At 35.3% G+C, this 72,089-nt stretch overlaps 2 protein-coding genes across 2 annotated transcripts; one reads left to right on the forward strand and one right to left on the reverse strand.

Annotated features, from left to right (window-relative positions):
- The first annotated feature begins 1,494 nt into the window (after positions 1-1,494).
- LOC129272694 (uncharacterized) lies at positions 1,495-21,669 on the forward strand. The gene is made up of 8 exons (XM_064107484.1): positions 1,495-1,828; positions 8,377-8,436; positions 9,748-10,017; positions 11,450-11,593; positions 12,472-12,571; positions 16,185-16,331; positions 18,166-18,227; positions 19,414-21,669. The coding sequence occupies exons 1-8, from the start codon at positions 1,622-1,624 to the stop codon at positions 19,930-19,932; spliced, it is 1,509 nt and encodes a 502-aa protein (XP_063963554.1). The 5' UTR covers positions 1,495-1,621; the 3' UTR covers positions 19,933-21,669.
- A 40,818-nt stretch (positions 21,670-62,487) lies between these two features.
- On the reverse strand, positions 62,488-65,079 carry LOC129273107 (gastrin/cholecystokinin type B receptor-like). Its single transcript, XM_054910155.2, has one exon. The coding sequence runs from the start codon at positions 64,978-64,980 to the stop codon at positions 63,595-63,597; it is 1,386 nt and encodes a 461-aa protein (XP_054766130.2). The 5' UTR covers positions 64,981-65,079; the 3' UTR covers positions 62,488-63,594.
- Between the last annotated feature and the right edge of the window lie 7,010 nt (positions 65,080-72,089).

The raw sequence follows: 72,089 nt of genomic DNA on the forward strand, positions 1-72,089 counted from the left end.
TGCCTAGAAATGTTTCACTGCATGGAATAATGTAAATCTTTAAAAATGCAATAACTTTGTTATTCCTTATCCCATTTTGATCAAATTTTCAGTGTTTGTTTATCGGATTTTTCTTAATTTGTTCAAATCATATTATTTTCAGCCTGGAGTATCCCTTTAAAGCCGGTGTGATTGACATACTCATAAATTCTTTCCTTTCATATAAAATTAATTGGAAAATTGTTTTTGCTACCGATCCAAGAAACTATGTATATTCGATAATACGGGGGGGGGGGCAAAACATCTTCATAACCCGAGTAGAAGAAGCAGTGACTGTCCCCCCCCCCCCGTAACCCGGATAGTTATATCATCCTTTTAATCCGGGATTACTAATCCAAAACTTGTATGGTGTAATACCTGAAACCTCATTGGAACTCCCCACACCATTCATCTGAGGCGTGCAGCTTCCCGACAACAATAGGAATACACGCTATGCTAGCGTGTGCAGGTGTACAATAACAACCAGGGCACAATCAGTCCTTTTGACTTTACTATCAGATATGTCTAATTCATTAAAAAGCTCTCAGCCATCCCATCCATGTCACTTTCTCCATAATTTATATTTAAATATATGATTCCTTATTTTCTCATGAGAAAACAAGTTTACAGTGGTATATTAAGTATACTTTGATATTGTCAGTGACAGTCTACAAAGATATATCTAACAGGGTCTTAATATTTTAGAATAGTGCTTACGACAAACAACTTCCACGCATGCGCAACCTCGTTTGGTAAACAAATTGCGTTGACATGAGGAAAAGTGGAGGGTGGATAAGGAGGCAAATTTGATCGCAGCTCGCCTCTAATTATCTCGCGTATCGCGTTTTAGGTACCTATATGTATCATCATGGCGTCTGAAGATAGAATGTGTGTATAACATTTTATCTCTCTGACGCAAGGGTTAAATCCCTTTCAAACTAAATCTCAGTAATATGGGTGAACTATATTTATTAAGTGTAAATCTGTCTTTTTCATATTTAATCATCATATATCGATCAAAGAATATCGAGGCCTGTACTCCATTTGTGATTCACACGGTTTAATTAATTCATAAAACTAAATTGCAAATCAACTAATGGTTCTAGAAATAGATATAAATTCCCCTCAGTCAGTCCCGGGAGTCCCGTACTTTAGGCCCTTGCCCTGGGGACTGAGACTGAGTCCAAAGGTCGATTGTTGTTGTGTCAAGCCGAAACGAACATCAATTAGACTTAAGGGGGAAATAAATAAACTAGATGATATAAATTCACCTTTTTGTATCATATTTTAATGCATAAATGAAAATACTGATACAATATTAATCAATGTATTACTTATATATATTTGAATGTGGCTGATTTTCCCAGGTTAATATCAATACGATTTCTCAACAGATCAATATCCCTATTTAATAATAGACTGACCCAAGTTAAAGACTCATTTACATAGAAAGCGCATATGATTAGCGGAAAGGTCGATTGATGCTTTGATCGTTCAGAATGTTAACAGCTGATCCTTAACTCTTGATTTGACGGCGAGTATTAAACCGTTTCGGAAACAATTTCACTTTACTTCAGAGAATGACACCGAGGCACGGAGAATCATGAACAGAGTACTGGCGTGTTATGGTCTAATTTTTGCCTTCTCGGTGAATATCTGGCGATCAGAAGGGAGGATTTTCTACCATAATGTCACACTCGTTTACGATTCCGAAGAAGCCAGTGTTGAGGCACTTCGACTTCGCACCGACGGTTTTGGCTTCGATAACACAGGAACACTGGAGTTTCATGCAACTTGCCCATTATACGAGGTCAGTGTGTAATTTCTCTACTTTTACAGGTAACATACTAACATAAAGAACCTTTGATTCAAGTCATTATTTTGACAAAATGATAAATATTGAAATTAAAGAAAAAAAATTGAGAGCTACATATACCGTACCGTAAACATGTAATGTAAACTAGCACGTTTCTCATCGTAAATTGTTTGATGATGATCTAGATCTACTAGATTCATGAGATTACAACAAAAATAGAAATGTCTCGGCTCAAGGTACAAAGCTAATGGTCTATAACATCACAATCTCATTAAGATTTGATTTAAGGAGATAGCAGTACATGGTCATTGCCCACTCATCTTTTTTTTAAATTTCATTCTGTGTACGACAATTAACATTGGTTTTCAGTCCTCATGAGTCGTGACGTAAGTTGGCTAGAGACGCATAATAATAGAGAATAAAGATAACTTGCTAATGCAAGATTTCTTTCCAAAGTGTTTACCCTACAGAGAAAGAAATAACTCGGGTAAACAAGATCAGGGAAACCATCTTTCACCAGCAGGTGGTAAATTAGAAATGTAATAATTCTGCATTTTTTGACAAAGTGATTAATTATTGAAATCTGATATTTCTTCAAGAAATGGTAGACCGAATATATTTCTGGGAACCGCAAGAAAACGTAGGTGATGGTACAGTAATACAGTCACTGCCATCTTTTCTTTGTGTCATGGAAAATCATTGCGCAATTGTTGGGGTGAACAGAGAGTCGGACAGTAGTGTTTCGATCGTTCAGCTCAGTGATCGACCCATTGGTGTTGCACAACTGCTCCCCATGCATGTCCAGACTACCCTCTGAAGAGCTGTGATGTTGAATCGGGTCATTTGGCGGTATAGAAAATATATTTGTGTTCATTTCCCTATTACAACTCTACTCTAGACCACTCATTCAATGAACAAGGTTATGATATAACCTCGTTCTCAGTTACATCTCTATGTGTGGCAAAATAAGGTTGACAATGTTTGGATTTTTTTCTCTTTTTCTTTTGGACAAATGCTTGATTTTTTTTACACTGTCAGTTTCCATTACAGCTTTTCATTATACAGTATAACTTGGCTCTTAGGTAAATTTGATTCTTTAAATTATTTTTTCTTTATTAAAAATAGAGCTTGAAAAATGAAAATGTTCTTGCCATATTACTTTCCACCAATAGAGGGCGTACACAAAAATATGCACAAAATTCAAGTTTTTGAGTGCTCTGGTCAATACAAAAATTATTCTTAGTTACTATTGAAAATTGAATTGCAACTGTATGGAAATTGATAATTTTGGTCACAAAAGTGATATTTTAATGATTTTTTAAAGTGTGTGCTCAATACAGCATTGGCATACCATAGTCCTACCTGTAGATTCTCCACAGACAGGATGGTAGCAGTGAACAAGTGCTCTAAACAAACACAAGGTCCGTTTGCACCAGCCCGAGATTTTGAATAATCATCCTATTTCTGATCCACCAAAATCCCGATCTGAACAATCTCGATATGATTTGTAATGGAGACGCAATAATCGGGATAGTTCGCTGGATTGCAATCCCAAGTCAACTTAGGATTATTTGCAAAATAGCATGCTGTTTATGAATTATCCCGCTAATTCACCATAATGCATTGATGCCTCGCTCGCGCACAAGTTGCTCTTCTTGCGCTGGTGGAGATTTCTTGAATCTCGAGATTAATCGCGGAGAGGGCCCATCGGGCTAAAATCTCGAGATTGAGCATACTCAGGCTGGTGCAGCACTGCCTCAACTAGATCGAGGATTAGCTTTCATGGCAAAGCTTATTTATTTTGCTTACATGCATGTTCTGTTGATATCTTACAAAAGAGCATAACCTTGTACATTGGGCGAGTGACAAAAGGGTAGTGACCATTGAATTTTTTTTCAATGTACATGGATTCTTTGTGAAAAGTTTGAATTTACATAAAGAATATTAAAAACTTCATCTGGTAATGGTTTCATCTACATGTAACTGTAATAGGGGGAAAAATGTTTTTGAACACTTCTCTTCAGTAATTGTTACAAGCTTACAAGAAAGCTGGTACATACATGTACATGTAAATTTTATATCCTGAAATTTTCAGCTCATTTTATGCTTGAGAAATACTTTTTGTACCAAAATGGAAAAAAAGTTCTATTTAGTGGGGTTGTAGTGTCAGGCACTAAGTTTACGAATCATGTGAACACATGTGAAGGTACATGTATTTTTAAGAAATTGTATATATTTCCCACTGCTTTAAACACACCACACCATAACAGATGTAGGACATCATACACATTCTTGTATGTAGGCCTACCCCTGTTCCGTCAATGTAATTTGAATAATCTTTTATTGACATGCATTGATCTAAATTTGTATCCGACCTAGAATCCTGGGGATTGAGTGTGGGGGAGGGGATGGTAGGGTGATTTATATGGCAGGAATTTGACCAATATATGTTATTTTGTATGTGGTTTGGGAAACTTAATAAATAGGGGGGGGGGCAAAGAAATCGGGTCTTTTTTTTCTCAGAATTTCTTACCAAAAAAAAAAGAACATGTATGTAAATAGATATTTCCAAACCAACTTTTAATTGAAGTGGCTTGTTGCCCTGAACAATATGACACCATTTTTTAGGAATAAGATGAAAAATATGTCAGTTCAGACCAAATCTTTCAAGTAACAATTTACATAAAAATCTTCATGAAAATTAGGGTACAAAGTAAACTTTCCCTCAAAATTGAGGGTAGGAGATATTTCTACGTATTTTGTTGTCCCTTGTATTATGTAGTACCTATCTATATTTGTATGATTGAAATGGAGCTACATTTGTATTCCAACATGTTTTTAAATATATTCCCTATATTTTTATATTTCATATCAGTGTAAATCCATGTTATCCACTCTGAACCGGAGTACTGTTCAAACTCTTCATCTTCCTCAGAGGCTTTCCAAAGGATCCAGGGATCAGATCAAAGGAAATGTCTCTTGGCATGCTTCCTGTTATTTGTGATCTTATCAGATATTTTGATACTTTTATCTATCTCAAACATCAATAATAGTAAATTCAAACTGATAAGTCCTTAAAGAAGCTCTGAGTACCGGGTAGTTGATTTGAATATACAAAATTCCAAAGAAACATTTCCTTTCTTGAGGTTCATGGACCTCTTTCACATTCAAGGTTAAAGAGACTTTATTGACTTGTAATGTTATTTGATGAAGACATGATATTTTTTAAATTTCAACTTATCATTCTTCAATTTGGGAGAATTATATCTAGGGATGCAAGTGTTGATTCTGTTAAGTGAGAACTTAACCTGAAAGGCAAATTGGGAAGGTATTGTCAAGTATTTTTAGTCCTAAACCTGGTCTGATACATTTTATAATAACGTGCATCAAGCACATCATGTTAAAAATTACTTTTAAAAATGCTTAAATTGTCATTTACTTGAAACCGGGGAGGCACATTCGGCTATCGCCATGTTGAATAATTTTCTTCAGTCAACGTGCAAATTTTCCAATTCCCCAGGGTGCTACATAACTTTTTAGAAGCACTTGCCCCACCGGGCAAGTAAATTTTCAAATAGTTGGAATATACTTGCCCAAAAATCTATTTCACTTGCCCAAAAAATCCTTGAAAAAAAGTTTTAGCTCTTCAAAAGAAAGTTCTGTGGTTTATATAAACCATTGACCTTTTTCTCTCTTTTGACATGAACTGATCTACCTGCCAGTGCCATGACCAAAATTAAGGTTGATATCATATTGACCCTAATTTTGGTCATTCTACTGTGAGAATTTTGCTTGCCCAATTCGGGCAAGTAGTTTTGCATGGTCTTTACTTCAAAACACTTGCCGACTCTAACTTTGACTTGCCCCGGGCAATCGGGCAAGTGCTTATGTAGCACCCTGTCCCTTCAGATATGTTGTAAAGAGAATTGAATGCTGTAAAGTCACATAACAAGCATGTGTAGTCAAAGGCCTAATTGGAGAGAGACTGAAGCATGCCCCTGATACAGTTTGACAGTACTCACCAAGGATAAAGTGGGTGTTTATTATCCAGGGATCTAGGAAGAAATCACAATATTCTAGGTTTTCTTGGATTGCATGTTGTTTTTAAACAAATTGGTTTAAACTGAAAGCAAGCCTTATAAAAGTTCAAGAACATTTTGATTAGTACTAATACTTTTTCTTTGAAAGTTAAGTTGAATAATAGAGGTTGAATTACATAAAGTACACAATCCAGACAGGCTCTCTTTTTCAAAGTTTTATTTTTTTTCTCCTTTTTTTTTTCTCATTCACTTCACACGGGCAATCAGGCAAGTGCTTATGTAGCACCCTGTCCCTTCAGATATGTTGTAAAGAGAATTGAATGCTGTAAAGTCACATAACAAGCATGTGTAGTCAAAGGCCTAATTGGAGAGAGACTGAAGCATGCCCCTGATACAGTTTGAGAGTACTCACCAAGGATAAAGTGGGTGTTTGTTATCCAAGGATCTAGGAAGAAATCACAATATTCTAGGTTTTCTTGGATTGCATGTTGTTTTTAAACAAATTGGTTTAAACTGAAAGCAAGCTTTATAAAAGTTCAAGAACATTTTGATTAGTACTAATACTTTTTCTTTGAAAGTTAAGTTGAATAATAGAGGTTGAATTACATAATGTACACAATCCAGACAGGCTCTCTTTTTCAAAGTTTTATGTTTTTTCTCCTTTTTTTCTCATTCACTTCTTGAACTATCATTTGCCTTAAGCGCTGCCCCTGCTACATGTATCACTCAGAATGTGTGGGCTAGTTCTTTAATTTGACACAGATTTGCATGACCTACGTATTTGACGTAACAAGTGACCCCCTTTTCGAAATAAAGGTAATCGGCTACTCGCTAACTAACTTTGTGCACCTGCGTACACTCTTCTGCTTCAGATACCAGGGAACAGCGTCTTATAAGAAAAAGTGTCTTAATGAGAAATACATAATTGGGGATGTTCACACTACATAGATGTAGCTTAGTTGTAATTGGTACAGAATTTATAAAGTTGAAGATTTATTCTCCCATGTACATGTATGTACTACAGTGTAGATTGCATAGAGAAACAATAAATTGACCAAACAATTAACAAAACAAACTACATGTAGATTGACCGAGCGATCATTCAGGATCGAGAGATCCTTTAATTACCCAGTTTTCTGCTCAGTACATTTTTTCCAAATGCCCACTTATTGATGCCTGGGGGCAGCTTCATAAAGCTGTTCGTAAGTTAAGAGCGACTTTAAGAACGACTGGTGAATCTTTCTTACATGTACGCGCTAAACCATCGCCAATGAATATACCATTTGCCACTAGAAGGATCACCAGTCGTTCTTAAAGTCGCTTTTAACTTCATACGAACAGCTTTATGAAACACCCACCTGGTCAGGAGTCATTAGTGCACTTGTTGCTGACATTGACTTGATTTCATTACTACAGTTCTTCTGTGACATAGTTCTGATGACCTACATGTACATCCTAATTAACAGACAGCAACCCCCTCCCAACTCTTCCCGCAGGCCTTAATTTTCATCAACCATCCTTACAATTTGTACATGTACATGTAGTTCTTAGAATAAATTGTATGTATACAAACTCTCACACCTGGGCCCTTATTGTAATTAAAGGGGAATTTCACCCTCATAATAAAGTGAGTATAATCAAAACTGAAAAATAAGATAAACTAAATTATTGAAGTTTTGATGAGAATACAGCAAGAAAATTTTCAAAGCTTTAATTTTGATGTCATATGTGAGTAGCTCTCCATAATTATAAATTCCCTAAATTCGAATTTTGAATGGAACGTGATGAATACAATTTTTTTTTTATAACAGAATGGGGTATAAATGTAAAGTGATGTGTGTGATGATGCATGATATCCCTGCACAAATAAATTCACCTTCATTTCTTTAAAGAAATTGAATTTGTGGGAATCTATCACATAAAGTATGGGGGAGCTGCTTTCTGTGACGCTGCAAAATAAAAAACAAAATAAAAGTGTCATGTTCTTTTAGTATTTTCATCAAGCCTTCAGCAATGTTTTCTGCCTTGATTAAAACCAAATTATTAGGGTGAACTTCCCAACAAGTTTCCTAGATCAGTCAGTCAAATTGAATGATTTCAGAAGCTTTAAAGGAGAATTAAACCCATGGAATAAGTTACCCTGTCAAATAAACAAATCCATGAAAGTGTGAGAAAATTAATATTTAGAAAGTTTTGAGCATTTGAATGTTTATTGAGATCACAATGTCATTGAAACATGCAGAAACGTGGGTATCTGTCCCCCATACATGTATCGTGTGTTTATAGAGATGCTCAAAATTAATGATTAATTAATTAATTATGCTGAGTACATCAGTTATTTTTACCAAGACCATAGGCAGAGCTGTACATGTAGGATAGATCAATGTAACATCAATTAGCAATGTGATGTACATGTATTCAAGAAATGGAAGTTTGACATCCATGTAGTGCTTGAAATAAGTTACATCAGTGAATAACATCTTTTGCTCATTCTTGTTATAGATTAATGGTCCAAGGCCTGATCTATGGCTTCTTACCTGCACGTCACAAGAATTAAGAGAGGTAAGCTGACAAACTTGGTGGATGTTTAATAAAGCTGTTTGTAACTAAGTTATGGGCAACTCTACGAATAACTGGTGATCGTGTCTTAGGACCACAAGAAAGGATCACCAGTCATTCTAAAGTCACTCGCGAACAGCTTTATGAAACATCCCCGTGGGGCCTTTTGCTAAAAGATTTGCTATCAAATGCAACTTGATTTTCAACCAATGAAATGCTCGTACTAGGGATTTGTACTGAGTTTTTTTTTTAGTTCTGTTTAAACACAACTTTTTCTGCAACAGGCTCCCAATTTATTTGTTTGTTTATTTATTCATTTTTTATTTATTTCTTTATTCATTTATTCATTCATTTGTTTATTCATTGAATTATTCATTTATACAACCTGTATATTCATTTCTTTATCCATTCATTTATTTATTTAATTATTACTATTTTTTTATTCGTTCATTCGTTCGTTTGCTAGTTTATTATTTTTTTAAGTTAGTCTTTTTTTTTTGGGGGGGGGTTATATATTTTTGGTTGCATCTGTTTTAGGTCTCATGATTTGATACATTAATCACATGCGCATGTATAGTCCTACTTGTATGTGAAAATTGTTATTAGGCTCATGCAGTTACACTGTAATCTTTACATGTAAATGATCTCTAATGCATTTTTTTTAAAACGGTCTAATATCATTACATTCAGGATTATCATAAAAATAAAATGGCCACATGTCAGTTAATGGGTCAATGTACTGTCCAAGCAATTTTCAAGTCTGAAAACTGGATAAATTGAAACCCCTATTGGGTCCAATAGGTTAGAGATCAAATAGCGAAAACGTCTAATGGGTCAATGCACTGTCCAAGCAATTTTAAAGTCTGATGTAGGCTGAAAACTGGATAAATTGATACCCCTTTTGGGTCCAATAGGTTAGAGATCCAATAGTGAAAAGGTCTGATATTATACAACAAAGTGAAACCCCCACATTACATGTATATTGTTCATTATGTAAGGAACTTAATCTTCTGTTGGTTAAATGATAATAAATCATCCTTTATAGTAGGGTAATGAGCCAAAATGTTTTGCAGGGGCTTGGCATGGCATATTGGAGCAAAATTTCTAAAAATATGCAAGCAAGCAAAATTTGTTAACTTTTTAATACAATGATATAATTATGTTATAAATGTATTTTGAAATACCCATCAGAAAATAATATCATATTTCACCTCTTCCTTTTTCTCTTTTTCAAATGGGAGCCCCCCCCCCTCCCATCTGTATTATGCCAGTGATCGTCCCTAATCAAATTTCTTTTCCTTCATGTTTAATAAGGTACTTGAGCCAAGAACAAGTCGTCTGAACTCCGTCTGCGAGTCACTGCAGTACAATGGATTTTCCTCCCAGAAGCCTACCCGATTCTGCAAGAGTCTCCAAGTTCTGTGCACCGATCGCCGCCAAGCCAAGACGGGGAACCCCTGTCACTCGTGGAGGCTGAACGCTCTCTTTCGAGAGCCGGAGTACTATAAGTTCATGTTACTCCAGTGCCCGTGGCAAGGAGCGTTCAACGGAACACACACCCAACAAAACCAGGAACCATGCTGGGTAAATTGGCTTGATTGAGATGGAATTCATAAACAAGGATTTTTTAAAACCTTTCTCTTTTAAGAGCTTCAGTCACTAGTACTCCTTTGTAGCATACCAAGTTCCTACTCTTATACCTCGGTCACATTTGCTCTATGGCAGCTGTACGGCGAGTGGAAACAGGCGTTTTATTCATTTTTATACAAACCACCTATATGTAGCTGGTACAAAAATGTTAAAACGGCTGTTTTCGACACGCCGTACGGCCGCCGTAGAGCAAATGTGACCGAGGTATTAACCATACAGTCAAATCATGCTGGCTTAGAAAGGTTCTCTGTTTTGTTTTTCCTAAATCAAGTAGAAAAGATTAAAACAAATAAAAGCATTGTTGAGTGAATGCATTTATCTAGATTTATCATACGATGATTTGAATGTACAAAGACACTGTGATCTATGACATGAAAAAAAAATAAAGAAAACATTATTTCTTCTGGATATGGATATCCCATTGTAATCCAGCTTGCTTCTTTAAAAAAATATGTTATACACACAAATTAGTTGTAATTCAAATGACTTTGGAGGAATTTTTCTGATTCATGTAATTATGATGGTTTTGAGCTCCGTCTCTTAAAACTTCCCTTCAATATATGGATTTTATCAAACAAAAATTTAGCAAAATCTTCATTATCTACTCTCCAGTCTTAGATAACCAGGTAGTCACACACTGCATGTACATGTATAGTGATCTTTCCTTTCAAACTTTCATCATTCTATTTTCCTTTTCTTTGTCCTTTCGCGCAAACCATTTTATTGCCAAGGATGGATTCCCCTTTTGATGGAGAATTGTTTGCTATGGGCCCCTGTTTGAATGCATGAATGAGTTTATGTGGAAAAGCTGAATACATAGAACCTTGGTAATTACATTATGGAGAAGTATATAGGGTGAGGCCAAAGGTTGCAAGAAAAGGGGGAAAACAATGGACTATTGCTGGTCAAGAAAAATCATGGCTCCATTTCATGAAACCTGCATGAACTATTGCATTCATCTTTTTATTGAGACATGCATTGACATCATTGGGTCACCATTCTAGAAGGTGAAGCCATTGTCTAGGGTTGGTAATCTGCCGCTGGCACATCTCTGACAACTCCACTTACATGCATATTCCTATATCCTCTGAGGGAGGGCGCTATGAGATTATGCCATCATATGCAGAAGGTCTATTGCTCTAACATTTAATTTGCCAATAACTTCTTCACATTATTAATTCCTCCAACGTATTCTTCCCCCTCTTCTGCTCCTTTTATCTGTCAGTTTTCTTTCACCCCACATATCCAGTTCATAGGAAGCACCATGTGATAGTTGACAGGTCCTCCTTCCTGTTCTCTCCATTGAATAATCATATGTGTTGATATCAGCTGTCCGGATAAAACTAATGTTCTATTTTATCCATAGGCCAACCTGACCCTGATGAATAACAATGGGCACAGCCACCTCAGCCAGGGTGAAGAGCCGCTGCTACTGATTCATAAAGTACTCATTGTTGTCTGGGGAACGTTACTCTTCATATGGATCGTCAACTGGATCAAGTATTACTGGGTGAGTTATTCCCATGAAACGAAAGTAATGAGAACAAAATAGATTGAAATCAATGAATGATGAATAAGATGGAGGAATAAAGTATGAACTAATGGATAGGTAAATAAGGGAATAATGTGAATGAAAGTGAATAGATGAACAAATTGATCAATATATACATGTATATATAAATGTATTTATAAAACAATATCAAATGTATGAATGAATAAATGTAAAAGAAAGACTGTTAAACAAAGAAATGAAATATGAGAACGGAAATATCCATATTGATGTTATCTGTATTTTTGCAAACTAAGTCGATTTCCAAAATCATTTCACAGATGTTTACTTTGAAAATTTTTGTGTAATTTTATGCCACAATGTCATGAGAATTGTTTGGTATATTATCAGTGGGAAAAAACCATATTGACTGGCTTTGATTTCTAAATGCTTTGTTTGTAAATTTACCCAAGCTCGTATGCACTTGGCTGAATACTTAGTCTATAAGTACAGACTCAAGTTTGACAATTTAGTGAACTATACTATGTCTAGAGTTAAGACTAGACTCCAAACAGCCAGAGTACATAGTTGCATAGTTGCAGAAAGAGTTGCAATCAATTGCAACTCTAAAAATCATGCGGAACTTGATTTTCAACCAATCAAAAGCACGCATTTGGGAATTGCGATTGATTTTTTGGCTTGCGTTTAAACGCAACTCTTTCTGCAACAGGCCCCTGTCTCACTACCTCAGACTCTGCATTATGCACCATGCGAATTGCGAAAATGAAAGGTCTGTACCGGTAGACTAGAATACACCTACCAGGATCCAATCACAGTGGTTCTTTCATTCATCACTAATAACAGGTGAGCAAATTTGTCTTCTTCCTTTCTTTTTCCAGTACTCCAATGCTCTCCACAAGTTGCTGTTTGTAGCTCCAGCTCTCAAGTTCGTCATCATCGTGATTCTGATCATTAGATGGGAATTCATCAATGCAACAGGTATTTATTGCTAGATTATAAAGTGTATAATAATATTAATAATAATAATAATATTATAATAATAATGATAATAATAATAATAATAGTAATAATAATGATCATGATAATGATAATAATAATAAAAATGATAATGATGATGATGATGATAATAATGATATATAACACACAAGTTAAAGGCATTTAAGAATTGCACGTATGAAGAACCCTTGGAACAGTTGTAACATGCCTGAAATATAATAATTCGAGGGTGTTTGGACTATTTCAAAGTTAACAAGGTTATGTAATTATTCTAATCCCCAAGCAAAATTATGAAATTAATGACTCGAATCAATTTTCATTTACTTTCTACTCAAACTAGCAACGTGTGCACAATTTTTATTCACTTTATTTTATCTGCATCTGCTATCTTCCTTTTAACGAAGTTTTTTTTTTTTAATGTGAATTCACCCCTGGAAATTAATATATATTATTATTTTCCTTTAATCTTCAATTATTAGATAAAATATTATCTGGAAAATCTCAAATTTCAGGGAAGTAGTGTATTATTATTGTGCATTTATTGCCTCAATTATACACACCAACACATTTAATGATATTAAATGTACTCCATAAATTTTCTAGTTCTTTGAATTACAAGGGGCATCTCTGTGGCCGATGATGAAATATTCTTTTGTGAAAGACCTACATGTACATTCATGAGCAAAAAAAAAATAATACATGTACATAAACAATATCATAACCTTTGTATGAAGACCTACTTTTAATCTTTTACAGATATTATTTGTATATTACTTGTGCCAAGTATGAATCAAGGTTATGCAAATAATAAGTGTTTAAAAAAAGAAAAAAAAGAAAGCCCCTGAGGATCAAAACACCTCCAATGTATCATAACAATCGATTCACCTCCATTCTTCCTTCAAATATAATCAACCTAAGAATTTAGGACAATATCATTCCTGAGCAAAATTCAGGCAATCCTAGAAGTGGCTGAACAGACTGGTGAAATGGTATTGTTTGGCCATTGTATGGAAATATAATATGGTGGTAAATTTGACCTTTTGTGCTTCTATGACAATTCCAAGGTACCTATTCATGTTTTCATAGCTCAATAGTCTCGTTGAATACGAATATGAATTTCTCCTGAAAGTTTTAGAAAACGTGAAGAGATATATCAAAAATAGAAAATTGACCTCTGAGTTTTTACCTACTTTTGAATTGTCAAATTGCCAATCATATTTGCTTTATAATGCTTTTGAATATTTGGCATTGGTAACTATGCAAATCAGAAAGTTTACATACCATCGTGTCGGTGTAGGAACGCCCTTAGCACCACACTTCCGCACACCTCACCGATGCAGAAACGCCCTTATGCAATGCCTTTATGAATGCAACTAAGGGCGTTTCTGCGTGCATACAGTGCGTGAAAGTATGGTGCTTAGGGCGTTCCTGCAACGTCAAAACGAAACAAGCCCTAAAACATGTTCAGACCTGATTTTATATATAGGCCTATTGTTATTAATACTTATCATATTAAAGTAATGAAGGTTGTTTACTACATGTATGCTCAAGTTCAATATTCATATTTATTTGGTGCACAGCTGTAGTGAATTACTGTATGAACTGAAAATGTTGTGATGGTTTTATTTTCGCTAATTTTGCGAGTCAAAGATTAATTCCACTTGATCATATTGCCATTGCTGTGTATGAAACAAAATCAAATAAGTAAAAATAACAACTCTTGATGTTGAATCAGTATAGCTAGAACCACAAAAACATTTGAAGTGCTAAAATATTAGCCTTAATATAGTTTCACACAGTATGATTAATTGAATTTGAAGCCATTGTTGTTTAAGTATGGTAAGTAAGGTTATATAGGCACATACATATGTGAAAATATTTTTACCAAAATCTCATTGATCACAGAGATTTTGGTCAACATATTTTCATTTCATTACTTTTGGGTCTAAACCTAACTTGCATGTACTGTAGATACTGTTATTACATGTTGTGCCATATGGTAAGAGAAGGGCTTTTTTTTAATACAAATCTGTTGTGGTTTTTACATATAGATGGTCCCTTTATTCTGTTATGGAATTAGATAATTTAGAAATTCCTGTGGTTCAGTGAAAGTTAAGATGAACATAAGGGCACAATGGGTCAATAGCAGTGTGACATTGAGGAGTGCTCTGTTATAAAACCATATGCCAGGAATAAGATAACATTTAATGATAAACAATCATTACTTACATATTACAGATAAGATTTTTGTTTGTATGTATACATGCTTATACATGTGCTTCACAAATTGTCAGCCAAAAAGGGGACAGACTGTAAAACAATATATTAACATACATCTCTAATGGTAATCCATCACCAGGGAGGTGTTTCACAAAGATTTAAGTATAACCTAAGTCGCACTTAAATGCCGACGTGTACATGATATGCAACGAGCAATTTTATTGATAGATATGCAATAGTGCATGCCCTCATGACACGATCTGACCAATGCGGTCAAGCCTTTCATACCGTACGCAACTCAGTATTTGAACGCGACTCTAAGTCATACTTAAATCTTTGTGAAACACCCCCCAGGTGGCATATAACATTGGGTAAAGTACAGTACACCTTTGAGGAATTCAGATTTCTTGGCTTTGATACCCTTTTCATGAATTTATGGGTGCAGAATATAAGCAAACTATTTATCCACCAATGAATCCACAAATGACTAAACAATTTGAATGCTGCTATCTTCAATAGAATTGGGCCTTTTCACACGTGAATCTTGAATCATCATTGTATAATGATGATTGCTATTGTAATCGTGACTGTGATTAGCGTTCGTGATTCTAATCATGTTCTAGTTTGGTTTCACACGTGCTAAATATTTGTCATTAGCCTTATTTTTCATTGGAATCATCATTCAAATTACGATTTGTTTATCGTGTGAAAGGGGGGGTTAAAGAACTGGGTTCTGGATTAGTGCAGACTCTGTGATCAAAGGTTGCTACATGGAATTTCGTTTGCACTGTCTACAAGCGATCCCATCAAACATCAAATATTTCACACATTTTCGCCAGCCGTTACCATGCCCTCATAAAAATAGTACAGGCTATTTTAGACATAATAACACAGTTTTGATGCTGGGTCTATATTGTTCTGATCTGGACTCTTTGTTGCTGAATTAAAGACAGTAATACCTTGGTCACATTTGCTCTACGGCGGCCGTACGGCGAGTCGAAAACAGCCGTTTTATTAATTTTGATTCAAACCACCTATATGTAGTTGGACAAAAAATGTTAAAACGGCTGTTTTCGACTCGCCGTACGGCCGCCGTAGAACAAATGTGACCAAGGTATAAGTAGTGTGAGGTGCTTTCCATAGCATAATAAACCATTTATGGCATCTGTACATTCAAACCTGCTGAAAGCGTCCAACTTAGTCCATAAAAGGTTTTCACTCCCAATTGAAGGTGATTTTGGGCAAATCTCTACATTATAGCATACAACCTACTTTCCAGGGGGTTCTGCACACCCCTAAAAAATCTCTACCCAGAGCCATGTTTTCACTGTATACTGCATGTAAGTCAACTTTGATGTTGTATCCCTCTGGATAGGTCTTGAGTGTCGTTGGCTAGAGATCACATCCTACGTCCTGAGGAGTGCAGAACAAGCGATGCTATTCATGGCTATGATGCTGGCATCAGAAGGCTGGTGTGTCGTTAGGCCAAGGATCAGGAACATTCGACATGCGCTCCTACCAGGTGAGAACAATCAAAACCCAACAAACTATTTCGTAATTACAATTTGGGCACGAGTCAATAAAGGCCATCAGCCGTAAACCAGAATATTGCTTTGAAATCACTGAGATGAGCATGATTAATCACATGTTATTTTAAAATATGCTTGTTATCCCAGTTCAGCCATGTTTGGTAGGTGGCAACGGGTCAAGTGGTAGCCAATAGTTTAGAGTGGGCTGTAATAGAAGCTCTCCCAATAAATTGTGAATTAACATAACCCACAAGTCATATCACCTGGTGTATAAAGTGGTTCCTTCAGTAGAGTCGATTATCGATTGGTATGCCAGGCAAGCTTATAGTGTACATGACATCCTTCTTTGAAAAAAAACAAAAAAAACAATGATTGAGTACCTATCCAATCGAAAACAAAAGGAAAGGTCTTTTGCAACAGTTGTTCTGGAGCTAATTACAAAATGGATGATTTCAAGTTTGGTGCTGGTGTTGGATCAAGCACAATCGAAAATGCCGAACATACCTCCAGCATCTAATCAGTGTTCATAAAAAAGTTATCAAAATTTCATTTTATTTACAGCTTCAAAACTTGCTGTACTCACTACATTTTGTTGATCTTTGAAAGTTGATCTAAAAGGAAAATGGCATTTAATACAGGATATGATGACACCGTTTTCCTATTTCAAATACCGCTGTATCCAAGTTTCACTACTTTTATTTAAGCATGGGGATCCTTTGTCATTCAAACACTTTGGTAGCAATGGAATATGGATATCATAAGTGCGCATCCTATGCACAGTTTAGAAGTTCAAAGGGAAATGGGGGAAAATTTCCTTCTGCAGACATTCAGAAGGAAAAGGGAAGCATTTCCATATGTTTAAATTCAAGAGAAGGAAGGAAAGATTTCCATCTGTTTGTAATCCTTTTGTAACTGATTGTTATCAGAAAAAAATGCAGTGTCTCATCGTAATATGAAAGACAGTCCCAATGGGCTTACTCATGACCTTTGCATACAACTTTTATTCTTAATTCAATGTCTATTCTTGGGCCTTCATGATATTGAAAAGGGTGTCTTATTTCTTATATTGGAAAAAATCTGCATTTGGAATAATAGAAACAAATTATAAGTCATTGCATCAAGAGCAGCGTGTGCCATAAACAGTAATGTTAGAATCCTATTTCAGGGTTGTTATTTCATTAGGGTTTTTTCTGCCCGATATATGCTTTTTTTTTAGATTGCAAATCACAATCTTGGCACATAATATATAAAATGTAATGAAATCACATAGATTAGAGGTGGAATTTTGTTGGCATGTTCAAATATTCAGCAGGAAATCTTCTTTGAAGGTTATTTCAATTCCTTCACCAATTTGAGACACTATATACTTCTCAGACTGTTCCTCCAAAACAGATTCTACATATTCATATGCACCTAGACGACAACATATGCAAGTGTTGTTTTTTTTTACAAAGTTTGGATAATAGTTTCTGATAATGCCATGGCACCAAGCCAATCAGTTGGTTATGAGTATATTCCAAGATATAAACAAAGGAAGTTCACACAGGAAACTTACCCAGAACAAAAATCATGCATGTGTCGAATGCAGTTTTAAAGATGAAATTGAGTGAAAGAATGTGTATTTATTGAAAGCTCAAGTACAGATTTGCAAATAATTTCCAGACTTTTAATTGGATTTAGGACACAAATATGATTTCTTGCAGCGCCACTAAAGTCTTTGAGAAACACCTTCTGTTGGTACATATAATTGCTATGATAGTGTGTGATGCTATGACACTCTGTATTTTTGATGGTTCATATCCTTATTTTGTTTATATTTATTTTCAGTATTATTTCTTGCCTTCCTTGGGTCTGTGATCTGTGTGGTCTGGGTTCATAGCTATTTTATGGTAAGTATTTAGAAAATCAATATTATGCATTTCATGAAAATTGACAGTGCTGACTATTTCAGTGAAATCCTTGGTTGGTGATTTGCTGAGAAGCACTGGCCTCTGACTGTTACTATGATAACAGTCAGAGAAAGAAAACTTGTCAGTGCTGACGACTTTCATGAAACAGTCCCCAGATATTGCCTACCTATAGTTTGAATGTAACATTTAATGCCCCCCCCCCCAAGTGTTCAATATTGCCAAGTAAATATATAAATTTTGCCTGAAGTGCACATTGCTGAGGGTAAAAAGGAGGTTCTGAGGAAAGATGAAATGTTATCAAAGAGATAGACCAGGCAACACCTGATATATTATTTAATCTATTTAGATTTGCCATCAGGGTCTGCATTGGCTTTTTGATAATCTTGCAACAGTTGTTCCAGATCTGAATTGAAAACACAGCTAGTGCGTAAATCATGCAATCTACCTGATTATGCAAGTGACTTGCAGTGAGTGATAGCACCTCAGTGAATATAATGCAGTTGTATTACCTGACATGACGTCAAAACTTAGAACATAACAAATGTGAGATCCTTGCAGCTCTGGCCCCGTCTTACAAAGAGTTGCGATTGATCCGATGAATCACAACTATGGACGGCCAGCAACGCCAACATCTATTATGCATGTTTGTTCAAAATATTTTCTATGATGTATATTCATGCATTCAATGTTTTCTTGAAAATTCGCTGTGCTTCTACAAAGGACCATGTGCACATTCCTTGTAGAAAAAATTATGACCCTGATGGCTTTCCATAGAGTTACGATTGATTGGATCGATCGTAACTCTTTGTAAGACGGGGGCCCTGGTCACATGATGGCTTTTCTTTTTTTACTTTAACACTGGTTTGAATCGTAATTATAATCTACATTATATAATAATATAATTTATAGAAGGTAGGGAGTAAATTTTCATGCAGGATTCGAAATAATAGACACAATCCCACCTACTGTTTTGTTGAACTTTTAATGATTTTGAAATTATCGGGTCATGTAGGAATCTGTGCTTTACAGATCAAGGGAATGTTAATACGTAAATATGTCTACTTAAGCATTTTAAGGATACCACCATGCCATTAACTTTTGTAAATTAACAACTCATCGGGATGAACTTCTACTTTATCACTTTCTTTATATTTTGTATTTTCAGGCATTTGCTGTGTGCAGCATTGTCTTTGTTATCTATCGTGCTCTCAAATGGTGCTCCTATAACATCGAGCTGATCAACAGACAGATCGTGATCACCCAAGCCATCATGACACAGAAGGAAATCACCTTCAGGGACGGACTGGGCTTTAAGGAACAACTCATCAAGAAACGGGACATCTACCTCAGGCTACGGCTGGTCTGTGCCATTTACACCATGGTCTTTGCCATCGTCACCACCATGGCAACGTTCCTCTCCGAGTTCACCTGGGTCAAGGAAGTCACCTTTGAGATTCCAGAGATCCTTGTCTTCACAGCCCTTGGACTGATCTTCAGGTTACGGGACTTCAGAGTCTACGAGAACATTGAGATCATCGTACCGCGGGAGAGGTCGGCGGTGATGTTCTTACCCTACCCTGATCTACACTGGACAAAGAGACAGAAGATTGTGATGGCCTTTCCTCTGCAGCCTGTAGAGGAAGTGGCTTGTGAAGAGGAGAAAGCCTTGCTCAAGGACACCTGAAGCCGTGATCAAAGATACCAACGGGTTAGTGTGTGAATTAAAGTCGTATTTGCAATGTACTAGACGTCGATGAGCTTAGAGTGTACAGCTTCACGACTGTACGACGTCACTTAAAGCGGTTGCAACGGTCTCATCTCAACTCTCGTGCTAGATCTGTAATTCTTGTTTGATCCGATCCAGGGGAAGGTACCCTGTAATGTGAGTTCAGGAAGTTAATTGGCGAGATTTGCAGCCATGGGATACTGTGTTACTACATATAGGATGACAGAGTTTAACGAATGTCCACCTTCTTTATTGCTGTCAAGCTGGCGAGTCTGACTCCAGACCGACCAGTGTCACTTCCAATGACATGCCATCAGTCAGGTTTGGAGTCAGGTTTTGTTGGTGAGGTTGTAATATTTAATGATAACTGCATGCCTATATTTCCATAATGCTTGTATGATATGATTTGTTACCATCCCACTTAATTGTGTCCAACTCAGTAACACAAGAAGCGGTTGTTGCATGTTGTACAGGAACGTATAGTCACAATGCAACTCTTCAAGAAGGCCTTGTATCATATTATTCTCAATAGGTGTAGTGTGGCCTTTTTATACTCAAAGAAAGTTGGTGTCTTTTTCCGAAGTGGTTAGGTCCTTACTGTCAATGTGCCATTTATTTCCTCTCCTGAGTTCAGTATTTTATTGATAAAACTCAAGGACCCGAATTCTCAAAGGTGGTCTTTAAAACCATCGGTTGAACCCATGGTTTATGCAGATTTCCTGTATAAATTAAGCTTATTTACTGTGTATATAAAAAAATGTCCAATGCTGATGCGCGCTTTTGTCAAAGTGTGCGAAATTGACGCCTGTTGCCATGGTTAAGTACGCTATTGTATTCATGAGTACACTGTTTGAAGAGTGGACTCATTTATTTAAAACAGTGGACTCATGAATAAAATAACGTGGATAACCATGGCAACGGGTGTCAATTTCGCACACTGACAAAAGCGTGCATCAACATTGGACATTATTTGATAGACACGGTAAATATGCGTAATTTATACAGAAAATCTGCATACGTAAGCCATGGGTTCAACCGATGGTTTTGAAAACCACCTTTGTGAATTTGGGCGAGATGGCTAGATTTGGTGCTGCGATCTGTTTATGCTCTCGTACAGAGCTCTAGTTGTAATTACAACATTACAACATTTCGAGTTGCATATCCGGTATTTTGGTTACTCAGTGGGCATTTGCAAGTGCTGATCTACGCTGTAGTCGTACATATATGTTCTTGTACACATCTGCTTCTACCTAGTAGAAGAAGAGTGAGAAGGAGAAGTAGAAATAGAATTTCTACTTTTAACGTACTAGTCAACACAAATTTTCTATAAATTCAGGGTGGTGTTTCATAAACTTGGAAATTAATTGCTGTTCTGCAATCTGCAAATGTTTCTTTTACATCTTTACAGACAGATATCTTGAATCTGTGTCATTTTTTGCTTGTTTATTCACACCAAAAAAAATCTGTAAAAAAAAATGGTCACATACATAATGGAACCTTTGGTGCAGATTATCTTGTGCGAAAATAGAACAATCAAAGAATAATTTTACTGAAAGTTTAGGAAGAGTTTAAAGAAAAAGTACTGAAAGTTATGAGCTTTTGAATGTTGAGGGCGCTAATGCTTTGGAGAACCCTCCACTGACAATGTGACTAAGGTGTGGGATGTCACACATGAATAACTCTCCCCTTTTGATTAAAAAAAAAAAAAGAAGTTAACCTTGTGATAACAACTCGCGAAGAAATCTCGGAAGAGTTACCTCAAAATTTCTGACTCCAGCCTTTCTCAGTGATGGGACCTGTAAGAGGTATAGCGCCACCTCTTGTCTGGGTTTATTATACATGGTCAAATATATGTGACATGGATGTTAGATTCGCCTTAGAAATGTCATCTTTCTTAGATCACTTGTTAGTAGCCTGAGAACCCGAATGACATATCAGCCACGATATGTTACAGGACCCAAGTTGACCTTACATGTAAGTGACTCTCCCCTCTTTTATATGTACCCCTAAAACATTTCTCCTTGCTTCTTCTAATGATAGCTCAATCTTTTTGTCAATGATATGTATTGTGAACCTGCATTACATGTCTTCCTATGAAACTGTCACAGGTGCATCTATCGATAAATTTCATAAATATGAGGATTGAAGTGACATATACATGTACAGAAACACATGGGAAGAAATTTGGGGAAGTTTTTCATGTTTGACATTGCATATCTTGGTCATATTGTCTATGGGATAATGTCCATTGCATTAGTGTTCTCAACATTCAGATGCTCATGACTTTATTATTATTCAACTTTTCTCAAACTTCTGTCAATCCTATTCTTTGTTTTTTCTGTTTTTAAGAATGCAGCTTGTTCAAGGGTTTCCTTCTCATTTCATGTTTTTGTTTATCAAGGGAAGATGCAAATATAAATGAGCATAGAATATTAAGCAGTAAATATTTTATTAAAAAGTAACACAATAAAACGCAATTGGACGGTTGGCTGCTCTTTGTGTTACTGGAGTCCAAGCAAATAAACAAAGAAAAATGTTAGTAAATGTTCAGTATTCAAATTTCAAATCATGAATTGAGATTATTAGGTACAAATTGGTACCTGAGCTTTATTTTTACAGTTCCAAATCAGTTGATCCAAACTGGAACTACTTGTTATTCATACGATTCTATGTAGAAAAGGTTTTCGTGTGTGTGTGTATTTGAGTTTTGTCAGACCTGTTTCAATCAGATATGATTATTTACGTCTGGGACCGACCTTTAACGTCACCATCCGAAAGACGTGACCAGGGCTCGAACCTCGAACCTCTGCATCAATTGGTAACTTCCCCACATAGCTTGGATTACAGGCGCACGCCACAATGCCCAGTTGTTTGAATATACTCACATGTATATTTAAATGTTAAGGGCTATTCCACGGTTACTCACGTTACATTTGGAGACACTGTGACTCATACTTGGAGCTGTAACTCCATTATTATTGATAGGAACTAAACATCTCTTTATCACAACATAGTACGCAGTCTGACTATCCTTTGTATAAAAACAAACTTGGGAAATTTCATTATGCTCCTGGCAAATCTTTGAAATGTGTTGGTTACTCATGTTACATGATTTGGACATGCCTAAAATGAAAAGTGGACATAAGTGAAAAGTGTCCTCATGCAAGGCTTTTATGAAAGTTGATTATATCCATTTCAAAGAAGTATATTGGGGAGACAAATTTGTATATAATTCAAAAAATAAAGAACACATGGTTTTTACTAGGGGTGCAGATAAAGTGGTTACTCACGTTACGGTTCAGATGGGCTATATGTTCAAAGACACATTGAGCTCATGTCCACCAACCTATGGAATTGCCCTTAACAGTAATAGAGTTTCTGTGGCCCAGATTAAAGACATTCTCAAGCTTTTTTTCATCCTTCAATTCATTAGTTACATATCAGGCAAGAATCAACATAATGTAGAATCAAATGGCGCAAAGGTAGACTGAGAAGTACTCCAACAATTTGTAAACCCAGTGGATAAAAACTGTTTATACATCCTGCATACATGTATGTATCAGCGATTTTGATATATGAATTTGAGCATGTACCAAAGATATTTTTATACTATACATGTAGAATAAATGAGTGGAGTATTTTTTTTCTATCAGTATCAGTTACAAAAAATGTGTATGATAATATTGTTATTCTTGCTGCATTTTGGTTATAGTCCTAAAAATTACCAATAGAACTATTTATATAGCTTCAAATGTAAAAATTCAGGTTTTTTTTTAGAACATAGTAACATAGGAAAGTGTTTCATTTTTGGGGGTGTTCAACAAAGTTTGTTTTATCCCACAGTTACCATGACAACAGTCAGATGAATGCCTGTGTTTCTTGGCCAATAAGAATCAAGGAAAGTTGTCAAGTCTAAAAATTTGTGAGATTGAAAAATGTTGGTAAAACACTCTCCTGGAAAGTCATCAGACAAATTCCTTGGTTTTGATTGGCTGAGCTAGTTACCATGGTAACTTGAATAAAACAGGACACTTCACGTTTAAAAAAAATCTGACAACTCCTTTCACGAAACACTCCACTGATATCAAAATCTCCTTTAGCAGAACTTGGCTCATTCTTGCATGGAATGATTAATTTGAATGCAAAGTTGATTGAAATAAACACATTCATACAGCTGGAATTGCTATATCTTAAATCAATGCAATACATGTAGGATGATTAATTTTAATGGTTAACTTTTTTTTCTTCTTTAATTTCTATGAGTCCCACACAAAGCCTTAGGAATTTGTTATTGATAAGCATATTTGATTATTATTTTTTTTGGGGGGGTCATTAGTTGTCAGCATTGATGAATATACCTAACTCTTATAAGTCAAGTTTACTGGCACTTGTGATAGGTATAGTTCTGTTGAAGAGTCCTCAACAACAAAAATGATTCTTAAAGAGAAGAATCTCATAGTTTTATGTGACTTTGCCAATTAGTGACTGACATGTAGGCAAGTTAGCTTATATGGGTTAGCTGTATTTTTTTCTTATGGTATATGTATATTTTGTATCGTCCTGAGTTCAAAATTAGTTATTTATTGTAAATGTAGAGGTATTGTTTTTATTTATACTACTCAAATATATGAAACATTCTAATGCCCATTTACAAGTTTGAATTGTTTCAATATGTATTTTAACGTTTCTTTGATTTTTCTTTATTTATAATAATACAGCAGTCTTTGCTGCAGTTCATATTTGGTGCTTTTCGCCAATCCTACATGTATATATACCAGTAGTTCTTATTCATGGAATAAACATTTCATTTTTTTTTTTGGGGGGGTGGGGCAGGGGATTTTTAGGTGTTTTCCTAGAACCTTTTATTACATATTAGACTTGTTCAGTTTAATAACGATTTCTCAACAATCTGCTCAACTGGTGATTAATCTACCAATTCGATGACGTGGATTTTTTTCTTCTAAAAATACCTTAGAATATTGGTGACTGTAGCATCTTCATAATCCTCAAAAAAGCATTTTGTTCATGGCCAAGGTATGACAAATTAACTTTGATTCCATATTGCAACTGTCCCAAATATGATACAATGTAAGTACATGTATATGTGCCAAAAAATAGTTTGCTTCATAGGTAGTGCATGTGAACAACAGTGAACTCTCAATAGTTATGGTATAAAATGATATCAAGTTGCTACATGTAAATTGTCAAATATTGCATGAAAGAAATTAAGAAAAAAAGTTTAGATAAATGCATACACAAATCAACTGTTACAATGCTTCTTTTTCACTTATAAGTTCTACTTCTTGAGAGAAAAAAAAATTATGATCGAAATTGAGAATATTGGACACTTACATTTGTACCAGTATTTGTAAATATATATATTTTATATAACTTTAGGTCTTTTTAAAAAATGTTGTCTAATCAATAAAAATATGTGCTATCGGGTATAGCAAATGTAATATGAAGAAAAAACAATGCTGATTGAAAATGGTGGGTAGACTTGAAAGAGAGAGAAAGAGAAAGAGGGATGTGCTGTTAACACTGAATGTTGTCATTTTAATTGACACAAATTTCCTTTAAGCTTGCAGCTGCCCACTCATTTTTTAAAAATATTTTATGTGTTATAAATTTGATTACTGGTGTTTTATTTCATTGTAAAAGTCATTTACATTCATATTAAAAATACATTATATTATATATTCATTGTGTTCATTTGCAAAATTGGAATAATCAATTGTAAATGAATGGGGGTGAAATTCTGTGTTCTATACATAAACATCAGTATGCTTAATATGATTTTATAGAAACTATAAACCCTTTTGTGGGCTTATTAACAGTGATATACTGTATTTTTTAATACTTATGTAAGTGCATCATAATTATTACCGCCTGTGTTGTACGCTCAACTCAAAGTTGCATTGAATAGAGTAGTAGTATTAGTTGATGTTTTTACATATCTCGATTCATGCTAGATATCAAGGTATTTGTGACTTATATTTGTTATGAGAACAAGCTTTATGTATTCATTAACAAAAGAATATAAATTGTGCCTATTTCTGAAAATTTCTGTTCTGTATGTTTTATTGGTGGTCTACTTTTTAAATGAAAAAGAGAGTTAGAAGGGGAAGCAAGAGAGATTGCTCGAGATAAAAAAATAATACAAATAAAATCCAAGATAATTAAAGAAACAAGATCGGGGTTGGAGCAGAAGAGATGAAGCAAAAGAAATTGAGCAAGGAGGAATGTGAACCAAGGAAATAGCGAGGACAAGGCAAAAATAGGGCGAGCATGGCCATCCCAGTTGGGGGGGGGGCCAAACGGGGGGCCAAATCGATAAAAATACTTCAAAAAAATAACCAGAGGTTGAAAACCACGGTTAAATATCTACTAAATTAAAAATGACATATATATGATTGATTGATTGATTTATTTCCACATTCCAATAAAAAAAGTATATACAAGTGTAATAATTTTTCTTAGCATAACATAAGCAAATGACATAATAAATAATAAATGCACACATACATTCTAACAATCTACTTGAAATATATTTATACCTAATAAATTTCTTTTTTTCTAAATTATTAAAACAAATAGTAGTATCCCGTAATAAATAACCATCTGGAATAAAATTATTGGAAATGGTTTTTTGAATGATTTGAGTAGGTATGGGTGTTAACATTTTACCAAAAAAAAAAGTAAGGAGGAATACAGGTTAGGGAAAGTTTTTTTTTTTTAAAGGTCAAAGGTCAATGACCTTTTTAAATATCATCATGGTATCTCCCGGATAAAATATTACAGGCTGGTGATCATGGTGTCAAAATGCACAGATTCTTAAAAGAAGATCAAATAAAATAAAATCAAATACCTACAATGCTCATTCACCCATGAAATTCAAGGTCAAAGCCTTTCAAAGGTCAATGACCTTTTTTACATTATATACCATATACGGTATAATGGTATCTCTGAGATGAAAAGGCGCAGGTTGGTGATCTTGGTGTCAAAATGCAGAGGATCTTACAGGAAGATCGAATAAAATGAAATTAAGTACCCAGAATGCACATTAAACAATAACATTCAAGGTCAAGCATTTCAAAGGTCAATGACCTTTTTAAACTTATGTATCATACTGTGTAATAGCATCTCTGAGATGAAACGGCACAGGTTGGTGATCGTTGTGTCGAAATGCACAGATTGTTACAGGAAGGTCAAATAAGATAAAGTTAATCACTTAGAATGCATATTAATCCATAAAGTTCAAGGTCAAAGGTCAATGACCTTTTTACATAGGCTATATATCGTAGAATGGTATCTCTGAGATAAAACGTTGCATGTTGGTGATTTTAGTGTCAAAAAGCAGTTTTTGAAAGAAGATAATAAGGCACAAAATAATCATAAAAAATACTCCTTCACCTTTGATATCCAAAGTCAAAGGTCAAAAGTTAATAAATATTTATATATTCGTGCATGACTCCCCCCAAAAGAAATTAATCCATTATATTCACATTTTATTTTATATTAATACAGGCAGACGAGAATGAGCAACATGAATTATCAGATATTGGAGTTCCGATTCTGATTAAGTTCTTTCAATTAATTGGTAACAGTTATGATAGGGGCAGGTGTGAAATACACCTACTGACCTACAGTCACATTGCATTGACAAAAGTGTTTTATAAAATCATATAATTTGAAATGGTGAAGTTGTCTAAAGTAGCAGCATTTAGATATGCATTTTAGAAATCTAAATCAAGCCAGGTACTTCTCTGTAGCAATAGGTCACTAACCTCAAATGCTACAATCAATACTATAAACTATAACTTAATATATAACTTAACTCTCATGGCAAGCATCATCCTAGAACATTTTCATATAGCCAGGGACAATGATGAAGAATTGAAATAAGACATTCATTAGAGCTGCAGCTTTTGTCATAGTAAATGAAGTTAACTGTCTCAATTTAAGCAAAGAGTAAATCAAAATCTTGAAAACCTGACATTTTCAGGACTTTGATCTGGCCCATTCAATGAAAGCCTAACGTTCTGTCAAGGGATATCAGACCAGGATATATATAATTATTATTACTGATATGTTGCACATGCTTTCTCAAGAACTGGAAGTGGTGCTGTAGGAGTTTTGTCATTTAGGTCAATGGATGTGTAGCTGTAAGCTATTATCTCCTTTTGAATTTCATTATTATATGCCTAATTTGTGCACGATAACAATCAGTTGTTCTGGACCAATTACATGATCCTTGTACAAACTGATACCTAGTAGAAATAGCATCATGGGTGACGTAAGGCAGAGAGCAGATATGAAGTTGTGTCCTGCAGCATTAGCATCTCAAGAGATTCTGGCAGCTGGCAATGAGAGGTAATTAATAATAGTCAGGTCCAGATTTTAAAAAATGTGCTCAGAAAAAGTGCTTTAGGCATTTTGTGTTAATGCTGATTTATCGATTGTTTCAAGGTAATTCAGGCGTGCTGAATCCAAAAATGCTGTTTGCCAAACTTGATTCCGACGTTTTCATCCTCAAATCGGCAAAAAACAAAATGGCGGCATTTTGAATGTAGTTTCCCATATTAAACGATTTTTATGGGTGATTTTATTTCAGAAATTGGGGTCTATGCATTATTTTTTATACCCATGCAGGGTTGCAAACATATTGTGTAGTCTGCAGGCACAGACCCTGATTGGAACTTTGATCAATAAGTGTGCCTCCACGCAAAGACTAGCACATACAAAACTTGCTGTTCCAATACTGAGCGAGAGAGCCTTCAGTACACAAGGCATGAGTAGGCTGCACATTCAGACCCTTAACTCGAGTGAAGGGTTTGCCCAGCAGACTACATATTGTGTGCGATTGATTCGTCAGCCATCTTTAATTCCAAGATGGCTGCCATGATTCACAGCTGCTGATTGATAAATAATATGGCCAAATGTTTGTTAATTTGGGGGCGATGCTGGCATAATCACATTGTGATATCTTTAACATGTCCGCCATTTTTTCCTCGCATGCATAGCAGAAGCAAGACATGGACATCGCTTTTCCGACGGAGGCGATGACCATGGCGGCGGCGAAGTCAACATCAAATCTTAACCGAGGTTAAGTTTTTGAAATGTCATAACTTTTAGGGTATGCATAGATGTCTATTTCATGATACTTAGGATTAAAAAAAGTCTATTGAGACAGGTTATAGTTACAAAAGTTCGTCAAGGGTACCTGGAAATCCAACATAGCGTCCAAAACGGCAGTCGTTAAACCATCAACTCCAAAAATTAAAGTAAATCATCAAAATCATCAAAAAAGCTTTCAAGGAAAATAATGAATCAGGACATGTTTACAAGATAGTCAATGAGTGTGTCAGAGAATCCAAGATGACCTTCCATAATAGCGTCTATAATGGACGTTGTAACTTTGAAATGGTCCAAATTCATATAATATCCACCTGGTAGAAATGACTTTGGGGCCTACCGAGAAAAAAATAAAACATATAAAAAATCATGGTTCCAAAGGGAAAATTACATTGGAAAAATTTCAAGGTTTATCAATGGTGCAGTTTTGCAAAAAAATGATGATGGCTTTAAAAAAAATGATATTTCTTAAAAAATTTGGCTGCAAAGTGCATATACTATCTACCAAGATACATTTTTGTGTCTTTTCTCATGATTTCAAGGGTCAAATAATATAGGTGAAGACAAATTACAGGGATACGCTGTTGTCCATTTTGTAAAAAAAAAATGAAGAACGCTCCAAAAATTACATTCGAAGTGGCCACCATTAATACAAAAATGACAATACTTCATATCCCATCTAACGCCACTATTTTGGTGTCTCTGTTTTAAGACTCATAACAATATGATTCACAGGAGTTAGTGACATAATTGGATGGTGGTGCAACAATAAGTAAACATCAAAAAACAAACTTTAAAAAATAAGGTACACTTTCACCTAAAAAGTTCCATAATTTACTGATTTCAAGTATTTCAAGACACGTCATTTTAGTGCTTAGGACTATCCTATGGTTTCATGATTATGGGACAGCAGTCATTTTTACGCAATTTTAGAAGTCGCTTCGGACTTTTTACGACCGTGAGGAAAAGGAGAACTGACCATCCTTGTTATTTGTCCCGATTTATTATTTAGCCTTCAAACCACAATAGTGTAGATTTTGTTAACCTAATTATGACTATGTTTAGGTGATGGAAGTCTTTTTAGACTCATTTTGAAAGCCATATTTGATTAATAGGCAAAATGGACAGCTTCATACCATTGTATAACTAATCCAAAAGTATTATTTAACCCTTGAAACCCTATAGTATAGACACCAAAATCATATCTCCCAGATAGATTCTAAATGGATTATGTCAATTTTTAAGTATTAGCAGCCATTTTAGACTCCTTTATTGGAAGCCATCTTGGGTTTTTAGACATTACAGGACCATTCATTGCCCTTGTAACTTATCATAATGCATTACTTGACCATTTAAACCAAGGGTTAGACAACATAGTCATATACCCCAGGCGGATATTAAACAAACTATGTCAGTTTTTAGGCAACAATGGCCATTTTAGACTCTAATTTTTGAAGCCTTTTTGGATTCTTGGACATGCTGGACCTCTGACTGTCCTTGTAACTAGTCCTAATTCATTACTTGACCCTTTAAAACATGGTTAAACACCAAAATCATGCACCCCAGGCTGCTATTAGACAAACTATGTTAGTTTTTTGGTTAGAACGGCCATTATATAGACTCCATTTTTGGAAGCCATTATGAATTTTGGACATACTGGAACCAGTTACTGTCCTTGTAACTTGCTCCAATGTAATACTTGACCCTTTAAACCATGGGTTATACTAATAAATCATATTCTCCGGGCGGTTATTAAACAAACTGTGTCGGTTTGTAAGTAACGATAGACATTTTATACTCCATTTTTGCAAACCATCTTGGATTTTTGGACATAAAGGACCATGGACTGTCTTTGTTACTTGTCCCAACGTATTTCTTGACCCATTTAACCATGGGTAAGACACCAACATCATCTCCCCAAGGCAGATATTAAACAAAGTATGTAGGGTTTTAGGGTTTTTAGATAACAACAGCTATTTTAGACTCCAATTTTGAAAGCCATCTTGGAATTTTGGACGTAGTGGACCGTTGAATGTCCTTGTAACTTGTCCCAGTTTACTTCTTGACCCTTGAAATCACCAATGAATAAAACACAAATAAAAGACACTAAAATAGGTAATAGATGAATTGTGAATTTTTAGGCAATGGCAGCGATTTTTACGCAATGTTGGATTTTCAGGTACCCTGGAGTGCTTTTATGTTCACTCTTTCCTTTTACCCCCTACACCATTGAGTAGTCATGTATGCACCGAAAAAGATGTCTAGGGTAGATAAAGTGTCGGTTATTTTAATTTTCATTTAATGACGGCCATCTTAGACGCCATCTAAAAAATAACCACTTTCCTGGATCCGGATTTTGGTAGATTTTTAGTATGTTATTCCTGAGATCAAATAGTACCAAAAACCGTTGTCAAACATTTTTGTTACAAGTTTTGGGGTTCAGAATAGAGAAAAAATTGTGTAGAATGGCGGCCATATTGTTTTTGCCAATTTGAGGATTTTAACATCAAAATCAAGGTTGGCAAACAGCAAATTTTGACTCAGCGCCCTCAAATTATGCTAAAACACTTCTCAATTCAGCATTAACACGATTTGCCTAAGGCACTTTACTTTTCTCAAAATCTGGACCTGACTAATACGGGAATTCATCTTTGTTGAAGTTGAGATATGTCAGACACTAATGCCATTTACTATGACAGAAGCTGCAGCTCTAATGATGGCCTTCATTTCATCTTCATCATCATCCCTCTGCTGTTTGGAAATGCTCTCAGATGATGCTAGCTGTGACATGAGAGTTAGACCCATCCCATCCATTTTCAGAAGATTAAGCTAATAGTTTATAGTATTTATTATAGCATTGAGATGACCGTAAGTGCATGGCCTATCGCTGGAGAGAAAAAGACATGACAACCTTGATTTAGAAATTATGATGCATTAAATGCTGCTACTTAAGATAAAAATCATTTCAATTTATATACTTGATTTCATTTATTTTTTCATTGCTTTTGGCAACGCATCGCAATATATGAAGAAGTGTTATTTGGTTATCAACTTTTTTTTAAAACTTAATTTCCACTGATATTTTGTTCTGGTTTACAAATGGTTATCTTAGTTCCATGGTTTTTATTTGGAAAAATGTATGAATATTTCAAGATAGAGGCTAAAATGAAATTGATTGATTGTAATTTATAATCAAATTTTAAAGATTTCCTCATAATATTCCAGAGAAACATGGTGGGTTTCTTGTAGGGGTCGTCCCCCTCTCGTTGTTAGAAAAGTCATTATGAGTGTGCAGAAGCGTGCAAATCGATAATAATAAATTTGATATCACAAAAATCGTCTGCTTCTCAATTTGCTGTTCCAAATCTGAAACATCTTAGTTGAAAGGTATAATCTGCTACAAGACATCAGCCAACAAACGGCAAAAAGAGCAAAACATTCCTTTGTGAAGATCAGATTCGCCTTGGTAGTCGCTATTGTCAAAGCACCTGTATGTTATCATTAATATGCACATAATCAGGAGACGGCGACTATGATTGCATCAAAAGAATAATCGCGTTAATCGTCCATTTCTTATAGGTCCATGATCTAACTAAACAATTAACACGAGCGCAAAACGCGAGCTTAAATATACTGACCAGCAGTGGCGTACCGTGGGTCACGGCATTGGGGGGCACCAGCAAACATTTAGAGTCACTAAGTGAGCGCGCGAAGCGCGCCCAGTTGCCAGGTATACCTTATAGAGACATTTTAAGGACAGTGCCATTAAACGGATATGTCTCTCACTGGTCAAATAATGCGAGTGCGAAGCGCGAGCTTAAAATTTTTGATATTCAGACCTAAAAAGGGACATTATAATCAATCTTTTGTAATCATGATACGTACCTGTCTCGCTAAATAATGCGAGCGCGAAGCGCGAGCTGAAATTTTTGTTAATATTGACCCCCAAACAGGAAGATTTTAAGGACTATATTTTATGAATCCATTAAGAGTATACTCATCTCACCATAGTCATCTAATGCGAGTGCCAATAAGCGCTTGCTGATTTTGTTAGAATTACATCTAAACATGCACATAAAGCACTTGAAATCATGATTAACATACCCATCTCACTAATGAAATCTTGCGAGGGCGAAGCGCGAGCTGAAAATTTAGGAAATTCAGACCTGAAAAGGGACATTTTAAGGCTTTTTTTTAAATTCACGAAGACCATACATAGTTCACTAACCAAATGATGCGAGCGCGAAGCGCGAGCTGAAATTTTTTGATATTCAGATTAGAAAGAGGGACATTTAAGGACTGATTCTAGGAAATCATGGAGAGCAGACATATTTCACTAATCCACTACTGTGAACGTAAGCAAGGACAGGAAATGTTTTATATCAAGACCTAGTCCTTTGCCAGGACTGTTCTACTTTTCAGTTGATCAATAACACAATCCTCGACCTCTACGCCCGAAATGAAAACAGCCACACGATTTCCTACCCTAGTAGTATAACAGGATTATATATCTCGGTAAACAGACAATGCGAGCACGAGGAACAATGAAGACAAAGGCCCTGAGCAAATTATGTTTCATAAAGTTATGAAAAAAAAAGTTTCTTATGTAATATAACATAACATAATTATGATATAATATAACATTATAATGAACAATAATGTCTTCTTTCCCACTACGTTTCTCTTTCTTTCTCCCTCTTTTTCTCCTATTCCCCGTTTTTTTTTTGTCAGCCGATTGGGGGGGGGAGGGGGCACGTGCCCCCCATGCCCCCCCATGCTGACCAGAAAAGGAACATGTTAAAGAATGCATTTAGTGACCTCTTTAGGATACTTATTTCACCAATCGAATAATTGAGAGTGCGAAGGGTGAGCTGAAAATTTGTAATATTCCAGCTTGAAAACTTATCTAAAATGTATACTTTAGAGTATTTTATTTCGAAAAACGGCACGTTTTTTTTTTTGAAAAAGGGAATATCCCATTTTGGAAAAATAGCATTTCCCTGTTTTTTTTCTTTTGGGGGTACAAGTGCCCCCTGCCCCCCCCCCCCCGGCGGATCCAACTTTCGCTTATAGGGGGGGGGGGCGAATTTTTTTTTCACCCATATTTTCCCTGATCGGCAGCTCAAAGTTGATTTGTGTTTGTTTCTTTGAAAGGGTAGTCCTAACAGTCAATAATTAGCTTTATTCCTATATAAAATAAAGTAAATATGTAATAACACCATAAGCCCTTTTTAAATAATGCGAGCGCGAAGCGCAAGCTATATATATTTTTTTTAATATGATGGGCAATATGTTTGTGATCTTCAAAACGAGATGCCTATGTAACTAGATAATAACTGCGAGCAAGAAGCGCAAACAGAAATTTTAAATATAAGCTCTGACCTGATCTAAAAGGGACATGTTAAGAACTTTTTGCAGTTAGCCATGAAGACGATGCATGTTTCAACCAGGAACGGCGGAACGTATATTCCATTTGGGTGGGGGGGGGGGGGCAAAGCCAAAAAAGGGCACTTATGTGCTATTACTATTATTGCATAATATCGTGTTATCTTTTAATGACAACACCGTTTTTGTTACCAAAATGTATTAATTTCATTTTCGGAAATACGAACCTTATTAAATTTTCGGACCTTATTTCGCTTTCGGACTAACGAACCTTCGGAATTACGAACCTCATTTCGTTTTCGGATTAACGAACCTTCGGAATTACGAACCTCTTTTCATTTTCGGATTGACGAACCTTCGGGATTACGAACCTCATTTCGTTTTCGGACTGACGATCCTTCGGAATTATGAACCTCATTTCGTTTTCGGACTAACGAACCTTCGGAATTACGAACCTTATTTCGTTTTCGGATTAACGAACCTTCGGAAATACGAACCTTCGGAATAACCGAACCTTCGGAATAACCGAACCTTCGGAATAACGAAGCTTCGGAATTACGAATGTATGCGGATTTTTTTTTGTCCTTGAATTTTATGGGTGAATGTGCATTCTCGATGCTTAATTTTATTTTTATTTAATCTTCCTGTAAGAATCTGTGTATTTTGACACCAAGAACACCAACCTGCGCCGTTTTATCTTAGAGATACCATTATGTAGTATATATAATGTATAAAAGGTCATTGTAATGAAAGCTGCTTTGAAGATAATTTTGTATTTTTATTTTCTGAAAAGCCATCAAATGATTTAATGTGTTAAAACTGAAGAATTTCATTGGGTCTGAGGGTCATATTTGAGAACATATTTACTTTAGACTCTAATACTCCGATTGGACAATGATGCATTTCAAATCTACAGAGAAGACTGTACGAACATCTATGGTTGAAGAAGGATGAACATTTGACATAAATTTGAATTTCTCTAAGAGTAACTTATTATTCATTTTAAGGTCTGAAATTCAGAGTAAGAGTTACATGTATTATATTTTTATACATGTATTTAAGTCTGAATTCAGACTACATGTTCATGTTCAGTGATATATATGATCTTGTACTTTAAACTCATAATGATCAACATGTATACAAGTACGACACAACAAAATTGTGAATTGCTCTTAATCAGGTCTGAATTTTTTAGACTAGTTATACCGTGGCATATAATACAAATTGCTTCCTTTTCGATTACTAATATGTCTTGCAGATTTCATTCCACTTGTAATGGGTATCTAATGAAGGTACATGTAATACCTGTATATATCGTTTTCAAATGATTGACAAAGGTTTTTTCCAAAGGATCGAATTTTTTTTGGTATGCAAGATTGCCTAATGTTATACGATATGTACATGTAGGTAGTATAGTGTAAGTAGAGAAATAGAATGTATTGTATCATATCTTTCAACAAGTGGTATTCAATTGACGTGATAAATGGTGTAGTCATAGCACTTTTCAATTACAGAATCATACAGTTTCGTATATTCAGGTTTTGATTTGAACACGACAAGACTGCGTCGGCTTGATAAAATGCCGAATTTGGTAGTAATGTTAACTTTGGGCACCGGATGGTTTAGTTATTTTTCTTATGCCTTTTTTATTCAAAGAAAATATAAAATTTGTAGTGAAAGAAAAAAAAAAGGGTATCAGTGCACAATATTTGACATTTGTTTCTGCTGTAAGATATCTCAAGCTGTTCTTTGCAAGTGTAGCAATAATTAAATGTATTTACTTTATATACTAAAGCTAATGAAGTACAGCTTTCTGACTGAGCATGTTGGTAAATTAGAAATGATACTTTAAGGGAGCCATGTAAAGAAAGCTGCTTTGAAGATAATTTTGTATTTTTATTTTCTGAAAAGCCATCAAATGATTTAATGTATTAAAACTGAAGAATTTCATTGGGTCTGAGGGTCAGACTACTTGAGTGAGCTCACACGCATTTTTTTCTATGTATTTACACTGTGCATGTATAGTATATGTGCTATGTATGCCTTGTCTGAGGTTTTTTATTAATAGCGCCATCTCTTGGTCAACTGAGGTAATGTGACATTGGAATCAGTTCTAGAGATTCTGTTTGAGATTTTGAATCAACATAAATCTAAAGCATCCTACATGGGATTGCCCTATATAAGAAGATTTTTGGAGGCAAAGAGGTCAGTAGAAACATTGATTTAATATGTATTTAAGAAATATGAATAATATAATGCAAGAAAAGTTGATTCTAATTTGGTTTGATTGACAGACAGGCTTAATGCACTAATGTATGTGAAGAAAGATTATACAGAAAGTATGTTTGTCAATTGCATATCTCTTGGAAAGTACACTTTATTCAAACACCTGATAATGCTACAGTGTATTAATTCTAATTGATGATGTCTAAGAGACAATTGTATTTTAGTATTAAAGGAGAATGAAACCCTTGAAACTAGCTGAATCCATATCAAAGAGAAAAATCAAAGAAACATATTGTTGAAAGTTTGAGGAAGATTGAATGAATAATAAGAAAGTTATGAGCATTTGAATATTGAGATCACTAGTGCCATGTAGATCCTCCCATCGGCAATGCGACCAAGATCTGTGATATCACACACGTACAACTCCCTCATTACTTTAGTACTTATTTCACTTATATTCTCACTTTTATAGAGTCTATCACAAGGTTAGGTGTTTTCTTTATGAGATGACAAGTACAGAGGTTTCACAACATTATATCATTGATGAATCGTTTGTCATATGATTAGAATGAGCAAAAAGAGATGTTTTGGGGTATATTTTCAGTGTCCGAATGGGAGAGTTGTACGTGTGTGACATCACAGATCTTGGTCGCATTGACAATGGGGGGATCTCCATAGCATTAGTGATCTCGACATTCAAATGCTCATAACTCTTTTATTGCTAGTCCTATTTTACTCAAAGTTTTGTTGATCTTATTCTTTGATTTTTCTGCTTTCACAAAAGCTAACTTGCGCCAAGAGTTTCATTCTCCTTTAAGTACATGAATTCCACAGGTGTAATTTAATGTTGATCGCTGAAGTTGTTTGGTTGTATACAATTTAGTATAAATATAATAAATATAAATCTGTCAATGTATCTTGAAACTAGATTGTGATTTACATTCAGGTCAAATGATTAATTTATCATAATGGTCTAAGTCATAAATGATGTAAAGTTTTATTGTTCTTGTACTTATGACTTTCCTATCATTTTGTTTCTACAAACAGTTTTCACGAAATTTGCTTCATGTCAATATAGAGAAAATACACAAAAGAAAATGAATGAAGAATTAAAAGGATGTCATGAAACTTTATATTCCTGTTGAGACCTTTTTTTTTTTTTTTTGAACTCTCAAACAAGTCTTCAGCTACAGTCATTGACCTATGGCCTTAAATTTTATGGGTGAATGTGCATTCTAGGTACTTAATTTTATTTTATTTGATCTTCTGGTAAGAATCTGTGCATTAATTTTGACACCATGATCACCAACTTGTGCCTTTTCATCTCAGAGATAATAGTGGATATAGAATTTGGTTGAGACAAGTCTATATTCAGGTATTCCAAAGAATTTATATACGTTGCTCTATTGGTATTTAAGATGTGTCATTTTGCTGGTATTTATGATTCTTTTTCTTTATCATTGACTCCGGCATAGTTTTCACAGATTAAATGGAATAATTGGATTAATAGGATTGGATTGATTGTACGGATTTGATATCGGATTGATAGATTAAAACAACGAAATCCTGTAGAGGCCTTAGATTTATTCATTCAGATTTATTCATTTTCCGTTCACAAAGCACAACAGAATCAAACAATACATAGTCAAATTTAAAGTACAACATCAATCGGAGTAAGGTATAAACAATGAGAACTAATGCAAACTAAAGTAACTTTGACTATAATAACTATATAAAACAAAACAGAGGGGCTTGCCAAGAAAAAGCAAAGCTTGTATGGGTTACGCTTGTCTTTTGTTTGTCGACCTCACTACATAACAGCCAAGCGCCTTGAGCACTCTACAGAGTGGATTCGGCGCGATATAAGTCTAATTATTATTATTATTATTACTACCTCTCTAAAGATGACGATATATATAAGGCTCACTATGTTCAGATGTAGCAAATTATTGTAACACATCAAACTTTACAATTATTGGTGATAGGATGACACGCGTTTTCCAATTAACTTTAATACTGATTCAGGCGAGACGAAGATTGCAATATTCAGAATACAGATTATAGGCGAGATGGAAATTGAAAGAGTGAATCTTAGCACCAAGGATGAGTGGCTGACCCCCGATACCTATATGCACTTAAAGCGACCAACCATTGACAAATCAGGGGGAAATCAAGGCTAATCTCAGAACAGAGAAGGGATTCAAGTCTTTCCTGACTCGGCTGCATGCCTGGGGGCATTAGCGTACCTAAGGGGGGGGGGGGGCAGGGGGCAGACTGCCCCCCCCCCCCCCACCCCTGATGAGTCACAAGCAAAAAAAAGCGAAAAAGGGAAAGAAAAAAGAAAAGAGGAAAAAGAAAATAGAGAAAAAAGGGGGAAGGGGAAAAAGAAGAAAGAGTTTAAGAGAAAGGGAAAACAAAAACTGGACTGCAGACTATCGGAAAATATGATAAACTGTCGGGCACACGGGGCTGTTCCAACTGATTCGGTGTTTTTTAGTACCACCATCTTTGTCGGTAAATGCCAATTAAACTGTACACTTTTGATTTTGATTTTTACGCAATGCGACTTTTAGAGCTCTCTGTACTGATAGTGAGGACGGACTGGGCTGACCTGGGACAGGAAAAATGTAGAGAACAACTTTAAGGTAATAACAATAAAAATTGTGATCGCGCTACGCGCTCGCATCAATTTCTTAGTTGGATACCCAAGATAAAAGTCTAGTTTTCAGGTTGAATATCAAAAATTTTCAGCTCGCACTTCGCGCTCGCGTCAATTAGTCCAGGATAGAAGGGGTCGAACCTTGTTTTTTTATATATACAATGTTTTTTTATGGTTTCTTGTCAATTCGAGGGTGCTGATTCCGAATCTGAATGATGCCACTCGTGTAACCTTGAGCATTTTCTGCAAATTGGCAAAATCCAATATGGCCGCCAAAATATTCAAATTACCCATGAAAATCATAAAATTGTCCACACATTGGCTTGAAAGTAAATGCAATTGTGCTGCCGGAGTGAAATAATATCTGAAAAAAATGATTTTTGTCAAAATATTTATTTTCTTGATATCAAAATGGCCGCCATCATAGACCCCTGTACAATATGAATGGGGAAAATTAATTTTTACAAAATTGAGCAGTGAAATGCAAGTAATGATGATCTATGAGTGAAGCAATGTCTGTAAACATGATTGCTAACGATATATATCATTTGTTATGTCAGTTATGTGATAAATCCTGTATTTTGATATTCAAAATCGCCTTCAAATGCCCTAACACTATTATGTACAATGTGAATGGTGACACAAAAAAATCACAAGAGTGAGCACTAAAATGCATTTTGTTGAGATAAACGAGTGGAATACTGACTAAAACATTATTGTTAACGAAATTTATTATTTAACATGCCATGTATGTGATAAACCCTGTATTTTGATATTTAATATGACCGCCAAAGGCCCTAAAATTATGATCTACGATGTGAGAGAGGACAAAAACAATCACAAGGTGAGCACTAAAACGTATTTTTTTTGTGGTAAATTAGTGGAATACTGTCTTCAAATATAATTTGCAACGAGATATATTATTCGGGTTTCATATTTGTGTTAAATATTGTATTTTGACTTTCAAAATGGCCGCCAAAAGACATTGACTGTATTATGTACAATCGATCTGGGAAACCAATTTTCACATGAGTCAGCACCATAACATGCATATAATTGTGATTTAAGAGTAAAATATTGTCTGAAAACATAATTCATAACAAGATATATCATTCATTTTGCCAGGTAGGTGATAAATAATGTATTTTGAAAGTCAAAATGGCCGCTACAGGCCCTAACGGTAGGCCTATTATGTACTTTGTGAATGGGAACATATAATTTTAACAGAATTTGGCTTTGCTTGACTAAATGGTGTTGCATGTATGAGTGAAATATCGTCTGAAAATGTGATTTTGTAACCAAATAGATAATTTCTTATGTTATTTAGGTGATAAATGCTATATTTAAATTTCAAAATGGCTGCAATATGTTTCTTTGTGGAAATTATCTTTCCCCATTCATATTTTACATATTAAGATAAGGGACTATGGCGGCCATTTTTCATTTTTAAAAGGCTGCATTCATCACCTTTATGACACAAGCTATGATATATTTCGTTAGAAATCATTGGGTTTAGACAATACTTAACACTTACATCAAAATTAAGCCATTTTCATAGTAAAAATGTTGTCAAAATTATCTGTCCCCAGTTACAATGTACATACTACTTTGGGCTATGGCAGCAATTTTGAATTTCAAAGTAAGGCCTTTATTACCTTCTCAACCATTATGTGATGTATTTAGTCAGAAATCATGTTCAAGACCAAATTTTACCTATACATTACATAGTTACGTGCGTTTTTGGTTCTCATTCTGGTGATGATTAGTTTCCCTATACACATGTTACAGAATTTGTAGGGGCTTGTGCGGCCGTTTTGAAAGTCAAAATACAGTATTTATCACCTATGGGAGAGGAAATGTTATATTTCATTAAAAAAATCACGTTTTCAAACAATATTTTCCTTATACAACAGAATTATATGGATTTCATAGTCAGGCAAATCCCAATTCTTTCAAAAGTATTTGTCCCCATTTACATTGTAGATAATACTGTAAGGGCCCATAGGGGCCATTTTGAATTTTACAATACAGCATTTATCTCATGCATGAAAAATGAAATGATATGTTTCGCCAGAAATCATGTGTTTAGACAATATTTCACGCGTATAGATTACAATTACATTCATTTTATTGTTTTTACTCTTGTGAAAATTAGTTTCTTCATTCGCTTTGTTCACAATACAGATAGGGCCTATGGCAGCCATTTTGAATGTCAACATGCAGCGTAATTACCGAAATTGCAAGGGAAATGATATGTTTCGTTAGAAATCCTTGTTGTCAGACAGTGTTACACCAATATTTCGCAGTTATTGGCATTTTAAAGTCAAACAAATTCAAAGGTTGTGAAAATTATTTGTCCCCTTTTATATATTGTACACAGTATAAGGGGTCTATGACAGCCATTTTGAATATCATAATACAGCATTTATCACATTAGATAGTATACAAATGACATAGTTTTGTTAATAGTCATGTTTTCAGACAGTAGTCCACTCGCAGGTCACAATCACATGCAATAATAGTGCTCTTGTTTGAAAAAATATTTCCCCCATTCATATTCTACATAATAAAAGTATACAGGGGTTATGGCGGCCATTTTGAATATCAATAAAATAAATATTTTGTCAAATATCGCTTTTCCAATTGGTATTTCACTTCTGCACAACAACTACATGCATTTTATAGCTAATGTGTTGGCAATTTTATGATTTTCATGGGTAATTTGCATATTTAGGCGGCCATATTGGATTTTGCCAATTTGCGGAAAATGCTCAAGGTTACAAGAGTGGCATCATTCAGATTCGGAATCAGCACCCTCGAATTGACAAAAATCATCAAAAAACATTGTATATCTAAAAAAACAAGGTTCGACCCCTTGTCTATGGGGCCTATCCTGGACTAAATTGATTAGAAACCTATTTGTTCACGGATACAAAAAGTGCTTATAATATCCAGTTCTTAGGCCGGGATATCAAAAATTTCAGCTCGCGATTCGTGCTTACATATAACTGTTTATGTACATCTATCCTGTTCATACTTAAATGAAGTGCTTAGAATGTCCGGTTTCCAGGTCGAAATATCAAAAATTTTCAGCTCGCGCTTCGCGCTCACACCAATTTATTGTTTTTAACTACCATCTTGTTCATAGTTTAAAAAAAAGAGCTTAGAATTTCCACTTTTCAGGGGGGAATATTTCAAATTTTCAGCTCGCTTTTCGCGCTCGCTTCAATTAATTATTCAGTTAGAAACCAATTTAATTTTGACATACTGAAATATTCATCTCATTCTTCAACTGGTGATTTTTTAAGTATTATGTATGCACAAGGTTTTAGACCTTTAATAACTAAACCTACACGCTTAGCACATTGTTCTTTTACTTGTATTGATAACATATTCACAAATGTATTAGATAAAGATATAGTGCCTGGTATACTTTTTTCTGATGTTTCAGATCATCTACCTATTTTTCATTTCACTAAAGCATTTAATCTTATTAATACTACAAAAAATAGAGATCACTATGCGTCTACAGAAGTTAATTATTCAGATCTTTTATATGACCTGTATAAAGTGGATTGGTCAAGGGTTGAAAAGGCGATTGACCCTAATATTGCATATTCAAATTTTATCGAAACTTTTACACTCTTGTACAAAAAACATTCCAAAAAATCTAAATTATCTGCAAGACAAAATAAATATATCCCAAAGAAACCTTGGATCACAAAAGGTATTTTGAAATGCATTGCAAAAAAACAAAAACTTTTTAGTAATTTCTTACGCAGATCTTCTGTATATAATGAAGCGAGGTACAAGAAATATAGAAATATACTGAACAACATCATACGTTCTAGCAAAAAAGAATTTTACTCACGAATACTGACAAACAATGTAAAGAATATAACCAAGACTTGGGAAATTATTAAAGAAATTATGGGAAGTAAAACTACTTCGAAACTACCCCAATATCTTGATAGTCATAACAGACGTATTGATGATGAAGGTGAAATGGCTAACATGTTTAATTCTTATTTTTCAAGTATCGGACCAACTATTTCAAAAAAGATAAACAAATCAAGTAAAAGTTTTCATGAATACCTTAATAACAAGTCTTTCAATTCACTTTTTCTACTTCCTACAAGTGAATCTGAAATTATAAATATCGTTCATGATATGAAGAATACAGTGTCATGTGGTCATGATGATATAAATGCTAAACTTACAAAGAAAATAATTCATGGTATAGCTCATCCTTTAACTTTAATTTTCAATCTTTCAATTTCAACAGGTACTGTACCCGATGATTTTAAAACAGCAAAAATTATCCCTGTATATAAAAAAGACAATAAGCACCTCGTCGATAATTACCGCCCAATATCCCTATTGCCTACATTCTCAAAGATCCTTGAGCGCGTCGTTTATAAAAGACTTTACAACCACTTAATGCACAATAACATTCTAATACATGAACAATTTGGTTTCCGCCAGTCCTACTCTACAGAAAAGGCATTAGTGTATACTATACAACATATAATACATTCTCTCGACACAAAAGAAATTCCCATGGCTATCTTTGTTGACCTCAGCAAAGCCTTTGACTCACTCGACCACAATATACTACTCTATAAGCTTAGGCATTACGGCGTCAGAGGTGTAGCATATAACTGGTTTCAAAACTACCTTTCTGATCGCAAACAGTTTACTTTTTTAAATAATACTAAATCTAATATTTTGCCAATAACATGCGGTGTCCCACAAGGAAGTATACTAGGTCCTTTGTTGTTTTTAACTTATGTTAACGATATTATCTATTCCTCTAAAATATTAAAATTTGTACTGTATGCAGATGATACTAATATCATATTGTCACATAAAAATGAATCAAAATTGATTGAATTAGCCAATAGTGAACTTCTGTCCGTTGCAAATTGGCTTAAAGCAAATAAATTGATGATTAATATAAATAAAACCAAGTACATAATATTCCGTTCATTCAAAAAACATTCTGCCCCTAATCTCACAGTTAAAATAGATAATACTGAAATAGAAAATGTTCACAGCATAAACTTTTTAGGTGTTACAATCGACGAAAGACTAAATTGGACAGAGCATGTTAATAATATTCATGGGAAAATAAGTATGTACATAGGTATTATGCGCAAAATTCGTCATTTCATACCTTTAAAAACCTTATTCATGTTATATAATGCCTTCATCTTGCCGTACTTAAATTACTGTGGAATAATTTGGTCAGGTACTACTTCAAAAAACATTAATCGGTTATTCGTTTTGCAAAAGAAAGCAATTCGGCTGTGCACAAACTCGCACTACCTTGCTCATACTACTTCTCTTTTCAAAGACTTAAATACATTAAAGCTCTCTGATTTGATTAACCTGAAATTGGCAATCTTTATGTTTTCTCATTTTAACGGCTCACTACCTCCTATTTTAGATGATTTATTTTCTAACAGTAAATTTAAGCACCCATTTAATACACGTAATAAGAATAACGCTATCTTGCCACATTGTCGTATATATCTCACTCAGCGTAACTCCATCATCTTTAAATGTACTAAATTATGGAATGCTCTTACATCTGAAATAAAAAATATACATTCACAATATGCTTTTAAATCTAAATATAGAAAAATTATTTTATCTGCATATTGATTCTACAAAACCTACACAAAACATTTTTCTGTTTTTTTTTTTTTTTTTTTTTTTTTTTTTTTTTTGTCTGTTGTTTGTAGTCTGGTTGTAATTGACCTATTGTAGATTTGATTGTTCTTTTATGTTCTTGATTTACCATGTCATAATGTATATTTTGTATGTAAGGGGATCACTGTTTAGCAAGCCATAGGCTTTTGTTGTGATACCCATACACATTTTATTGTATATATCTGCTTTGCATTTTATGAATTATTAATAAATTGAATTGAATTGAAATTGAATTGAATTTGTTCATGGTTACTAAATGTGCTTAGAATATCCAGTTCTCAAGTCGGAATATCAAAAGTTTTAGCTCGCGCTTCGCACCCACACGACTGTGACTGTTTAGATACCCACCCTGTAAAACTGCTTAGAATGTCTAGTGTCCAGTTAGGAATATCAAAATTTTTAGCTCGCGCTTCGCGCTCGGACAATTTCTTGAGGAAGATACCCATGCATCCTATTAATAATCAAGTGCACAAAATGTATCGTTTTAGGTCTAAATTTTCAAAAAAATTCAGCTCGCGCTTCGCGCTCGCAATTATTATTGTTATATTATTTTAGTTTAAATTGTTAGACATTCGCGTGCCAGTGAAAGTGGAGACTTTTTTGGAGTGGGGCTTGTCAAAATTTTTGTAAAAAAAAAACACTTCAAGACCTACACAACCAAACATTGTATGGGGGGGTGGGCTGCAAAATGCAGGGCAACGAGGACTGCGAGGTTCCCAAATATCCTCGTGTATTGGTAATTTTATGACCGAATGTATAATTTTCTGCACGTTTCACATCATGTAAAAATTGCTAAATTATAATTGGAAAAAAAGTTCGCTCGCTTCGCTCGCTCAAAAATTAAAAACTGTGAAGTTGATATTTTGGCAATGATTATCAGCCCCCCATGAAAAGATTGTGCACTATACGTCCATGCCTACCCACCCCCACCTTGCTCATCCTTGTCGCTTGCCCCCCCCCCCCCCTGACGAAATATGCCAGGTACGCCACTTGTGTGATGTAATAGACGCCGGCATGTCTGGGAGGTCTAATATAGGAGAGCAATATAGTTAGTAGACTAACCAACCAGAAGTAAACTGCGTGTTTTTACTTTGTAACGTGGAACTTTACAAAGGTTATTTATTTTAGTTAAAGGACAAGTCCACAACCCCAAAAAGTAGATTTGAATAAAAAGAGAAAAATCCAACAAGCATATAACACTAAAAATTTCATCAAAATCGGATGTAAAATAAGAAAGTTATGACATTTTAGAGTTTTGCTAATTTTCGCAAAACAGTTATATGCACATCCTGGCTGGTATGCAAATGAGGAGACTATGACGTCATCCACTCACTTTTTCTTTTGTATTTTATTATATGAAATATGAAATATTCTATTTTTCTCCTCATTGTCAAATGCTACAACGATAAATTCCTCCCTGAACATTTGGAATTAGCATTGTTAAGTACTATATGGTTCAGTTAAGTTGGTCCTTATTGTCAAATCTATAAAAAATGAAATATTGTATAATTCAAACAATAAAAAACAAAAGAAATAGTGAGTGATGGACATCATCGACTGACTCACCTAGTTGTGCATTTCACTGTTTTGTGAAAAATAAGCGAAACTTTAGAATGTTATAACTTTCTTATTTTACATCTGATTTTGATGGAATTTTCGGCGTTATGCTAGTTAGATTTTATAACATTCTAAAGTTTCGCTTATTTTTCACAAAACAGTGATATACACAACTCAGTTACATGCAAATGAGACTGTCGATGATGTCCCTCACTCACTATTTCTTTTGTTTTTTATTGTTTGAATTATACAATATTTTTTTTGCTGATTTAAGTCCACGCGCATGCGTACTCTTATTCCGAAGACGCAAGTCATGAATATTCATATTGGTTTCCAGAACTGTGGTGGGACCATAGAGATGTATTACTAGTTTGCTCTATGGGTGGGACTAACATAGACATTTCCGGGCCTTTTCCGAGGGATTCTTGTATGTATTTTTTTTTCCAGAAACGGACCCATATCTACAAGGATTATGCAGTAGAAAAAACGATCCACTGGAGTGGCACATCCCCGTATGCGATATAAACGCGAGTACCCCCCCCGCGGGCGAAATTATTTTCCCCACCGCAGTTGTGGAAGCCAATGTGAATGGGGGCGGTCGGAAGAAAGATAGCTTTCTGGCTTTATGGGGTTTTTTTTCTCTCAAAAGACTTAGTACCTTAACGAAACTACCTCACTCTCGTTCTAAATTTATGAATAAACATTTTGCTTCCGCGCTTTGCGCGGTTAAATGAATGTATTGCAGTTCTAAGGTCTTCATATAAAACATTTCCTGTCCGTGCTCACGTTCGCAATAGTGGATTGGTGAGATGTCTGATATTCATGAATTCCTAAAATCAGTCCTTAAAATGTCCCTTTTTCTGATCTGAATATAAAAAAAAATTCCTAACTTTAAAATGAACATTTCATTTTCCATAACGTTTAATTTGATACCAAACATGATATATTTATTTTGTACAGTAGAAAATCCATAATTAAGCTTGACCTATGTGAAAAAGGATGGTGTGGTTTCTAACGTAAGAAAATGTCGTTGCCCAAGGTTGCCAAAGTAGCCTTTGTCAGATTCTTAATCTGCACATCCTCAACATAACCTTCGGCCAAAAACAGACCTACATAAAATAATAATGCCCAACTTGTTTGTATTCAAAACATGATATATTCCACATTATATGTTGCATTACTTACATTTATGAGTGACCTTTAATATCCCTGGACACGTTTTAAATGCGTAGCGATTCATATTATATGTATTATGTGGATTTTATTTTGCATTTTATTTAATGTGATTTCGAAAATGATAGGTTTATTCCGCTTAATAGAAAAGTCATATTTAAGAGGAATATCTTAATAGAAAAGTCATATTTAAGATGAATATAACTGAAAATGTCATAACTTTCTTATTTTACATCCGATTTTGATGAAATTTTCAGCACTATGCTAGTTTGATTTTTTCTCTATATATTCAAGACAGCATTTTCCTGGGGTGGACTTGACCTTTAAGCAATCAAAGCAATCGGGATTGTTGGAAAATAGAACTGCGACGACCCGAAGTAAATACGATCATGAGTTCGGACAGGGGGACGTGTCCCCCCTACTCAAAATAGTAGGGGGGACACAATATCAAATGTCCCCCCTACTATTTGTGTTTTTTATGATGGTAAGAAATACATCATTCAGAATCGAAATAAAACATGTATTTTAGGACGAGATGACTTTACTTTTGGGATGATAACCTTCTTTTTTTTTTTTTGCTTGTCAAATTTTCCAGCCGCTTGTCCCCCCTACCTTTTGGGAGAGATTTCCGCCCCTGGCTGTCCGAACTTGGTCGCATTAGTCCGATGGGCTCTCATGACGGACGGATTATATTATGCAAGTCAGTTGGCCTTTTACATATTTTGTATTGATTCCATTTCCCCATGATTTGTCAATGGCTGACCATAAAAGACCAACCCTCAGTGCAGTGGCGTACCTAGGATTTTCCACAGGGGGGGGGGGGCAAATTCGTCCGCCCAAAAATTTGACAAGCAAAAAAAAAGTCTTAAACCACAAATAAAGGATTTCGTACCAGAAAAAAATTTGACCCACAAACAAAGGATTTCGTACCTGGGAGGCGAAAAGCGAACTGAAACACTATGACCCGCAGGTCTCTCCTCCCGATATAACTGATTGGGAGGAATGCAGGTGGACCACTACACCGGGGTTTCCCCCTACTCTTATACGAATAGTGCAGTGGGTTCTTAACGTGCAAAGGTGGTGACTCTCCTCTACACGGGGCCTCGATATAACGTCCTATCCGAGGAACGGAGTGTTTTCCATTGTAACATAGCCTGCATCTATGAAACATGGGAGAGACGTTTACACACAACGCACTGGCTTTAGTCATCCGCCCGGGGTGGACTCGAACCCACGATCTTTGGTTCGACGGGCAGACGCGTTACCGACTGAGCCAACACCGCTCTCGGTGCTGATTACTGATTAATAAATACCGTGTGGTTTTGAACTGCATACAACTTTCTCAAGAGTCACAAATTTCTTTAAGTTTAAGCTTCCCGACTAAATTACAACTCAAGATTCCATACACGACATTATATATCATAAATTATATGTATTAATGGGAAGTTCTTTCAAACCTGAGAAAACATAACGGAGAAAGAAGTACACTCCTTTGATGCGAATAAAGAGTGTCACTGGAGCGAGCACATAATATGCCCGCCTGTAACGCGGAAAATGGAGTTATTGATCAAGCAATTAAGAAAAGTGGAAGGTGGCGACTTGACCTTTGACATTTTTAACATCACAATCAATAAGCTTCCAGGGATCCATGCTAGTATCATGCACCTTAAATTATATGAGCATAGCTAAGTTAAACTGAATTCATCGCGTTTACAAGAACTGCAGAAGGATAAGATGATAACATGTCACTGTGGACTTGACCTTTGACTTTTTGACCTAAAAATCAATAGGCTTCCTGGAATCCATGCTAGTATCATACACCTCAAATTATATGAGCCTAGCTCAAGTTAAACTGAAGTTATCGCGTTTACAAGGAAAAGTTAATGGACGGACGGACAGACAGACGGACGGACATCGAGCGTGACATCCCGTCTAGGACAGGCGTATAAAAATATCGCATTTGACGCATTAGATTATCACGCTTACACAAGATATGATGTCCTTTCTATAGTATTAAATTACATAAAAATTGTTTTAAGAAATACATCTCATTATGGGCAGCTGCTCGTATATGAAAAACCAAATCAAAAACTTCCTTAATCCTGGATGGATTTTCTCAATCCTTCATCAATACTCTTTTTACTATTTGATTTGGTATTTTTACAACAAACTTTTCTTCAGGGAGATCTTCCCCCCTTTAAACGTATTTTGATCATTATTAAAGTTCAAGTAATATACAATTGTAGTGACCGTCCCTATCCTCCCTGAAGGTACTAGGATATACGTCCCTCCCACACACCCATTAATTTACACCCACCCCCCACCCCCCCCCCCCCCCCCATTTACGTCAGCCATGTCAGTATCGGCCATATTTGATGCGTTTCTTATCATTCTAAAAGTTAAAACGATAAAAAGATCCAGGAATAACACGATTAAAATAATTCATTATAACTATATTAAAGTTCGTGATGCAGTGTATAGACCTATACCATGTATATACAAGCCATACGTAGGAACCGGTCGGGTCCAAGATTTTATTGTTCAGGTAATGGGGAGCGACATGGCAAGAGTATTTGGATTGCATTCCAAGATGACTAAAAATTACTATATTTGTTATATATAAATTTTCACTTTTTTACTTTAAAATTAGGCGGATGTGGTATTTTCTCTATACCCTCCCTATATTCATGCTATTGCTTACAATCATTTAGCTCCCTCATAGCACTATCAGAACGAAAAGAAATACCATTTGTCACAGAAATCATAATTACATACGAATCTAAGTATAGATATAAAATTTGAGTGGATTCCAAGCCTCTGAGGTATTAGCGGAAACTACAATTATTATTATTTTTTTTTTTTAAACGGTTTAATTCAACAAGGGTGTCTATAGCGGCTGAAAAGCCGAATTGCATTACCCTTTACAATCATTTACATAAAAAATACAATCAATATCAAACAAAGAACAACTGAATTTACACAAATTCTACATCTTAAATACACTTATATCACGATATAAATTAAATTAAATAATAAATTGATACTGATAGTACATGCATTTGTTGTAAAATGTTGTAAAAAAAAATCGTACAGATTAATTAAAAATTCACATCTGAATGTACAGTCTTTACTGTATAACCACGATAGCTTACAATGTGTTTACAGTCTTTACTGTATCACCAGGATAATTTACAATATGTTTACAGTTTTCATTGTACAACCACAGTTTGTTATATGTTTGTAATATTTACTGAATCACCATGATAACTTACAATATGTTTCCAATCTTCATTGTACAACCATAATAACTTACAATATGTTTACAATCTGCACCGTATAACCATGATAATTTACAATAAGTTTACAATCTATAGCATAACCATGATAACTTACAATAAGTTTACAGTCTTCACCGTATAACCATGATATTTTACAATATGTTTACAATCTTCATCGTATAACCATGATAATTTACAATATGTTTACAATCTTCACCGTATAAGCATGGTAATTTACAATATGTTTACAATCCTCTCTGTATAACCATGATAACTTACAATAAGTTTGCAATCTTCATTGTATAACCACAATAATTTACAATATGTTTACAGTCTTCACCGTATAACCATGATATTTTACAATATGTTTACAATCCTCTCTGTATAACCATGATAACTTACAATAAGTTTACAATCTATATTGTATAACCATGATAATTTACATTAAATTTACAGTCTTCACCGTATAACCATGATAACTTACAATAAGTTTACAATCTTCATCGTATAACCACGATAATTTACAATATGTTTACAATCTTCACCGTATAAGCATGGTAATTTACAATATGTTTACAATCCTCTCTGTATAACCATGATAACTTACAATAAGTTTACAATCTTCATCGTATAACCATGATAATTTATAATATGTTTACAATCCTCTCTGTATAACCATGATAATTTACATTAAGTTTACAGTCTTCACCGTATAACCACGATATTTTACAATATATTTACAATCTTCATTGTATAACCATGGTAATTTACAATAATATGTTTCCAATCTTCAACGTATAACCATGATAATTAACAATATGTTTACAATCTTCACCGTATAAGCATGATAATTTACAATAATATGTGTACAATCTTCACCGTATAACCATGATAATTTACAATAATATGTTTCCAATCTTCAACGTATAACCATGATAATTTACAATATGTTTACAATCTTCACCGTATAAGCATGATAATTTACAATAATATGTGTACAATCTTCACCGTATAACCATGATAATTTACAATATATTTACAATTTTCATTGTATAACCATGATAATTTACAATAATATGTTTCCAATCTTCAACGTATAACCATGATAATTTACAATATGTTTACAATCTTCACCGTATAAGCATGATAATTTACAATATGTTTACAATCCTCTCTGTATAACCATGATAACTTACAATATCTTTACAATCTTCATTGTATAACCATGATAATTTACATTAAGTTTACAGTCTTCACCGTATAACCATGATAATTTACAATATGTTTACAATCTTCATCGTATAACCATGATAATTTACAATATGTTTACAATCCTCTCTGTATAACCATGATAATTTACAATATGTTTACAATCTTCATCGTATAACCATGATAATTTACATTAAGTTTACAGTCTTCACCGTATAACCACGATATTTTACAATATATTTACAATCTTCATTGTATAACCATGATAATTTACAATAATATGTTTCCAATCTTCAACGTATAACCATGATAATTTACAATATGTTTACAATCTTCACCGTATAAGCATGATAATTTACAATAATATGTGTACAATCTTCACCGTATAACCATGATAATTTACAATAATATGTTTCCAATCTTCAACGTATAACCATGATAATTTACAATATGTTTACAATCTTCACCGTATAAGCATGATAATTTATAATAATATGTGTACAATCTTCACCGTATAACCATGATAATTTACAATATATTTACAATTTTCATTGTATAACCATGATAATTTACAATAATATGTTTCCAATCTTCAACGTATAACCATGATAATTTACAATATGTTTACAATCTTCACCGTATAAGCATGATAATTTACAATATGTTTACAATCCTCTCTGTATAACCATGATAACTTACAATAAGTTTACAATCTTCATTGTATAACCATGATAATTTACATTAAGTTTACAGTCTTCACCGTATAACCATGATAATTTACAATATGTTTACAATCTTCACCGTATAAGCATGATAATTTACAATATGTTTACAATCCTCTCTGTATAACCATGATAACTTACAATAAGTTTACAATCTTCATTGTATAACCATGATAATTTACATTAAGTTTACAGTCTTCACCGTATAACCATGATAATTTACAATATGTTTACAATCTTCATCGTATAACCATGATAATTTACAATATGTTTACAATCCTCTCTGTATAACCATGATAACTTACAATAAGTTTACAATCTTCATTGTATAACCATGATAATTTACAATATGTTTACAGTCTTCACCGTATAACCACGATATTTTACAATATATTTACAATCTTCATTGTATAACCATGATAATTTACAATATGTTTACAATCTTCATCGTATAACCATGATAATTTACAATATGTTTACGATCTTCACCGTATAAGCATGATAATTTACAATAAGTTTACAATCTTCATTGTATAACCATGATAATTTACATTAAGTTTATAGTCTTCACCGTATAACCACGATATTTTACAATATATTTACAATCTCCATTGTATAACCATGATAATTTACATTAAGTTTACAGTCTTCACCGTATAACCACGAAATTTTACGATATATTTACAATCTTCATTGTATAAACATGATAATTTACAATATATTTACAATCTCCATTGTATAACCATGATAATTTACATTAAGTTTACAGTCTTCATCGTATAAGCATGATAATTTACAATAATATATATGTTTCCAATCTTCATCGTATAACCATGATAATTTACAATATGTTTACAATCTTCACCGTATAAGCATGATAATTTACAATAATATGTTTACAATCTTCACTGTAAAAGCAAGATTTCATTTCGTTTAGTTTCATTTCAACATTTGGATAACAAAAGTATTATACAAGTATACACACCGTGTTCAGATAATCTCCCTCTTACCATGCTTACCGGGATATCCCCGGAATTTTGATGATAACTTCCAGTAGTTTTTTTGTGATTGAGTCAATCACTTAAAAATGTCAGTTAATGTCATGATTGTGTAATAAACTGGGAAATTTGTTTAATCCTATCTCATTTTCATTGGTCTTTCTTATGCCATTTTGTGACTTTGATGTGAGAAGCTATTATAGCCTCCCTGTGATTGAAACAATATCTTAATTATTGACATGTGCGTAGTAAAGGGTATTAAGCTAGCCCGTGTAAAAAAAGTGTTCATTTTGACTTGCCTTTGTAAAAAATTGATCAATGTTACATTTAGGCACTTTTAATAAAGGTTTATTGCCATTTCGTCTACTGCCATTTTGTCCACTCATCATATGGTCTAATGCCATTTCTTCTTATAGTGGATAGTGGATCAACTGATGATATATCATTAGTTGATCCACTATTCACGTCGTCCAATTACCATTTCGTCCAATTACCATTTTTGTCCAATAGCCAGTTGGTCTAATAACCATTTCGTCTATTGTCATATGGTCTAATAGCTAATTGGTCTAATTGCATTTTGTTGCCAATTGGTCCAATAGCCACTTTGTCCATTTTCATTACGTCTATTATACAAATATACAATGACACTCGAGGATCTGGCTAAAACTATTCGCATCGAAGGAACATCACATAGTACTATTCTCCCGAGGGCCATCGGCCCGAGGGAGAATAGTACTATGTGATGTTCCTGAGTGCAAATAGTTTTAGCCAGTTCCGAGAATGGGTCATTGTATATTTGTTTTATATCCCTTCCACTCATATATATTCTTCATACGATATTCTTCGTTGATACCCGACTTTTAGAGCAAAACGATTTTTAATAAGTCGATGATGGAACAATCGTTGAGAAGTTGAGAAAACAATAAGCCTTGCCGTATTGATCGTCTGTTCAGCGAGCGCACCTGGTTAGTGCAGCTCGCCGAAAGTTTCCCGTGACATGCAGTAGAGAGTACCGTAGGGCTGAGCAGCGCTCTGCTCGCATCGCGCCGCACAGCTCGCGAATCGAGTAGGGGGCGGGGTCAAAAAACGTATAGTTCACTTTTTCCCTAGGGAAAAAATGGACTATGCGTGACGTCAGCAAGGAAAATGAACTATTTCATGGCAAACGTTTTTCGTAGTAAAACTATTCTTTTTCTCCTTGTGTACACTCTCAATACAACAATCTTAAGTAAGGGATATAATACCATTCATAAACATCTCTTTAACTCGAATGATCCGTTCCTCTGATTGGTCAAAACTGAGGTCATGTAAACGACCATGCCTGCCAAACAACAAACTAAGGTGGTAACCAAGGGCAACGGGCATAGTTAACAAGATTTCTGCCCGTTGTCCCCTGACCCGCCCCTTAACGACGGGCATAGCAAAATTTGGCAGAGATCCCTATTTGATTGCATGCAAAATGTTGCTTTCTGCGGTGATTGCGGATACCATAAATATTCGCGCGATTTGATCGAAAGTTTTAGACAATTCGCGCATTTACGCGCTTATTGCGCAAGTGCGCGCAACGGATATGACATATCGATGGAACTATGCCGATCTTTGAATTTTGCTTGTTAATTCTTGTTAAAATATATGGCATTTTTGAAAAGAACACTAACTTATTAAGGACATAACGGATGTATCAATCATCAAGGCTTGTTGCAGTTGTTCGTTCAAATGCATGCTCGCAAAAGGTGAGTCGGGTGAAAAGATAAGACCATCACTGCACTTTCTAAAGTTAGATTTATAAGTAACGTACGTTAGACTTATGATGGTGGGCCCCAAGTCTGCGCACCTAACAAATTGAGTGAAGATTTAACATGAATTTCTTTCACAAAATCTTTCAATTCATAATGTTCTTTACATTATTAAGAGTAAGTGTACCAAATTTCTCATTAAAAAATGAAAGAATATAGGATTTACTTGAAAAAACCATGGGCAGTTATTTTCAGATTGAAAAAAATGATACCCCATGTCTGCGCACGCTTTCACTTTGCACACGATTCGGGGATTTTGATGAGAAAGGCTGTATTTTGAGGCCGTCACATGAAATGCCCTAAATTCATTATTTTTCCACCATTGTGAGTCCGATCGGATTTTGTAATTAATATCTGTCTATGCATTAGATGTGAAAAGTTTGTGTTCGTTGCGTATCTTCTTTTACTAAAATCGCGCAGATACGCGTATGCGCAGACAAGGGGGACTGCGCAGACTTAGATTCTAGACTACTCTATTACCGTGTTTACACTTAATCCAGGGGCCGCGGAACCGGGGGGGGGGCTGGGGGGGGGGCTTCAGCCCCCCCACTTTTTCCAAAACCGTGTACAAAAACGTAAAAATGACCATATGATTGTGATTTTTAGCATGGTCAGCCCCCCCACTTTGAAAACCGTTCCGCGGCCCCTGTAATCGGCATTTGGATCGGCTCGCGGTTCTGAACCGCGAGCCGATTCAGCATCGGCTTTTTCATAGCGTGTAAACGCGAGCAACTTGAATCGGCTCGCGGTTCAGAACCGGCAATTTGCACCACCAAAGTAGTAGATTCTGAACCGCGAGCCGATGCAGAATCGGCTTTTTTACTACGTGTAAACAGAAAGCCGATTCTGCACCGGCAATTTGTGCGCATTTCAATTACTTTACCATTGTGACGTAATTGTAAGCGCACTGATCCAGCGTTGTCTTTATTATGACGTATATTGTAGGTATGCGTATCATTTCAGGTTTTTGCATCGGTAACAACGTGTAAACGCAATCCAAATGCCGATTCTGCATCGGCATTTGGTTCAGAACCAATTTCCGATTAAGTGTAAACACGGTATTTGACAAACGACAACGTTAGGTACCTTAATGCTGTCGTGAGATCTAACATTAGCTATAGCCTTCGGAGTAGACTCAAGATCTACGTTAGATCTAACTAGACCTAGGCCTAATGTTCTGTTTAATCTTAGACTTAGATCTGACGTAGCCGAGATCTAACATTAGATAGACTCTAAATTGGAGATTTAAGACTGTTTTGTTAACGTAACTTAGTAGTTCAGACCCTAATTTGGTTCCTAACATATAATGGTGTGCCCCAAGTCTGCGCACCTAACAATTTGAGTTAAGATTTAACATGAATTTCTTCTTATTTCACAAAATCTTTCAGTTACTATTAATGTTCCTTATATCATTATTGGTAAGTGTCCAAATTTCTCATTCAAAAAATGAAAGAAAATATATGTGTAGAGTTCGCGCTCGTTGCGTATCTTCTTTTACTAGAATCGCGCAGATACGCGTGTGCGCAGACAAGGGGGACTGCGCAGACTTGGGGGAACTTGCCATAACAATAGGCCTATCTACAGGGGCGTCGATCCATTTTTCAGATTGGGGGGGGGGCAAAATCATGAATCAACTTTCCAAAGGCGCTCGATCACACAAAACAAACAGACTCAAACACACACACCCTCACACACATATGCCTATGTATATATATATATATATATATATATATACACACACACACACACATCTCACCAACAAATTACATTTTAAAAAAATAATAGATGCGAGCTGAAAATTTTGATATTTTGATCTTAAAAAAAAAAGAGTTTAATTGACGTTTTAAATAAAGAACAAGAAATATATCCAACAAAAGATTATTGCAAATCGAAGTGGGAGTTCTTTTGAGGTATAGAACTGAAAACGGGACATTCTATTCACCTATTCAATCATAAAAAGTATGGGTTTTTGCTACATAAATGATGCGAGCGCGAAGCGCGAGCTGAAATTTTGTTACATTCTTATCTGAAAACCGGACATTTTGAGCACGATTTTAGATGAAGAACGAGTTGTGTATTTCAATCTCGCTTGCTGATTTCTGTGTAACATTACAATCTTATTTTATTTTTTGCACATGCGGAATTATTGGGGGGGCAAAACGATGTTTGCCCCCCCCCCAATATTTTCATTGGTGGGGCGGTTGCCCCCCCCCCCCCATGATCGACGCCTCTGCCTATCTAACGTTAGTAGTCTAATAATTGGTATGGACTGGTTTGATATTCGACTTTGATACCTAACGTCAGGGGCCAGGGCTAAGACTCGTTAGGGCCCAATGTTAGGCCTAACGTTAGCCTGGGGCCTAGGGCTTTTACTTTTAGGCCTTACTAAACTAGGCCCTTGATCTAACGTTAAATTCGGTTCATAAAAGATATTGCTTTTATATTCGAGACACGGTGCTTCTTTTAGTTTCGGCTCGCGGGTACCGCATCCGCCAGACCATGCCCTCGGGCAAAGATCTCGGCCTCGGGCATAGTCGCGTTGCGGTCCCCTTGTCCTTAAGCCACTAGAAACAACCATGCCTCTCAAAGCAGTCCATACTACTTAGTCCAATATAGCCAACTGGTATAAAATCAAATGGTCTAATGACCACTTAGTCTACTTTCATTTCGTCTATGATTTGGTCTAACTTCAGTTGGTCCACTCTCACTTAGTCTAAAACCATTTCGTCTAACAAACATTTGATCTAATTGCCATTTGGTCTAATCACCAATAGGTCCAATTGCCATCTCGGCCAATCATCATTTTGTCCAATATTCATATCGTCTACAATCATAAATAGTCTATACTCATTCTGTTCCTGGTTACAAAAACGCTTAGAATGTCCAGTTTTCAGCTTGGGAATATCAAAAAATTTTGGCTTTCGTTTTGCGCTAATATTTTAAGCTTCATTATAATGATGTTCTTAAGCAAGATAATGTATCTCATCGAACAGGCAATGCCAGAGCGAAGCACGATCTAGCGAAAATTGATATGGAAGAATTTATATTTTCTAGGTCTTCCCCTCACGTTTTATTCACGTGTCTTCCTCATCTTACCTATTCCCTTTTCTCCCCCTCCTTTCCCACTTTTCTCTCCTCTTTTTTTTTTAATTTTTTTGTGCCGCCAATAGCTGTTATTATTATTATTGTATAATGCCTACCATTCTTATTTATTACTATCATTACTATCATGACTGTTATTATTTATTATTATTATCATTGTTATATGATGATGATGAATGATGATTATCATTTTTAAGGTGTGCTCTTGTTAAAAAAAAAAGGGGGGGGGGAAGAACGGAGGGTAAATCCCAAATCAAGGGACCCTATTTTAATTTTATCATTTTTAATCACTCTATTTCCCCCTTTTGTGTGCGTGACGTGATAGAGAGAGAGAGAGAGAGAGCGGGGTGTGGCTTGATCGCTGTAACGCATCATTCCATTCCTTATAGTAGGCCTAGGTCTGGTCATCACGATTTTTTATATCATTTTTGTCTCGCCTGCATAGCAGAGCGAGACTATAGGCGCCGCTTTTCCGACGGCGGCGGCGGCGGCGGCGGCGTCAACATCAAATCTTAACCTAAGGTTAAGTTTTTGAAATGACATCATAACTTAGAAAGTATATGGACCTAGTTCATGAAACTTGGACATAAGGTTAATCAAGTATTACTAAACATCCTGCCTGAGTTTCAGGTCACATGACCAAGGTCAAAGGTCATTTAGGGTCAATGAACTTAGACCATGTTGGGAAAATTATTTTCAAAATCTTAACCGAAGGTTAAGTTTTTGAAATGACATCATAACTTAGAAATTATATGGACCTAGTTCATGAAACTTGGACATAATGTTAATCAAGTATTACTAAACATCCTGCCTGAGTTTCAGGTCACATGACCAAGGTCAAAGGTCATTTAGGGTCAATGAACTTAGACCATGTTGGGAAAATTATTTTCAAAATCTTAACCGAAGGTTAAGTTTTTGAAATGACATCATAACTTAGAAAGTATATCGACCTACTTCATGAAACTTGGGCATAAGGTTAATCAAGTATTAGTGAACATCCTGCTCGAGTTTCAGGTCACGTGATCAAGGTCAAAGGTCATTTAGGGTCAATGAACTTTGGTCAAGTTGGGGGTATTTGTTGAATTACTATCATAACTTAGAAAATTTATGGATCTAGTCCATGAAACTTGGACATAAGGTTAATAAAGTATTAGTGAACATCCTGCCTGAGTTTCAGGTCACATGACCAAGGTCAAAGGTCATTTAGGGTCAATGAACTTTGTCCAAGTTGGGGGTATTTGTTGAATTACCATCATAACTTTGAAAATTTATGGATTTAGTTCATGAAACTTGGACATTAGGTTAATCAAGTACCACTAAATATCCCGTGCGAGTTTCAGGTCACATGATCATGGTCAATGGTCATTTAAGGTCAATGAACTTTGGCCGTGTTGGGGGTATATGTTAAATTACCATCCTAACTCTGAAAGTTTATGGATCTAGTTCATAAAACTTGGACATAAGAGTAATCAAGCATCACTGAACATCCCCTGTGAGTTTCAGGTCACAAAACCAAGTCAAAGGTCAGTTAAGGTCAATAAACTTAGGCCATGTTGGGGTAATTGTTGAAGTGCCATCATAACTTTGAAAGTTTATGGATAGAGTGAATGAAATGTGGACATGGGTGTAGTTGACAGTCTTAAGTCTCTGTTCAAATGTCATTTATGGTCAATGAACGTGGTATTATGTCATTATATGAATGATGTTTTTGTGAATGATTATTTTACAGTAGTTTTCAAAGTTAGCACTGCTGCTATATTAAATTGCGTAATGCAGGCGAGACTGCCAGAGGCGTTCCACTTGTTATCTTAGAAGGTATAGTTAAGAAGTCATTTCGCCGTCCCTGCTCGGGTAACGCAACGTATTTGTGTTAGACAACATGGTTATTGGACCAATTGGCTATTAGACTAAATGAATATTGGACGATTTGGGAATTGGACGAAATAGTTATTAGACGATTTGGTTATTAGACGAACTGATTATTGGACGTAATGGGTGGTGGACGAAATGATGATTAGACGAAATGGCAATTGGACGAGTTGATAAGTAGACGATTTGGATATTGGACCGCCTGATATTAGCAGACATGGTTATTGGACTAATTATTGAGCATTGGACGAACTGATTAATGGACGAGTTTGAATTAGCCTAAATGGAATTAGATTAAATGGGTGGTAGTCGAAATGGTTGTAGACGAAATGGTTATAGACGAACTGATGATTAGACCAAATGGCTATTGGACGAAATGGTGAATGGACGAAATGGGTGGTAGGCGAAATGTTGATGGACCAAATGGCATTAGACAAAATGAAGGTAGACCATGTGGTGAGTGGACGGGATGACAGTAGACGAATTGGCAATTTACCTTAATATATTCTTGTATATTTTCATCCAGTCTCTCTTGCTCATCTTTTTTACTCTGCAGCTCACCTTATTCTTCACTTCGATGAAGTCTCTCACTCACTATTTCTTTTGGTTTTTATTGTTTGAATGATACAAAATTTCAATTTTTACAGATATAGCAATAAGGACCAACTTGACTTGACCATAAACTGTTAAAATAATGGTAATTCCACATGTTCAAGAAGGATTTTTTTTTTTTCACATGACGATAGAAAGAAATATTTCATACAATAAAATACAAAATAAATAGTGAGTTTGTGACGTCAGCAGTCTGCTCATTTGCATACCGACCAGGATGTGCATGATATTAATTTGTTTTGTGAAATTAAGCAAAACTTTAAAATATCATAACTTCCTTATTTTACATCCAATTTTGATGAAATTTTCAGTGTTATGCTTGTTGGATTTTTTTTCTTTAATTCAAATTAAAGGGGAATCCAACCCAAATAAAACTTGTTTTTATAAGGAAAAGAAAAATCAGACAAGTTGATAGGTGAAAGTTTGAACAATATTGGACAAACATCAAGAAAGTTATGAATTTTTAAAAGTTGTAAATATTAGTAATCACTATACCCATGGAGACTTCAAATTGGCCGCATATGGGATGTCGCAGTGATGTAAGGCAAGGACTACTCTTCCATGTACTCCAATACATATTATGGCTAAAATGTCGTTTTTCCCAAAAAGCTTTATTTTAAATTATAATTTTCTTTCATGAGGACATAAAACAATGTACTACCTGGGTTATATTTAGATTACTGCCCCAGGGGAATGGGTACTTAGGAGAAAACCACAAATCCCTGATAATAAAGTACATGGCCTATGGGAAAGTTGTCCTTGCCCCTTGTCATAATTTACTTACCCAGTTGCCAATTTGAAATCTACATAGTATTAGTGATCTCAATTTTAAAGCAGCTATAACTTTCTTATTGTTTGTCCGATTTCTTTCAAACTTTCACCATTCTGATTAATTTATTTTTCTCCTTCCCGACACAACATTTTATGGCCAAGGCTGGATTCCCCTTTCACCTTTTGTTGGGGTGGACATGTCCTTTATGTTAAAACCCAAATCACATTCACTTGTCCTTCTTATCACATATGCCTGTATAATATGTATATACACTATGATTTTTTTTGTATTTATATTTTATATGGTTAAATACATTGAATTGAAAATGTAGATTCCTTAGTATGGGTGTGATCCGTGTAATATTGTGTACATCCACAAAATATCTTGCACGGGTGTTTTGAACAATCTGCAGTTTAATCCTTTAAAGGTAATCTTTCCTGTTTGTCAAATTAGTGCGGTAACATTTTCAGCTCGCGATTTACTCTCCATTATTCATATAATGTCTCATGAGACACCTTATTTCATACATTTTTATTCTTGTTATTATTGAATAGAATGCAACGAAATGCAGACTAATCAGGGTGTTAACGAAAATACAGCCAAGGTTTAATTATTTATACGAAAACAGCTATTATACATTCTTGATTTAAAAAAAAAAAGGTACTGCAAGAGAAAGAATTATAATGCCAGTAATCATAATGATTGCAATTATAATGGTAGCAAATTCCACAGACCTTAACAAACTTATTGTAAAAACTGTCAGCGATGGAACTAAAACGGCGTGAAATAGTATAACTAGCGAGTGGGAGATGGGGAGGGGGTATAATGTATTATACCCCTATAAAGTTCGGAGTGACATTCATAGTGATATGTGTTCATTCCATCTTGCAACCACGGAAAATATTATTGTAATAATGTTCATTCGTTGACTCTGCATTACGCTTGAATGAAAATGAAATAGAGAATAGAAAAAAACAGTTTAATAAAATTGATTAGAATTGGAATGGTGTATCTGCATGGTTGCTTTACTTTTCACTTTTTGATGCACTAAATAAAGACTCTCTAATGCAAAAATATGCAGGTCTTCATTTTTTACAACATAATTATCACAGACACAAGTGACATATTTGCCTTGCAGCTTTTCATAGTCAAATGAATAACGACCAAAGTCTTTCCATGGGCGTACGCAGCGGAGGGGGGGGGGCAGGGGCAGTTGCCACCCAAGATATTTCGATGGCCTACATTTTTTAAACTAAAATTTTGCATAAAATTAGTGTGCACATATGCACTTTATAAAATGCAAAAAGCGCTCCCATGACAGGCTTAGTCGCTTCGCTTCGAGTTTCCTCAAAAAGTTTTATTCGTCTTGCCCCTCCCCTAAGAATTTTCCCTGCCTACGTCCATGTATCTATCTAAATATGAGTGGTGTGCGTATGTGCGTGAGAGGCTTGGCTGTTTCTACTGCCAAACAATGTTCCGTCCTGCTCATTTCGACCCGAGAAGACATCTCTAATCGCAGCACGAAAATTCGGATAATGAGCTGCGTAGATGAAGGGATTAATGGACGAATTGATAAAGGTGAACACGGTCAGAATCTGACGGCCATTGGTTGCAAAAAAAGCATTAGACGTCCCTCTGAAGGGAACGACAACATGCGCTATCTGGTTGGGAGCCCAGCATAGAATAAAGATGATAACCACAACCAACATCATCTTAATGACACGATTCCTGGCAACAATATGGTAGGGTTTCCTCGAGTTACGAGTCATTGCCCGACGCGACTTTTGATGCAGTATTATGGCCATGGCTGTCTGGGAAACCATCATTAGAACAACCGGAATCACAAGCCGTATGGTGAAATTGATCAGGATTATTACTCTTTTAAGAAAAGAATAACCAGGATCAGTGGGTATACAGTAGATCAGATGTACAGCTTTGAAATCCCATATGAGAGCTAGTAGGTAGGGGCAACACGACACACACGCGAATAGCCACGATACTGTGATAATGACATAAGCCCGACGGATTGAGAAGACATTCTTATAGCGCAGAGGGTACGCCACGGCTGCTAGGCGCTCGAAAGAAGCACCAACCAGGATGTAGCTCGAGGAGATGATACATACCCAGGACAGGATGCTAGTGAAGATGATTCTGCAGTACAGCGCTCCAAAGATGTTGTCAGGTACCTGCAGAGCTCTTGGAACGGGGATGTTGGAGATTGAAGTCAACAAGTCCGAGACGGCTAAAGCGGCAATTAGAATGTCTGTTGAGTTTGATGTGGACCGTCGTACTGCCATTACAACGACAACCAGAAGGTTTCCTAGAATACCGATCAAGGAAATGGTTAACTGAAGGATGGTTAACAAAGACCAGGAAAAAGACCACACCCAGATAGTCATATCCAGTTCGGTCACTGATTCAGTGGAAGACGTGACAAGCATGGTCACATCAATGACAATGATCTCAGTTAGAAATTCTTGAATGGTTTGGTCGACACCATTAGATGCGGTGGTATCATCGGTAAGGAATTCTTGAATTGGTTGGTTAAAACCATTAGATGCTGTGGTATCGTAAGACGGTTGTGACGGTAGAAAGGCAACCTTTGCATTTGTCTCCATTATGTCTTTCGGTGACGTAGGAAGAAGCGTTGTTGTAGGAGGACCATAACCCTCAGAATGGAATGGTTTGATTCGTGGGGCTCGAGTTGTTTTATCGTGGGATGAACTGACCACGAAAACCATAGAGAGCAAGATCAGGCAAACAACAAGTCCCGTATTTTGTTTCCCAAACTCCTTCATGATGTCTATCTTTTCTGAATTATCGTTGAATTTTCAGTCAAGTTGACGTTTTCTGCAGTGAGTGACGACTTTCCTCTATAAAGCACAATTCGCAGCAAAAGAATCTGCAAAGTAATCAAAGAATGAGCAAATGGATAAATAGAGTTAAGAGAAATTTGCCTTTTCGTCCACAAATTACGCATGGATTATTTATTTATCCATTTATTCATTTATTAATTCATTTATTCATTATTCATTCCATTATTGATTAATTTATTCATTCATTTATTCATCTAATATGGTATTCATATATTTCTTTCTTTCTTTTATTTATTTATTTATTTGTTTGTTAATTCAGGGTAACTCTATTCAGTTTAAAACTACTTTAGAAAGAGAACCCAGCACAGTTAATATACAATCATAATACAATATAGATAGAACAGAAGAATTATAAAACATTACAATAAATAGTGAACTATATATAGAAAAATAAAAACAATCAATTACAAAACCAGAAACGATACAATAAATGGAAATAGTAGAAAATGGTAAAAACACATTACAATCAGTGAATGACGAGACATAAACAAGAGAAAAGTCATTGAAACAGCAGTAGGTTTACGTCATTATTACGTGGGCGCGTCGTGGTCTAGTGGTTCTGACTCTCGCCTTTCAAACAGAGAGTCGTGGGTTCGAATCCTAGCCATGACGTGTTTTCCTTCAGCAAGAAATTTATCCACACTGTGCTGCACTCGACCCAGGTGAGGTAAATGGGTACCCGGCAGGATTAATTCCTTGCATGCACTGAGCGCCGGTGATGGTAGCTCGAGCTAAAGCCGGGGTAATGATAGCAGCGCGCTTTGTATCCTCTGGCAAAAAGTGCTTTATAAATCCAGCTATTATTATTATCATTATTATTATGAATAATTTTAGGACTTATTCTTTTGTTATTAAAAGTCATATAAAAAAGTAGTCAAATGAAGAACGTATCCACGTTCATTTGTCACAAAACAATGATATGCACAAATCAGTGGCATGCAGATGAGAGATTCGATGATGCCGTTCACTCACTATTTTTTTTTTTTTTATTGTTTGAATTATAAAATATATCAATTTTTACAGACTTTACAATGGCAATTCCACAAAAAAAGTCATCGAGAATTTGTAACATATTGATTCGATTTGAATTATTTTTCCCACTCTTGGTTTCTTTTACAATTCATAATAGTGCATGCATGATAAACAAAGAATAATTATGATTATGATTCATAATAATACATACATGATACATTAAAAAATAATTGGATATAAAGTTGAAAAAATAAACGCGTGAAGAAAATTTGATTAGTGTGAGAACAAAAAACCCGTTTTTTTATAACACGGTAATTTTTCTTTTGTAGCAAGTAAAGTCTGTCAAGATGGACTTTGGAAGCGTTTCCCCAAGCAAGGTTACTATAATTAATATAGGGTAGGGTATACAATGTAGAATATAACATCAAGAGATGATATTTTAATTTGTTAATAGTTTGACAAATGCTGTCAATGTGAAATTTCCAAGATATTTTTTCATTTATAGTAATTCCTTAAAAGTTAGTGGAGGTGACTTTTTTTAAGAATGGTGTTATAAATAAATAATATTAACAGAATTGCTAAATAACATAAATTTGGTTTTCACAAGATTGATTGAAAATTTGGGTCAGATAAAAATGTTTGAGTCATCTGCAAACAAAATGACCGAAAGTAAACGAAAACAATTTTGAATTTCATTGATATAAAAAAGGAAGGGGTCAATGAACTTTGGCCATGTTGGGGGGGGGGGTACTTGGATTAAGATTGGATGGGGGTGTGAGGCTCGGGGCTTGAAACTCTTACCCATTTCTAAGGGTCATTTGACCATGTTGACCGTGAACAGGTACCCATGTCTAAGATTTTTTCTCAAAATACAGACCCATGCTGCGAAATTATTTTTCCCACCCAGTTCCGGACCCCAAGTCTACATGATATGAATATTCATGACTTGGGGTCCAGAACTGTGAGAACTGTGGTGGAAAAAATTATTTCGCGTCCTGGCTACTCGTACTCTCGACCGGGACGCGAAATTATTTTTCCCACCGCAGTTCTGGAAGCCAATATGAATATTCATGACTTGCGTCTTCGGAATAAAAGTACGCATGCACGTGGACACAATTAATTGTCAGCTAGTGGTCGTCTTTGAGCGTTCACGTTGCCACGAACGATAGTCAAGTAGAACCCCAACATAAACCGTCAAGCTGGGTATGACTGCAATTTCTTTGCTGAAAGTTATAGTATAGGATGTCTACTCCAAGATTCCGATGGGTGCCACCTGGGCACCGTTGGGCATTTTTTTTTTATTGACATCATAGGCTACGCCCACTTTTTTACATAATTTTCACATTTTACGAAATTAACATGTCATGTTTGGTATCAAATTAAAGCTAAAGAAAAATCAAATGCAAATAAATGGATTACTGGGTACTAATTCACGCATAGGTCAGTTAAAGGTCATTTAAGGTCATAAAAGGTCAAATTGCCTTACAAATGTAAGTAAGACATATAATGCGGACCCAAGCAGGGGCGTCGATCCATTTTTCAGATTGGGGGGGGGGGGCAAAATCATGAATCAACTTTCCAAAGGCACTCGATCACACAAAACAAACAAACTCACACACACATATGCCTATATATATATATATATATATATATGAAGCGCGAGCTGAAATTTCTTTATATTCTGACCTGAAAGCTTGATATTCTAAGCATTTTTGGTACTAATGATTAAGATGGGTATCTAAAAAACAATAGATGCGAGCGCGAAGCGCGAGCTGAAAATTTTGATATTTCGATCTGAAAAAATTGAGTTTAATGGACGTTTTTAATAAAGAACAAGATATATATACAACAAAAGATTATTGCAAATCGAAGTGGGAGTTCTTTTGAGGTCTAGAAATGATAAAGGGACATTCTAGTCACCTATTTAATCATGAAAAGTATGGGTTTTGCTACAGAAATGATGTGAGCGCGAAGCGCGAGCTAAATTTTTGTTATATTCCAATCTGAAAATCGGACATTTTGAGCACGATTTTAGATAAAGAACGAGTTGTGTATCTCAATCTCGCTTGCTGATTTCTGTGTAACATTACAATCTTATTTTATTTTTTGCACATGCGGAATTATTGGGGGGGGGGCAAAACGATATGTTTGCCCCCCCCCCCAATATTTTCATTGGTGGGGCGATCGCCCCCCTGCCCCCCCCCCCCCCAGGATCGACGCCTCTGCAAACAAGTTAGGTACTTTATGCATTTTTTGCAAAGGTTAAGTTTAGAGTGTGCATATTAAGGCCACCGCACACCTTACGACTGTTCGCGATCCGATTTTAGAATAAAACGTAGTAGAATTTGATGCTAATATTGAGACATGGAATATCTTACTGTGTAATGTTCTCAATCATCATACGAATACCTATGATCAAATCTGTGACTATATGATATTATCCTTATTAGCATAAAAGCGAATTTAATATCTAGTCGTAATGACGTCATAGCAGTCGTACGATTGGCCATACGATTTGAAACCAATTTGGCCTTTACTCAAAAATAAAGGCTTGCAATCTTTTAAAGTGGTCATATTAGTATTCTTTCAATTAATTTTAACCTCAAATAAAATGATAAAAAAATATGTTCCCTTCACATTTTCAGAAAATGAGCAAAATGCGATTTGTTCCAAAATCGGATCGCGAACAGTCGTAAGGTGTGCGGGGCCTTCAAGAATCCGATGGATGCTACCTTGGTATCTTGAGGAATTTCATTTTTCTGACGTCATAAACCACACCAACTTTCAGTTATATTCATCTTAAATATGACTTTTCTATTAAGATATTCCTCTTAAATATGACTTTTCTATTAAGCGGAATAAACCTATCATTTTCGAAATCACATTAAATAAAATGCAAAATAAAATCCACATAATACATATAATATGAATCGCTACGCATTTAAAACGTGTCCAGGGATATTAAAGGTCACTCATAAATGTAAGTAATGCAACATATAATGTGGAATATATCATGTTTTGAATACAAACAAGTTGGGCATTATTATTTTATGTAGGTCTGTTTTTGGCCGAAGGTTATGTTGAGGATGTGCAGATTAAGAATCTGACAAAGGCTACTTTGGCAACCTTGGGCAACGACATTTTCTTACGTTAGAAACCACACCATCCTTTTTCACATAGGTCAAGCTTAATTATGGATTTTCTACTGTACAAAATAAATATATCATGTTTGGTATCAAATTAAACGTTATGGAAAATGAAATGTTCATTTTAAAGTTAGGAATTTTTTTTTATATTCAGATCAGAAAAAGGGACATTTTAAGGACTGATTTTAGGAATTCATGAATATCAGACATCTCACCAATCCACTATTGCGAACGTGAGCACGGACAGGAAATGTTTTATATGAAGACCTTAGAACTGCAATACATTCATTTAACCGCGCAAAGCGCGGAAGCAAAATGTTTATTCATAAATTTAGAACGAGAGTGAGGTAGTTTCGTTAAGGTACTAAGTCTTTTGAGAGAAAAAAAACCCCATAAAGCCAGAAAGCTATCTTTCTTCCGACCGCCCCCATTCACATTGGCTTCCACAACTGCGGTGGGGAAAATAATTTCGCCCGCGGGGGGGGGTACTCGCGTTTATATCGCATACGGGGATGTGCCACTCCAGTGGATCGTTTTTTCTACTGCATAATCATTGTAGATATGGGTCCGTTTCTGGAAAAAAAAATACATACAAGAATCCCTCGGAAAAGGCCCGGAAATGTCTATGTTAGTCCCACCCATAGAGCAAACTAGTAATACATCTCTATGGTCCCACCACAGTTCTGGAAACCAATATGAATATTCATGACTTGCGTCTTCGGAATAAGAGTACGCATGCGCGTGGACTTAAATCAGCAAAAAAAATATTGTATAATTCAAACAATAAAAAACAAAAGAAATAGTGAGTGAGGGACATCATCGACAGTCTCATTTGCATGTAACTGAGTTGTGTATATCATTGTTTTGTGAAAAATAAGCGAAACTTTAGAATGTTATAAAATCTAACTAGCATAACGCCGAAAATTCCATCAAAATCAGATGTAAAATAAGAAAGTTATAACATTCTAAAGTTTCGCTTATTTTTCACAAAACAGTGATATACACAACTCAGTTACATGCAATGAGACTGTCGATGATGTCCCTCACTCACTATTTCTTTTGTTTTTTATTGTTTGAATTATACAATATTTTTTTTTTACAGATTTGACAATAAGGACCAACTTGACTGAAATATATAGTATTAAACAATGCTAATACAACATGTTCAGGGAGGAAATAATCGTCTTTTCACTTGACAATGAGGAGAAAATTAAAAAATTCCATATTTCATATAAGAAAATACAAACGAAACAGTGAGTGGATGACGTCATCAGTCTCCTCATTTGCATACCGACCAGGATGTGCATATAACTATTCGTGAAATTAAGCGAAATTTTAAAATGTCATATCTTTCTTATTTTACATCCGATTTTGATGAAATTTTCAGTATTCTGCTAGTTGGATTTTTCTCCCTCCCTCACTAACCATTCTTCTCCCATACAGCATGGCACCTTCAAATGCACCAGCAACAGGTGCATCATATGTGAAATACACCTTCACGAGGGCGACACTTTCACCAGCAACTCTACCAGCCTGTCTCACCAAATCAAGGACAACATCACATGCACTACCACTAATGTTGTATATCTCATCACTTGCAGAGTTTGTAGGGTACAATACATAGGGAAAACCAAGACCACACTCAAGAATCGATTCTACGGGCACAGATCCACCGTCAACACAGCAAAGCTGGACACTCCAGTTGGCCGCCATTTTAACCTCCCCAACCACTCCATCACTGACATGATGCTACAGGGCATCGAATCTTTAGGTACCCGTCCTGACTCAGTCCGTACTAGCAGAGAGAAGTTCTGGATGAGACGACTTCGCACCACCCAACCTCATGGCCTGAACATCCAAGAGGGGAACGACTGATTATTCTTTCCTATCCACTTTCAATTTATATATATATATTTTTTCCCCTCAGCTCTTTTGAATAGTTACATTATAGTTTCTTCCTCTACTTTCCTCTCATATCTCATACAAGCTCAGCTCCAATTTTTCCTTCCTTATTCAGGCGATATAATAATTATTATATATATATTTTTTTCTCCACTCACCTCTTTTAGATTTACCACATTTGCTTATTTACATGTATGCTATGGTTTCTTCATAATACACCCCCTCTCTTCTATATTTGCTGTTACCTTTTTAGGCAATTTGCTTCCTCTTTTTCACATATACAGGGTTTTTTGTTTTTTTTTCCTACTATATAGTCTTAGGTTTTTTTCCCGTCACACCTAGCGGATTACAATATCAGTTACACCATATGTGTACTTATATATTTTTTCATATACATTTCTTTTTTGGATATATTTATATACATATCACTTATAAATACATATTTACACTTACCTTCTTCTCTTAGTTTGTTTATGCTTTGTCATATATACTTATATGTCTTTTGCACATTATCAGTTGTTCCACATTTTTTTCCTTCTTTTCCCCACTCTTATGCACCAGTGTATTATGGCTTTCTTTGTAACCTGTTTGACCCATCTCTCACTAATTCTCTTGTTATTCATCTCTTCCTCTTACCCTCTATCACTGTTTTGTTCCAGATCCTGTTTGATGTTGCCTGCCTCATTATCTTAATCCCTCTTGGCTTGAGGTCTTTTACTGGCCTTACTTACACTAACTTCCCAGGACCAAAATCCAGTTGAAACCAATTAGAGCAAAACCAATTGAAACCAGTTGGCCAACTGGTTTCAAAAGGGAAATTGGAACAAATGGAACCAATTGAAACCAGTTGCCAACTGGTTCCAGTTAAAACCAATTGGGCAACTGGAACCAGTTGGCATTTGGTTTCAATTGGTTCCAGTTGAAACCAATTAAGCAACCATTTGGCAACTGGTTTCAATTGGTTCCAGTTGTTCCAATTTCCCTATTTAAACCAGTTGAATCCAATTGGAG

Source organism: Lytechinus pictus, chromosome 12 (assembly GCF_037042905.1).
Source record: "Lytechinus pictus isolate F3 Inbred chromosome 12, Lp3.0, whole genome shotgun sequence".
Classification (NCBI taxonomy): domain Eukaryota; kingdom Metazoa; phylum Echinodermata; class Echinoidea; order Temnopleuroida; family Toxopneustidae; genus Lytechinus; species Lytechinus pictus.

Bases quoted from the DNA above. Each gene is read 5' to 3' on its own strand.
- LOC129272694 (XM_064107484.1), top strand. From the start codon at position 1,622: ATGAACAGAGTACTGGCGTGTTATGGTCTAATTTTTGCCTTCTCGGTG. The intron at 8,437-9,747 runs GTAAGCTGACAA...ATGTTTAATAAG, and splicing joins CGTCACAAGAATTAAGAGAG to GTACTTGAGCCAAGAACAAG. The intron at 10,018-11,449 runs GTAAATTGGCTT...TTTTATCCATAG, and splicing joins AAAACCAGGAACCATGCTGG to GCCAACCTGACCCTGATGAA.
- LOC129273107 (XM_054910155.2), bottom strand. From the start codon at position 64,980: ATGAAGGAGTTTGGGAAACAAAATACGGGACTTGTTGTTTGCCTGATC.